Raw genomic sequence first — 69825 nt, 5'->3', positions numbered from 1 at the left:
CTGGTCTCCTCTCCTCATCACTATGGATAAATGTTTTCCTTCTAGGTCCAGATTTCTCTTCCCCATCCTTGTGATATCTCTCTTCTTCACATTCAACATACAGATCATATCCAGGTAATGAATTATATTTATTTTTGAACAATAGCACTGCTGCTGCAGTGGTTTCCTGCCTAATAACTGATCTGTTTTCCTCAGGTGTAAATGATCACTCTTGTATGAAATCTTGCTTCTGTACTTATCCCTCTCTCTTGTGCTACTCAAATTACAGTTCAGTCCACCTGCCATGTCTTTCCACATCAAATTCACATGTCACCAGTGGTCATGACTCTAATTTAATTCTTCTTTTTCTGGTGTTCATCTAAGCACCATCATAAGGTCACTTTCTTCCATACCCATCTCAAACATCATTTCCAATTTTAAATTTCCCATTTAACTCCATCTCTTTCGCATTCTGTAGCAACATATAAAGAAATAATTATAAATCTGACATTTATTATATTAGGTAAGTTTTTCTAGAAACTATAATATGGCATATTTATATATTTGTTACCTGCACAAATACTGTGACTTAAAGATGTGTAAAAACAAGATAACAATCTGTATGTGAAATCACACTGAAGGAATGTTTAAGTGCCTTTTATCTTTTTAAGTTTTGTCTACAAATCCTAGCAGACTATTTTATAAACATTTCAATTTGCCTCTACAATAAAACAAATTCAAAATTTGTTTTCTTTTTTCTTAAATACAACACTACTCTAAAAATGTTATAAATTGCTACCTTTATCTTTATTTTGAATGTAAATCTTTCTTCATTTTTGCATGCATCATCTTTTCAATGGCTTTCTCAGGGACTAGCTAATAATCTAAAGCAGAAGATGTGCAGCTTTGTTTAATTCACATTTTTGCAGTCAGCTTACAAGGCATAGTGCCCTCAACCTGTGAGCAGGATTCAAGAATACTACGTGCTGAACACATATGAAATATAATCCCAGGGTCTCACATATGTCCCCACCAAGGAAAGCTGACCCTCTTTTGCAGTTTACATAGTTATTCCTGAATATGTGTTCTGCATTATTTCCTGCACTTATTTTTTAAAAGAACAGATAAAATATAGCCTTGTTTTATTACACTTTTCTATTTGCTGATGGAAGGAGATCCAGATGAATTTATATGGACATCATCAGACTTGAACAGGGTTAATCTGCTTAGGCTCAGGTGAGTTCATTTTAGTCTTGATTCACTTCATTGCACATCTATAATGGTTATTAACAAGCTTAAGGACCTTTGGGAGCTTATGGATAACAATGCAGCACCATGGAAGGTGGGAAATCATTATCCTCATAAGGCTGGTGTAATAATTTGCAGTCACACACAGTTTCTGTACTAATCCTCGGGGTTGGGATAGGTCACTAGGTCTGTAAACCTTTCATCAACTTTATACATTTTTTGCTCTTGCTCTTTAATTAATGAATATATAGTAACATAAAAGTAGATGTAAAGAGTTTAACATATAAGTTTATTCAAGCATCACTGGAAAATTTTACTGCCTTTATGTGTATATTCATTTTAAATACAAGGCTTATGATTTTTTTTCTCACTATCATATATATCCACCATCTGTCTCATGATAATTGATATACAATATTAAAGAATTGGAAGAAGCTCCACTGACAATTTTAAAATTAATGGTAATTTCAGATAATATTTCTTAGTATTCATTTAGTTCAAACTTTGTAATATATTTAGATAATAACAGGTGTCAGAATAATTCTATTTGTAAAAGAGGTGCTTATTCTATTTTTTTCTTTTTTTTTTTAATTTAAGTACAAATGCTAGAAAGAAATGCATATATTAATATTATAATAAGTTGTGAATATATAATATTAAAAACACATGTGTAATCAACTAACCATGTTTTTCCACAGTTTTTCAAATAATCGGTCATGGTAAGAGGATATTGCGCATTTTCTAAGAGACCAGAGGTTCTGTAAGGTCAGAATTTTACAGAAGATTTTACAGAATTCTGAAATTCAGTCATCTTTAATCTCTGTGTTTGTCATGCAAGCAGCAAAACCAGCTTCTTTAATATGTTAAATTTTGTAAAGAAACACCATTTCTTTCCCCCCACATTTTTGTAATTATTTTCTTCTGCATAAGCATAAGTAATTACTTTTAGTCTGAGCAAAAGTAGCATGAAACATGAATTAATAGAATAATCAGTCCAAGGGTTTTATAGCTACCAACTTACTGTTTTAGAGTTACTTTTGGAAGACAGGGAAGTCATAAGAGCTCTACATTTCTACTGTTTTTGCCCTTCTGACAAATTTTGAAACACTGGACCCATTAGTCAATCTGAAACAACACGCTGTAGGGCATATGGCATCTGAGACTGCATCTGAAGAAGTCAAAATGTTGAGAAGGGAATTATTGAGAGTTACTTAGGTGAAATCACAGCTTGATCAAGCCCAAGAGGACTCTCAGGCCCACAGCCCACTCCATTTCAGAAACATCAATGTAGTCCACTCATTTGTCTCTTAGAGAATGGAAGAGGTCAGAGTAGTTCCACTTCCTATCTTGTTTGGTATTGTGTAGAATTTCTTCTTTTGTTGTAATGGAAGATCAGAATCAATGTCCTTCTCTCCCTAAGTGAAACCAACTGTTTCATATTGTACTAATCTGAAAAGTGTCTTTTAGCTCCTTCTAGGGTGCACATTATTAGGGAAGATGGAAGCAGTTACTCTCCTTTTAATGCTGTGTCTTAAAGTAACAAGTGAGGGGTTAGAAAGGGAATATGCAAAAGAGAATAATCCAGTAGTAATTACCAGATGCAGGAAAGAAGAAGTGGAACAGCAAGGTTCTTAAATTTCAGTGCTGGCTCTGAAAAATTAATTTTATGTTGCATAAAGTCTGACATACTAGAGAGAATGAAGATGTTTCTCGGAAGGTTTCCAGAACCTTATAAACTGCTGCTGGTCAGCGACAAAAGTTTTGGCTTGGGAAAGCCACACAGCTTGTCATGGATATATAGAGAGATTATAGCCACTGCCATCTCATATAACTGGACATATGCCAGGACACTGTCCAAAATGAAAATATTCCCTATCACTGTAATGGATGCACGTTTGATTAGTCAAAGGGTAATGGTAGCATCTTCCAGTGGTATAGGTTGGTGTGTAAACATTCTGCTATTACCTCATCAGACATCTTGTTGTCTTAATGGAGATAACGAATTTTGAATGAACAGATATGCAGCTGGCCAAGAAGGTACAAGATTGAAGGCTGTCATTGAACAAGAGTGTTTGGGTATCATTTCCAAGTCAGTCTTTCATTGAGCCCTTTAGAATTATTTGTATGTTAATACATTTTTTAAAACTGTTTGGCAGCTACTAGATAATCTGAATGAAGGCAAAGTTTTGCATCTTGTTTTCAATAAGGAAGCCAACAATTTCTGGTGAAGAAACAGTAACAACCTGCCTTTGGGGGCTGGTGTGTGTAGCATAATCTATTGATTCACTGGAAATTAGAAAGCCTGGGTATCTCTCCTGGCTGCACTCCAGTGGAATGTGTTAGTTTGGACAAATCATTTAGCTTCCATGTGCTTCACTTGCTCCATCTGTAAAATGGAGATAATTATGGTATATGCCTCTCAAGGATGTTACAGTACTTAATTAGTGAATTTTTAATTCCTTGGAGGTCTTCAGAGGAAATATATTATATGTTAAATATGTCTAAAGTATATTCAAATAATTTAAAAATTATTATAATCATTCCCTATTTAAAACATATCCTTTTTCTTTGAAGTTATGGAGCTTTGGGAAGAATGAGAGGTTCTTAAGAACATAGGAAAAAATAGTTTTACCTGCTTCTCAAGTGCCTGTTGATCAATTGGTTACTTCAAAGGCTATGTTCATTCATTGTAGCAGAAAGAAGAAGAGGGTCATAATTGCTTTTATCTTCCAGTATGTTGTGTAAAAATGTTAAAGATGGTGGGAAAGCAATTAATTTCAAGGAATAAAACATAGAAATCACAAATCATAGAATGGCCTGAGTGGAAGAGACCTCAAAGATCATCTAGTTACAACTCCCCTTCCATGGACAGGGGAACTTTTCACAAGATCAGGTTGCTCAGGGCCCCTCCAGCCAAGAGACAGCAATGAATTAATGTAGCCCAGAAATTTCAAGCTGGTTTCTTGGATAATCAAGTTCTAGAACCACTGAAATTTGACTAAGTATTAGCAAAAAAACTTTAAAAATGTTTATGTTATGATCAGGCAGTAAGTGAAAAGTGTTATACATTGCAGCAAAGTTACAAAGGGCTGTACTCAAACCTTTAGGAGGTACAATTTACTTCAACTGAGTAAGCTTTGCAATACATAGCAAATATAAATGTGGCATTATGTCATGGTTACAGAGGCAGAGCAGGCTCTATCTCTGCTATGTGCAGTCATATCTCTGTTATGTGCACGGAACCCGTATCAAGCCATTCTGTCAGATCTGATGTACAGCAAGGAAATAGTGCCACATGAAGGAAGTTGTTCATACTGCTCTCTGATATTCAGAAAAAGATGATCATGTGTTTTATCAGTTATAAGTTCCTCATGACATTTTCTTTCTGCTCAAGACATACATAACATTGCAGTTTTTAGTTTTAGGACTGAGCAAGAGTCAGCTGCCTTTTTCAGCTACTGAGTGATAATGAAGCTGTGCCGTATGGAGTGCAGTTAGAATAACTACAGAAAGCCATACATTGATCTAAATCCTTGACATGGATAGAGTTAAATCCCACTCAGCACTGACTTCTCAGTAACTAGTCGTGGCCTCTGGCTTAGTTTCAACATGGTTCCAGATTAAGCAAATGTAACAAATATCTAAAAATATCTGTTAAGCTGTAAGGAACTAAACTTCTCTTTTTCTTCAATAAATCAATAATATATAGATATATACACAGTAGATATAATTCTTATCTTTGATGCAATATCATATACTTCATTAGTGTAAAAAACCTGATTCTAAAATATTGATTAAAAGAAACTAACTGAAATATTCTCTGATGAGTGCTTTCATTATGATAAAATATTGTCAATGATTGTGTGTACATTTGCATTTTGGTTGAGAACAGCACTGCTGCTTGAAAACAAATTCCCTGGCCAAAGCATTTGCTGCAGTTTGATCTGGATTTGTAGAGCAGTTTTACTGCATGCAACTAGATGTCTAACAAGTAAAAATGTTCTGCTTTCGTTGCACACCAAATGCAACTCCAAACCTGGAGTAAAGGTATAAACACATCAACATCTATGACTTGTCCTCCAGATGGCTAAGAACCATCACATAGTAAGGACAGTCAGCCCAGGGTACCAAACCAAACTGAGTACAGTGTAAGACCCAGACTGAAAAAAACATTGAGATGTAGGAGCTGCAGCAGCAATTGTTTTGATCTTCTGACTCCTCCTATTGCACTAAGTGGTTACTTCTTAGTACCCACATGGCCAGTATTATCCTGACCACAAATAATTTTTCATGTAATTCCATTATTTTAATTTGATATGTGAATTTATGAATCTATAAATGCACATAAATACACAAGCATGGATACAGGAAAAAATATCCTTCATACTTTAAGGCAGAACCATCTGCAATTTTTTAAATAAAAATGCATAGAAAAAAGGTTTCGAAGGGTTTTTTTCTCATTTCAGTGATGACATTGTTAAAGTTCTTATTCAAAAACTGCAACTTAGGCAAAACACAAAATTGTCCAAGATTCTCATTGGCTGGAAACTTCTGTAAAATGGATTATAGAGGTGAATTACTGGTGAGTGGTAAACCATCAAGAATTCAACTGGTGTGTACCAGGATGTTGATTTGCAGTAGCCCTATGAACACTAAGGACATTCCAGAGGACTGGAAGAAAGATAACACCATGCCAGTACTTAAAAGACTAAATGAGCCAACCCACATAATTATAGGGCTGTCAGCATGACATTGATCCCAGGCAAAATAATAGAGTTACTGAAATGGGACTCTGTTACTAAAAGAATGAAAAGAGGAAATTGGAATGAATGCCAGTCAACATAAGCATATGGAAAATAGACCCTGTCAAAATAACTTTCTTTTGTGCAAGATTACTTCTTTGGTTGCAAAATGGAATTGTGTTGATACAAGCTACCTAAGTTTCAGTAAGACATGTCTTACAAACCTGTATATATGACATATACAGATAGTTATATACATCAGTTTAAAATCAGTGATTCAAAATTGACACAGTACACAGAAAAGATCTTGTCTTATGAGTCCTGATATGTAAACACTGAATGTGTGAGTTTTGAGCTCAGTATTGCAGGGTTTGGGATTGTTTTTTTATTGTTACAATCTATCCAATATTTTGTATCAGTGACAAGATAAGAAATAAGAATAATAAGAATTTATGCATTTCCTCTGTTTCTGGCAGTGGAAAAATTTTAAGATAGTTAACAAACAGGATAGATTACTGCAAAAAATTCATGGGATGCACTGTGACCACTCAAAGAGTAGAACACCAAGGACCTGCTATATGTAAGGTTTCAGATTTGATTGCTCTCATCGCATCCAGAACCCATGAAACAATGGAGCTGTTTTTTTATTTTCCAGACATTCCTTACAAAGAACGGGATGAGGAGAAAGGGAAAGCAGTGAACCATGCTTTCTAACTGCTGGAAGCAAATTCATGAGCATACTTGCATACACTTACTTTTCTACAGAGAGAAGATTTTGGTAACCTCTTCCATTGCCATCCTCCATGTCAGGACTCTTCAAATGATATTTTATCATTCACAGCTTTCCCTTGTAGCTTCCCCGATTTGTTTCCCTAGGACTCTTGTGTTCCCTCCCCATTTAGAGTATTCCACAACTGACATTTTGCCACTTCCAGTGGCACCAAGGAGCACAACTCAGTTGCTCAAGAGCTACTTGTGTACTGTATGCCCTTAATATTATAGAGGCTAACTATGTTCAAAACTTTGGAGGTGTTTTCTGTAGGGGTCTGCAGAGAAAACACAGAAGAATGCATGATTCCCATCCATTAAGTATGTAGCTTGGGTCTTGGAATATGACTCTGTTAGTCAAGTTCCTTACACAGTGTCCCGGAAGAGTTAGTTCCCTTGCAGGGGGATCCAGAAGAAGCAGGATACTAAGTTAACAGCATGTGAAACAGAGATGTCTTAAAAGCAGTACCACACAAATAATTGACTGTGGACAGCATCTTTAATTTTCTGTGGCTGCAGGCAACAGAATGATGTTTCACAGGCTGCATGCAGCCACTGAGTTAGAGGAAAAGCAACTTCTTTTTTTTTATTCTTTCTATTCCTAAGTAAGATATTATTAGTGGTAAATTGAACCTTACCTCAAAATTTCTTGGCTTAGCCCACAAAGACACACAAGACTCTTGGCTTATTCTGTAGACATGTGATGAAGGAAAGAGAAAGTTAGATTTTGGAGAAAGCCAGTGCTGCTGCTTTCAATTAGTGAAATAAAATATAAAATTTAGAAATTATCAAATTTAGGTTCAGGTTAGCTTGGGCAAGATTCTCAGCTGATGTAAAGAAACATAATTTTCTATAGTTACATTTGAATTCCTTTCTTTCATATCAGCTGAGAATCTGGCAGCTATTATTTACTTAAGCTTTCAGTATGACAAGAAACTGCTCTGAGATACTTCTCTTTTTTTCTCATTCAACCATAAGCCAATATCCAGAGTACAAATGTTTGGTAATAAATTTTTCTTACCACTGGAATTTAGACTAGATACAAATGTAATTTAGCTGGTACTTTATTTTACAGCTCAGGGGATTTGTTGGATACTTACTTAGGGCAAAAGCATTTAGTTTTAGATATTGACACCAGCCGTGCTGTCATCTGGCAAACACTGGAGCACATATAGTACTTAGGAGAATTATATTTGGTAAATAAAAAAGATGTGTAAGTAAAAAATATGTTGATTGTAGTATAGGCTGATATTTTAAGCAGTCACAGATGGCAATGTACTAACTGGTTATTGACAGCAATATCAGCTCTAGAAAGGATTTTGACAGGTCTCATCATACAATGATTAATTACTGTGAGGCACTCCAATTTCCTCCCTTGTTCAGCTCACGGCTCAGAGTAAAATCTGTTGCTCTTATTACACTCTAAAACACAGGAAATATCTTCTCAGTGCTGTATCCAAGGACCAATCAAAAGCCCAAAAGTCAGTCAAATAAGACTCACAGTCATTGCTGGAAAGGCCTTTTCTCAAGGGATTGAGAAAGGAAGGAAGTTAATATGGCTTTGCTCTTTGTGTTTTAATTTGTTTTAAATGACCAATAGGTAGTAGAGATGAATAGGTTTTCTGAGGAGAGCAGGTGGCTATTAGTAAAGTCAGATTATGCATAAAATGATATAGGTGAAAAATTAACAGCTGTGAGAGGAAACAAAAGATAGTAGACCTCATGTTTAAAATGTATATACTAAAAGAAAAAGGACAATTATTGAAATAAGAGCTATGTATTTTCCTGAGACATTTCCTAAAACAGAGACATTGTCCATTTGAAGGGTTGCTTCTATGTTCCTGGTGTTGCATACGCAGTGATATTGGATGTAAACTGGTCACTGATATTTCTTAGAAATGAACAGGGCCAAGTTCTGTCTGATCAGTTTCAGAGAAAATATTCAGCAAGTAGTTCTGTCAAGAAAGCATTTACAGTGCAATGGTTTTTAATAAGTTGAAAGAAATGCTACATTGTGTGAATACTGAAATGTGTTTAAAGTCTAAAAGTTCTTCCTTGCGTGACCTGAAACAATAGGAAGCGTGTATGTGGGGTGAACTGCCTTACAGTGTGGAATTCTGTTTAAGATTTTCAGGCTAGCTCCAGATGAGGTAGTAGATCTACACATCTGTACAACTCTGAACAGAAATTATAGTCTGGGTCCTGGAAGCAGGATCATGCAGTGCAGATGCATGATTGCTGCACTGAATTATGCTTTGGCTAGCGCAGTTATGCTGACGTGGCTATGCTGCTTCCAGTGTTAGCCTTGTTTTGAGCTAGCTTAGATCTCTGTGCCCTACAGAGCAAACTTATCCACAGTCTTCACCCTTACCAGAATCTAGAAACGTTGACACTTTAAATACAGCACCTGTTGTATCTGCAATAGAGTGGGAAAGCTCAGGAGTATAGCCAGCTGTAATTAGCAAGCTGTACTCTGAGGTGGACATTGATCTTTATTTCTCCTGTCCTTCCTCATAAAACTAGACATAGGACAATAGATTGCCCAGAACTGTGCCTAAAATTAGCAAAGGCAAATTCTTTCTTTGGTTCTTGGTGGCTGTGTTTTGCATTAAGGTTGAGGATTGGGCTGAGTGTCTGATTAAGGTCAAACCTGACTTAGATTGACGGGTTTTAGATGTGTATGTGTGTGTGTGTATCTGTGCTGAGTGAGTAAAGGTGTTTTCAACTTCCTTTGCAACATAGGATGTGGTTCAGCTTTTGGGAATCATCAGGGCAGCTCTCACTTCGTCAGTTTTCTAACATCAAAGGATCTTTTGGAATTACTAATGCCTTGATCTCTACTTCTTAGTCTGTAGCACAGAGCTTATTCTGAAACACTTTGGTCTAATTAAAACCTTAGGGTTTGTATGAAACTGAGTTATATATAAGGTTTGTGATATAAAAGATGGAGAAGACAGCATCATCATCAGAGCTGATCACTTGGTGAACTTTTCTGGATTTATGTTCTACAGGTCTTTGTCTTCTCCCTGTGGAACAGAAGGTAAAGATATTATATATATTCAAGAGCTCTAGAGCTGTAGGGAAATCTGCCTTGAATTTTTTTCCACAGAATCACATAATCACGGTATGGGTCAGTTTGGAAGGGACCATAGTGGGTCACCTAGTCCAATCTCCCTGCTCAAGTAAGGTCATCCCAGAGCACATGGCACAGGATTGTGCCCAGACTCTTCTGGCATAGCTCCAGGGAGGAAGACTCCACAACCTCTCTGGCCAATCAGTTCCAGTGCATGGTCACTCACAGTAGTGCTCTTCTTCATGTTCAGGTGGAACTTCCTGCACATGAATTTCTGTCCATTGCCTCTTGTTCTATTGGCTGTTACTATTGATAAGTCTGGATCTATCTTCTTGGCATCCCTGCCAAGATAGATATATATAGACACTGAGGTCACTTTTCAGTACTCTTTTCTTGAGGCTGAGCAGGCCCAGACCTCTTGGTCTTTCTTGAAAAGAGACTTACTCTTGTTCCTTGATCAACTTTGTAGCTCTTGCCTATACCCACTCCAGGAGCTACATGTCTCTCTTGTACTGAGAAGCCCAGCACTCCAGGTGAGACCACACCAGGACTTAAGTAGAAGGGCAGGTTCATCTCTCTCGACCTGCTGGCTGTGCTCTTCCTAATGCACTCTTCATGGCTACAGCAAAATAATAACCCTGTCCTTGGCTGAAACCAGGACAGAGGCCTGAATCTTTTCTTACTTAAATGCTATTCAGTGGCCAAAGGTGAAACATATTTAGTATAGTGTTGCCTTTTTTGCCTGATTACCATTGAAGAATCATGAGTTACATTGCATTGGTAAAACAGGTAGTCAGCAATTTGATGTGTCTTAATTGTTGAGAGCATTGGAGCACCCCACAAAATTGCTTTTATGAAGGGGGATGTGCAGAAACAGAAGAGCAGGGAGGCAGGTACTGTCACCTATACAGTCTTGTTTGAGATGATTTATTTCAAATCCATAAGAAATAATGCACAGCCAGGAGCCACTAAAAAGAAAAAAAGAAACAAAAACGAAAAACCTTAGAAATAGATGGATAATTTCCCACAATTGAACAGAAATTAAAGGATAGGGAAAGAGCTATGCCCTGATGCCCTGATGTGCCTGACCCTGTAGCCTATCTGATCATAAAGGCCTAATGTCACTAAAGTCAGGCTAACAAGATGTCATCTCACTTGATGATAACTGAGATAACTGGGGTTCAGACTCCACCTCTATAGTGCAGTCACATGAAACCTGAATCCCAGGTGAAACACACATAGTTTTAAGGTCTCATAGAATTCTGCTCAGCAGAGTCTCAATAAAAAGCCAAGAGGAAAAAAATACTATGCAATAACTGATTTCTGAAAATTTTAAAGTAAGTGAAATTAATGGACATGACTTGAGATGAATACTATGAATGGTGAGGAATTATGAATTAGGGGACATTAGGAACCCCAGAGGTAGTCAAGTGATTTAAGACAGGTAGAAAAATTACAGATGTTTTAGTGCTAAAAATTTGCTCTTCAATATGTCCTTCAAGGTCAAACATATGCCACAGGTTTATAGCCAAATTATTGGTTTTCTTTCTTTGGGACCTTACTTTAGGTTACTGATGCTGAAAGCTGATGCATGAAATTGCCTAGTGGCTGCTTGAATTCATGCAGTAGGACTGTTAATGTGAAATCCTTGCTTAGTGTAAATGAAACTCCTTACTGTGAGAATAGTTTTTCAAGTTTTACAATTCAGTAAGTTTGCAAATTGTTGCAAACCAATATCAAATCTGTAAAATCAGTTTACAAATTCAATCTAGTTTCACCTCCCCATCCAAACTTCAGCTAATAATGCTTTCCACATTCCTTGCTTTTATTGACCATTGAAGATGTTGGGGTTTTTTAATATTACTTTTAACAATCCAGTTAAAATAGATCCTGTAAATCTGTTTAGTCCATTGATCTAAAACCTAGACATAAATATGACAATAACATTTCAAGTAGTTTTTATGCGCAAGGTCTTGAGAGTTACAGGATCTCCAAGAGTCGTGGCAAATTTAACTTTGAATTATCTATGGGATCTCATTCTCTTGTCCCTAAGCCTTTCAGGTAGCAGTGCTTTTTTATAGGGCCTTCTTGATTGTCTATAATTACTATTAAATAGCAAAAATAATTAACTAAAAATAATATACTTGTTATACAACTGTGACTGCTGTTTTTATAAGGTATTGAATATATGTATGTAATAGCCATGTACCATAATTACCAGATATATAACTAGATATCCATTATATCAACTTTTATATCTGAATTTTAAAATCTTTTATGGATTATTTATTTGTTTGTTTGCTTGTCTGTTTGTTTAAATGGATTTAGATGCTATTGCTTTACAGTTCTAGTAGTATTAATACCTTTGTTCCCCAAATGAAATCTTTTTTATATTAACCTTTCTTTCCTAAAGCTGAGGTGATACAAACCTATACCATGACCTATGCCATGCTAAATAATGAAATAAATATATAAATAAAATATTGATAAAAGGATACTGACTTTTCAGAAATAAACTGGATCATGCAGACATGCATGTGATTAAAAAGAGAGATAAAAGTTGTTAGCTGAAATGTTTTATTGCTTGAAAGCTGTTTTAGACTAAGAAGAGATGACAACGTCCCTGAGTAGAACAACGTATTTTGAAGAACAAGCCAAAATGAGAGTTTTAATAATAGCAGAGTGAATCTGGTAGAGCTCCCCTATGTATGTTTACTCCTGACATACCTTTTTTTTCCTTTTGTTTTTTCTGCAATCTCTAAGTTACACATGAGAGTTTCTGGTTAGCATAGCTGTCATGGGGAGACCTAGAGAGGAGATGACATAAACACAGTGTTTATCAGTCAGAGGGAAATCATCAGTGAAAGGAGAAGAATCAAGAAGAGTAGTAGTGTTCAAGGGGAGCAGGACTGTTGAGTGAAAGGTATCAGCTGGGGCTCTGATCTGTACAGCTGGATGGAATTCAGGTGAGACAATTTAGATCTTCTGCAGAAATGCAGCAACACTTTGAAATAAAGATTTTAAAGATAGAACTCCAGAAGAAATACATCTTTGACCAGGAGGAATGGGGAAATTTGTGTTTGGAAATTCTTGAAGTATGAACGGACTTTTGGTGTGAAATTTTGGGGTGTTCCTACTAGGCATCCTTATCCCTTAATCTACCCTTGCAGGGATGATCACCCATGCTCAGGCCCTTATAAGTGTTGTAGGCTTAACTGCACTCTCTGAATTCTTAAATTTGAGGAGATTAGCATAACCTTCCAATTCATGCAAAGGAAAATGAATGTCTGTAGTATACGTGTGGGAAAAGTACTTCTGTATCTGTATCATACTAGAGAGTGAGGGAAATATAGAGCATTTGCTTTGTTCTTCAAAGGAGGTTAGAATAACAATGTGCAGCCCCATGTAACTAAACCTGTGTGTTGAAGGAATATACTGTGGTGTGTAAGCAGTGACAGACTCTAATTAATTTTCACAGCCATAAAAAATAGGACCAGAAATCCCCAGCTTCTTTCTCCAAATGACAGGCTTCTTTCCTGTCTGTTCAAAGGTCAATGGCAAAGCTATAGTCAGGCCTTAAGTGTTGTGGTGTCTTTACATTCTTCCATGAACAATTAAAGATTTTCTGCTACTGAAAATATATCAGTTCTTATGACCAAGTAGATTTCAATCCATGATACTCAATATGAATACAATCCCACTATCCTGTCCAACTCAGCATTCCTGAGCATGCCTGCCATGAGAATGATTTAGGGAAATTCTGTGAGGTGCCATGGGTGGCATCTTTTCATTAAACCAAAAGAAGTGAAAAGCACAGCAGAGTTTTATTCATTGCACAGAGAAACAGCTAGACCTTCTCTCAGTAAAATGATGGGGAGTGGGCTGATTGCCATCTAGGATGCAACTAATTGGTGTGTTCTCTGAGGTATGATGGCATATTGGACTATCAGGCATAATATTACTGTCTTAAAAAGCTACTGCATAATGCAACCAGTAGAGTGTGCCACAAAGGTTACTCTAAAGGACAGCATGATTTTAAAGTCAGTCTGGTGTTCTGTGATGAACCAAGGATGTTTCTACATGAATAGGTTAATGTAAAATCTGGTTCTAGCCTGCATGCTTACTGTAACATGCATTTAATACACGTACAGATCTACACGTGTTCCTGTATAAAGATGTGAGAAAGATGTGAAGATATAACTGGAGACATTCTGGTCTGAAGTGGCAAAGACAGATATTTTATACCCACTGTGAACAGGAAGCAATGCAGGTATTGTACTGGTAAAAATATTCAAGTGATGATAAGGAAGATGGATGAAACAAATGCTGTCATTAAGAGAAAGCTTTAAATAAAAGACTCCAAAAATGTAGGCACATACTATGATAACCAAAAGGAATTTTCATTGGCAACAATAGAAAATAGAAAGGTGGACAATAGAAATCAATAATATTTTGGCTAGTTTTTTTTTTTTTAAATTTTTATTAATATTTTAATGGCAGATCATAAAATAACTTTTACAGAGAACTTACACTGGATTGAAGAGGAAAAATGTACAAATTATACACTCCCCTGTGCATATGTCATACTGTATGTAGATCAGACCTCACTTGCGCTAATTTAGGCTCATAATATATTGAGTTATTACAGTTTGATCCCCTCTCCACTTGCAAGTATATGCCAGGTGAAAGCCATTTTAGACCACACATGAATCTAATCCAAGACATAGACACCCCCACCCCCCCCAAACCTCAGACTGCAATCTGAAATCATCTTATGCATGACAGTACCTGACTGCAATTCTTCATTCATGCAATTTGCTGGGAGATGTTTCTGAAGCTGAATGGTAAACACTTCTTTACTGACCTTTGGCAAGTAAGGTGTTGGGATATGAGGGGGAAAAATAATGAGGCTTTTATTAAAGATGCTAGGGTTCTTATGGGTTAAGTGGACTGTCACTTATTTAGATAAACTAGGACAATACACTGATCAGAAATACTGGTGATAATAGAGTTTACAGCATCCACTGTTTAAGGAAGCAGGATTTTTCTGGCAAAATGTCAAGCGGAAACTTGGTACTCAGTAGCTTGAGGATGACATCCTCAATCTGTGCAATAGTTAATAAAAAGCCAGGTGTCTTTGGTAAAGGAGTAATAGGAAGGAAGGAGGGATGGAAGGAAGGGTGACTAATGGAACATAATTGCGTATGGATATTGGATATGGATTTTGTTCACTCTACACAGCAACGAGGGATATTTTCATACATGTTTGAAAAATTGTCCTAGGGGACAAATGTCGGTTCCTTAGGATTTAAAAGAAAATACAGCTGTACAAAAAACAAATTTGCACAACTGGTGAAACCAATGCAAATCCTATTTCTTTGGAGAAGCAAAATCCTGCATCACCTAGTTTCTTATCTCACCCACTTTGCTGTAAGAGAAAGATACATAATTATGTGTCTGCTTGTCCATATACTTGTGGTAAATGATATTCCTTTCCTTTTAGCCTGTATAAGAGAGTGCTACTTGTCAGTTATTAAAGTCAGGATGGCAGCATCACATCATTACCAATATTAAAATTATCAATAATTTTCATTATCAGTGCCCATTTTAAGTTCCCATTATTCACTTGCTTATAGCTTGGCACAACTTCAGTCCTTGGGGTAGAAATTTCTCCATGTTTTGTGTCAGCCTCAGGTAAGATTTCTTATTTTTGCATTTTATTTTAATTTCAAACAAAGTGATTCAACAATCCCTTATTTTTCTTTGACCAGCAACCCCCTCCTTTCCAGCAGACTTGAAAGAATGTCAGGGATATGTTGGGGTTTTTTTTGTTGGCCCCTTCAAAATCTGTTGAAATTTGGCCAAATAATAAACATTTGAAAGAATCAGCCAACTTCCTTCATATTAAAAGCTAAAATTTCAAAAGACTCTTCCTTCAAGAGCATGTGTCTACTGATAGTTGAACCATATGTGACCTCTTTCACAGCAGGGAAGGGAGTATTCTGGATCCTATCTCTGGTCAGAGACTTCCATTTAACTTGCAGTCTTGTGCAGTGCAAGGGAAAGGCAGGAACCAATGTCAGAATGAAGGTCAAGTTGTCCTGTGTGTTTTGTTTTGCATGTGGCCTCCAACTACCACTCAAGAGATCTGGAGAAAAGACAGGTTCAAAAAACAGATCTGGAGAAATAAGGAGCAGAATTAGGTCAGCAAGTCTTGTAAGACGTAATCTGAAGTGTGAATCAGAACTTCAGTCAAGGTGTTATGACAAGAAAAGGCTTGTAATGAGGGAGGTTTGGAAATGTGATGACCCCATGGCTTGAGCACCCAGCAAGAAGAAAGGACTGGGATAAGGGTAGACAGATTATACTTGGTTGGGAGGTAATTGGTTATTACTAAAAGTAAAACCAGGATTAGGACAAGTTAGGTAAAGATTGGGTTAAAAATATTACTGTACAGAATCTGGGTTGCACAGACAATCACAGTTAAACAAAGAGTAAGATGAAAACAGGATGGAATGGGTAACAGATTGAGCAAGTGCATTAGACTACTCTCTGAAGAAAAGAGAAAATGCAGCTTTATCTCTGCATCCATTCCTTCTTTTGCCTTTTGGCAGATATTAATAAATTGCACGCAATGTAACTTGGCTTGGACAAAAATGTTGATTGTTAATATGTAAAAATTTTTCCTTGCTTTTGAAGATAAAAACCTATAGGTCTGTATATAACTGAAAAACAAATGTTTAAAAATGAAATTAAGGATGTGTTGATAAAAATTCATGTAAGAGAAAATAATAGATAAGATTTTCAATATGACATGAGCCTGAGTGATTGAGGCAATTTCAAGTTACTGAAATTATAATTCCAATGTAAGTAGATTTCACTGAACCTAATTCTGCTGCAGGTACTTTAAGCTGGAGGTACTGGCTTTGCAAAAGTTTGCTTTGATTGTATTTTTATATTAGGCTTTAGAGAGCAGCAGGTGGATACTGTGAAGATACTTCTAAGCCACAACTTTATGTTTTTCAGGTATACATTCTTTTTTGAGGTGTTTTTTTTTTTTAGTCAGCAGCTCAACCACAAAGTCAGTTGTTTGATATATGGTTAAAATGCTTATATCATATGAGCTATGTACTTGATTGAATACTGATTTACTCATATGGGCTTTCAAACTTGTTCTGCACAGGTTACCATCGATTTGCAAGAATAGGACAAATTCTAAATCCTAAAAAGACTATTTCTTGTCTGCAGTAATTTCTGAACTCTCACACAATCAAGAATTATTAATTGTTATATAGTATATCATGGGGTTTTCTGCTCAATTTTTTTGTAATTTATTCCTAAAACATTGTGAATTTTCTGAAAGTCTATTACAACATTTACCATCATGAATTATATTCATTCTTGGCAACAAATTCTATTTTTTAAATTTTACATGAGCTCTTTCAGGTGAAATTATGGAGTGTTACGATCCTCTCCTAATTCCCAGATAACCAGGATAACTAGCTTTTACTTATTCATCCTTTTGCCCTTTTGAAAGGCTGCCACACAAGATTTTCCCACTCTTCTGAAATTTCCCCAGGACTAACTTGGGGTCAGCATTAAAGATTCACAAGAGTCTCTTCCTTGCTGGAACTGAAGGCCTACCTCCTAAACGGTAAAGGCTGGCTTAGAGTCTGTAAGAATGTATCTGAAATAAGGGTTGTCATTTTTCCATATCCATCTTTTTACCTATATACTTACTTTCAATGAATTTCATCTAACATTTAATTGCCCCATGCCTCAAGGTGCAATACAATGCTGGGTTAAAAGTAAGAAGTGGCTGCAGTCTCTGAATTCCAGTAGCACTATCTGCACTACTTCACAGTGAGCTCTTTTTTTCTGCTGCCTTAAATAGCTTAATATCATAAGGAACTGTTGACACTTTATATTCACCCTCTTTTCCTTCCAGTTCTTTAGAAATACACGGAGCAGTACAAGACCCAAAAACATGACTGCAGAGCTCCACAGGGATCCTCCTTCTACACTGAGAAAGGACTCTTAATCTCTGTTTCCAATCTTAACCAATTATTTATACATGCAAGAATCTTCTTTTTAATCTTCTGACTTCTCAGTTTCTTTAAGAACCCTTGGTAAGGGATCTTGTCAAACGCTTTCTGGAAATCCAAATAATCTGTTTCATCAGGGTGAATCTGATTAATTCTCTTGTGTATCATTTAAAGAACTTGTATTGATTTGTTAGGCATTATTTCTTTTTATAGAAGTAGTTCTAGCTCCTTCCTATTACATGTAATTTATTAATATGTCTACTGGTTATATTCTTTACAATAGTTCCTGCTGAATTGCACAATATAAACATTGGAGTTCCTAGTCTGTAGTTCCTTCATTATGCACAAGCAGCCTTTATAAATAAAAAAAATTTTTAAAAAAATCTGTTTTCACCACTACTTAGTTAACAAATTATTTCAATCAAAGATTATCCAAAACAATTCAGATAGATCATTCTTCCATCAGCTTACAGTTCTTGCATAGGTATTATCTCTTCTGGTGACTTAGCACTGTTAATTTTATATTTTTGTCTGATAAATGAGTTTAGAAACATAATTTTAAAGTGGGATTTCAGAGGACCCCTTATTTAGAAGAATCATAGCTTAGGAATTTATCTACTTTTTTCATGAAAAAGCTTTACTTAAGGATTTTTGTACTTACTGAAAGTTAGTCATCAAACTTTTGTTTGGTCATGTTTTTTACATTGGCCCTGATTAACTTTATGTTCTGTTCCCTTTTGCTTGTTTACAACCCATCATGTCTCTGATGAGAAAGGAAAATGGAAGGAATCCTTTTCTTACCTGTTTTTCTGCCTTGGGTGGGGTTTTTTAAAATGTTTTTCTTTAGCTATTTTACCCTTATGAGAGAAAATAACAAGATGAACTTTTCTTCACTATGAAGTTCTACACCTAAGTTGAAAATTTCTCTTATCTTAGTTCCTCTGTAAAAGATCAACTTCTCCAAAACCAAAGATTATATTTCCAAAACCAAAGGTTATATTGACAAAACCAAGCAAACTTTTCACAACAAAGAATGAAAACAATGAAATGTTTAAAAAACACTCCTTCAATAAATGGCATTTGTTTGGTTCATCCTTTCTGGCTGACTCTTCCAGAGTGGCATTCATTTGGTAACAAATAATATCTGCCTGCCACAGAATATGTAGGGTGTTTGAGTTCTGAACACTGTTTGATACTCAGAAATGTTCCTAAAGGGATTGATAATTCTGAAGTAGTTTTGCTGTCATTTAAAAAACCACCAGTAGGACAGAGAGATGAAGAAATATTAATCAATTTTTAGAAACATCTGTGTCTGTATGAATATATCTGACTGTATCTGTGCATTTTATTGAAGTAGCACTTTGTAAATCATGCAACTCATCTTTTTATCTTTTAATTTTTAATAAAGTATTTACCAAATTTGGAGACCTACTTTTATGATAGTAAAATACAATTATAAGCAACTTTAGACTAAAGTTATACTACTGTGCTGTTGTCAAAGCTGTCCATGTTGCTTTCAACAAAATTAACAATAGTAATTGCTCATGGTTGGAACCTGAAAATTCCTGAACTGAAATGGATGAGGATTGACAAAGCCTGGCTTCCCAGGGGCTTTGCAAGGCTTCTGGGGGTTCAAAATAAAACACTGTAAACTAATGACTTCATAATCTTATGCTTATTAAAGGGATAAGTGTGAGAGATCTATATATATTCAGTCTTATGACAAAACATATTTTGTTTTAACAAAATTAAGATCTTAATTTGCTGGGTAGCTATTGGTATCCATTATTTTTCACCCACTTGTGATGCATTTAAGTCATAAATGTATCTTTTTAGGCTACTCAGAAGGACTTAGAAATACTTCCAATTATCTTTAAATCAAAATTTATCAAGAAATATTTATTTCTTAACAATTTCAGTCAGGAAGAACATATTGGACAATGTTACATTTTGTTCCAGTATCTATATCCCATGGTATTGGTTGATAGCATGAAATACATTTTATTCATTGTTATGCATTGTTTTCTAGATGCTTCCTTTAATTTCTGCTGCTGCTGTTCTGTTTATCCCCTCCAATTCTTGATGCTGCTGCTATTCTTCTAGTCTTCCTTTTTCTACACTTGTGGTGCTCTAAATCTGTCAACCAGATGTAGTTTCCAGGAGTCCTGATTACAAGCAGATTTGCAAGCTCTTGTATGTTACTTTCTATTTTAAAAAGTTAACTTGGGATTTGGAAAAAGCTCCCCATTTAGTTCTTTAAATAGAAAGAAAATACTGTAACTCAATGTTGGCTGCTGGTTAGCACTACTGATACCAACTCATGGCTGGAAACAGATTTGTGGCATTGTTTGGCTTTATAGATGATGATTTATTTTAATGCTATTAGAAAGTGCATGTAGGAGAGAGATTGTTTTCATTTTAAGTACTTCTAAAGGTGTAAGGCCTTGTGGTGCCAGGGAAGGAGACAAGTGAAGACTGTCTGGACTCCTGAGAAAAAATGCACCAGTCAGTTTCCATGACCCATATAAGAGCTGTATTTCAACTGTAGGGCTGTTCTCTTAGTTTGCTGTTCCCTCCCTAGCATTCACAAAAGCTGCATGGCAAAAATGCTGCCTCTTTCCAGGCTCTTGGCTCAATGATGTGTCTGCAGTGGCAATGGGGGCCTCCTCACCTGGGCACTCTCCTGATACATTCTGTCATGCCAATGCAACCCGTTTCTGATAAGCAGCATATGAAACTCCTCTTCTTTCCCTCCTTGTGTCGGCACAAATCTGCCAATGTGTGGGCAGCAGAGAGGCTGAGTGTATTTGAGAGCTGGACATTCTCAACTGGATATGGGTGTCCAAAGACAGAGAAGATACAGGATGTAGCCATGAGAAAAGAGACATGGAGACAAAGTACAGCATGCCTCTGAACAGCGGCCACAATGTGACAGCATTTCTTTAGAGACCATCAAATGATGACACTTTTTGAACTGTAGCTTGTCAACAGAGATCAACAACAGTGTGTGGTTCAGGGGCCTTTAGAGACACACTGTGTGGAGGAGGTGTGTGCACTGAGGGCAGTGCTGCTGAGGCATTCCAGGGGTTGGTGGTCCCCCGTTCTCTTTGACTTCACAAAAGTGCCAGAAGGTACCTCTCACTGGACCTGATGGAGTCAGTTAGTGGAGAACCTGGTTAGTTACAGCCCTGGAATGAAGCCCAGATTTTGTTGGTAGGAGTAAGTAATTTCACTCTAGGAGAGAACTGGCACCAGTCACCTCTGCCTTACAATGTAATCCAGTTTATTAAACAGAATTGATCCTAAAAGGGACTATTGCTTTGCCTCTAAAAGAAAGTAAGGGACAATTTTAAATTTAATGAATGTGTAGTAAAACAACTTCTTTTGTGGCAAAGACAGAGAAAACAACATTCACGTGGGACTAAAATTACCTTTAAATTGAGAGCTGTAATCTTACTCTCCCCATCATCTTGTTTGTTATGAACCATGAAACTGATAACTTTCATGTATGACACAGGAATCTTTGCATATATTGTGAATGTATTTGAAAAAAAAAAATGTTATAATATTGGTTAAAAAGTCTTCAGAATTTCAAGTGATTATATATTTTGGACTAATCTGCCCGTATGAGGTGTTTAAGACAACGTATCCATCTGCCAAAGTGATGAAAATTCACCTCAAGGTGTAGTAAAATGACTGAGCATGGCCTTAGCTCTGCACTCTTAGTGCTGCCTCAGGAAAAATGAGTCATTTTAGTGGCAAAACAGATCCAAAATTATCTTGAGATCAAAGACTGAAGTTGTAAGGGGCTCTTCTGATTGCTCAAGTTTGGAAGGATGCTTATTACAATATCCTGCATATCAAGCCAAAGCTATTTGCAATTCATATTTTCTTAGTTTGTGTTTTAAAAAGGGTAATCATTGTATGGACTCTGCAGCCTTTCCCACACTCTGAGTGTAACACAATAATCTACTGCTTCTCAGTAGATTATTCTGTCTGTGGAAATATATGTGACTCTAAAGTGATAGCATTCCCATTTGTATTTATTTGTATATTAGTCCTATTTATATTTATTCACAGAATGGGCTAATCCTTCAGGTATTTGACAAATAGACACATCATGTTTGTTATGGTGTTGCCATGAAGTGGAAACCTGCAATAAAATTATTATAATAGTCATCAAAGTCTTGCAGTACTGAGGTTATAATCAGCTGCAATATAAAAAAAAATATCTATTTGTATATAAAAATTACCAGTTTTGAAACCAAAATGCATTGAAGGTATTTCTACTGTCAACCTAGAACAGAATAAGCACTTTTCATTGACAAGGGTTCTATATATTACTGCTGCATGTGAGAATGCCTGTTCGGTGTTTGCAGCAGTGGGTATTAAGCTTGGTTATTCTAGATGTTAAAGGAAAAAGTATATTTTCTCTTCAAGTGATATTATTTTACTGCTTTTTTCATGTTATATGAAAAAGACTCTATCCTGCAGTCTTTTGATTAATTGCTCTTGGATATCAATGCATGTAAGCCAATATTTGATTATTAATTCTCAAGAATGTAAAGGCATTACGAAGATTTATACTCAGAATTGAAAACATCACCATCATGATGCTGAAGTATATACAATTGAGAACAAATAATTATGTGGACCAGTCTTATATTTTTAATTAACATAAAGCCCAATATAAGTAGGTTATATGAATTTCATTTACTACCTAGTCTAAAGCGGTTGGATTTTTTAAATTTTCTCCTGCATTCTCCAAACTAGGTAACCTCAGTGATATTTTATGCATGAAGCTGTTTATATTTCCCCAGCCTGCAACAGTATTATTTCCTTCTTGAAAATAATTCTGACTGCATCCTAACCAGGTTTAGTCCTAGGACATTGTTTTTCCACATGCAAGAAGAACTGCTGAACTGATAAGCATTTTTTGAAGTCTATTTAACATCAGAGTTTTTATGGGCAGTAACTTCACATTCATGATTCATTACTTCACATCATGGCACATTAATTTAACTCATTAATATCTGATGCTTAAGAAAAGCTAAATTTTAAAATGTAGCAAAAGAAGGTAAAATTAACAATTTTAGAATACTTTTTGTCATATTCAAATGGTTCCAAATGGGCCTCTTGACTGGTTCATTGTCAGAATATTTTAAAAGATAATGTAACATTGATTTGGTTTTTTTGGTTTCACTAAAGACCTATTTTCAAGATTTTCTCTGCCAGAATGGTTAAAATATACTTTCAAAAATATTGCAACAGACATTCATGGCTATTCAAAATATCACTACCTACAAAATAATCAGTTTCACTTCTTTATATCACAGGAATATTTGGTGTTGCAACCGGTAATTGCTGTAGAGCTAATGGGGATTGTGCTTTACACAAAAGGTAAAATTGCAAAAATGCAAACCCTATTGGAAAACCACTTTTTTTTAATTGCATGTGGGATCCCTAAGTGTTAGGAAAGGAAATTGAACTGTAGAAAGTGGGCATCAGGCAGAAGAGAGGGGGAAATCTAGAAAAGGAAGTGGTAGCAGAGAAACTAAGGCAGCCTTTTCCAGTTTTGAAGGCAGCTTGCCTTTTTTAGGAATTTCTTTTCGCACGTCTTCAATGTGATATTGCCTGTCATTTTGTTGGAACCACGAGAGTTCCCAGCTCTTATTTTCTGCTCCTTAGCTCCCTCCTTTAGTCTATTCTGATTGCCTTTGCCATTCCCACCCTTTATCTTCTCACATCCCTTTTTTCTCCTCCAGTACATATTTCTTGCAAAAGAAGGAGTCCCAATATTTCTAATGAAGGTTCTGAAGTATTATTGACTCTCCTCTTCTTCTTGCTCATTGCACCTTGGAAGTTCAGCTGTTTTGGGAAGGTTAGTTCTGTGGCCTTCTCTTCCCTCTACAGTAGACTGGTGGCTATCACCCAGTGTCTCATGATGGGGACAGATTGACATGGGGCTGATTTAAGGGTCTCTCCAGTCAAAAAGGAAAAGCAAATGGGTGCTTAGAGGGGATACAGTTCTTGCAGAGCACCTTTCTATTGGCAAAACAATGCAATTGCTACATAGTTAGTTTTTATGTGTTTATTTTTGAAATGAACTTCCAATGAATTTGTTTGAGAAGTGATAACAAAAAATAATAATAATAATAATAAAAAAATTAAAAAAAAAAAATCAGAAATTTCCCAGAGGAAACACATAATCTCAAAACCCAACCAATTCATTTTTGTATTTAAAACTGCCTATATAAATTTGCCTGGAAATGCTGAGTATAAAAGAAGAAAGCAAACAAGAAGCTTCAAGACTTTTATGGAAAAGAACAAGGAAGCAAGGAGCTGAGCATTACAAAAAGCTTAAAATAGGGTGTATGTGGGGCATTTTTATTTTTCGACAACAATTTGCATAATAAAGGATAAACTGACAAAAAGAAGTGATTTAAAACAAAAAGGGTTAGTTGAATAATTAAAAAGCACATTATAACAACCAAACTTAAATGTAGCAAGATGAATAGTTCTTACATGCTACAGTGAGGCAGTACATAAAATCCTCAGATAGAAGCAAAGTGAATATGAAAATAAACTGCTAAAAGAAATCATGTTTGCAAGGAGTTTTTTTTCAGGAAGACAGAATTACATACCTGCATGTATATGGTTTTTTTGTTTTTTACAAAGTAATTTATATTTCTATCTAATATGTCTGCCCTAAGGGTCTAACAAATACAAGTGGGAAAATATAATTAATATAGAATTATAAAACCAACTGCAAAATGTATTTTCTTTATTTCCTCATGATAGCTGGAAAGAAAGAAAAGCAAAGGGTACGATTGACATTCCTTGTTTAATGCAGCTTACTTAGTGACTGGCATAATGATAAGTGATGGTAATTTACCTTAAAAACCTTAATGAGTGGATCATTACTATAGAGAAATGGGAAGAAAACTTTAATCCCACAGAGGCAGAGCTCCATGGTTGGCTGTGCAATAACCAGACAGAACTCTGAATGAGATTCCCAAGCTTCTGTTCCCTAGATAAAATTTTCTCTCACTCCACTTTTGCAAAGGTAATGAGGAGGTAATGAGGCTTGACTTGAATTTTTTCAGCACTTGATTCCCTTCATTCCCCAGCAGGTTCCCATAGGATAGAGTAAGATGTTGGATTTATATAAAAGCTGTGCTGATAGATAGGTGGAGGAGGTGAGCCATGCTATTTGGTTTTGGATTCTGTCTGTATGAGAAGGGGTTCAGATAAATTTCAAGTTCTTTCAGCACTGTCAATTCACTCTGATAGTTTCCACAGAATAAGACAATTTGACGACATGCAGACCTTGTCAGGGTTGTTGACTGTTTATTTTGTCACTTTACTGATACTAAACACTGACCTTTCTGTGCCACCTTTTCTTCCTCTTTACCCCCCATTTTTCACTAACTTAATGTACACATCTGAGTAAATAATAAAACCCAAAAAGGTAGGCAGAAATGTTGTATTAGATCATTAGCTTAATTTGAGCTGAAAGGTCTTTGTTGTAAGTTGGGGGTGGGAAGGGACCTGGGGACCTTTGCAAAGTATTTTGCTGGCAAGCTTGTTGAGATTTGATTGCCTTTGTTGTGATAATCTGAAATTAATTTGCACTTGAACCCATCTTTCTTCTGGGCTCAATTTAAACACGGTTATAATTATGCGCCCTGCATGAAATTGAGAACAGACACTGATATGACAAGTCTGAATTTTTTAATTCCCCAGGTACTAAAGGCTTTTTTCCCCACTTATCTCACAAGGTAATAAAACAAAATGTTCCAGTGAAGCACATGCTTAAGAGAGAGGTATTTGCCTGAGGGGAAACAGTAATAATCAGTGTATTGCTACACATTTACTCATGTACTTTCTCAGTAGGTCAATCTCTTTCTTTTAAAGTGATGTTAAACTTCTGCTAATATTGGTTGATTTCTACCTGGTACAATATTAAAAAAAAAAAAAAAAGAAGTAGAAATGATATGTTTTATTCTATTTTAGCAGATCCTCATTTAAAAGGCTTTTTCTCAAACATCCATTTTGATAGATATTTTTTTAAAAACCCACTATTGAAGACTACCTCCTAACATCCACAATTGATCTTAGCAGTGCACCTTTCTTGTTCTCAGTATGAGCTGTAATATCCTTATCAGCATTCTTTTAGTTTTAACCCAGATTAGTGTTTTTGGTGAGGAATCTCATTAACTACAGTAAGCCCATCTTCTTTTGTGATTTCCTTTGGAATTGTAATGTACGAAAAGGCCACCAAGGTCAATGCCCTGGGCACAAATTCCTCTTTAAATCATCATTCAGCTCAGAGTAACAACGTTCTCCTTAGAAACAGACATTTTTAAAGATCTGGAACAAACTGCTCAGTTTCTTGGAAGTGAAAATCATAAGGAAGAGAAGCAGAAATTAAGAACACAGAAAATTAAGTGTAGGGATCTGCAGAGTAACTATTTGCTAGATACATTAATTTCCTTTCCATCAGTATAACATCTCTGCCCTCTGAATTTGTATTGAAGAAGAGGATTTTTTTAGTTAAATTACCCTACATTTTAGCACTGGTTTTGAAGGTATTAGTGATGCTACTGTGTTACATTTTTTAAACTTTAGTAAGAGCAATTTTTGTCTCCCCAACTCTGTAGTTTTCATTCAGTTGAGTTTCTTGAGAAAATTAAATAATTAAAAATATCATGTGTTTATTCCAGCAAAGCAATGTTGTTATTTCTGCCATATTATTTTAGTAGTAGCAACTTAATAAACAAGCACAGACCACATGCTGAGTATTTCACCATTCTCATTCAAGTCTCTACTGCCATTGCAAAAAAACAAAGCAGGTGAAATAACTGACTAGCACCTCATTGTGGTTAAAAAGAAGAGCTTGGCCCCTGCCGTTTTAGAGGAGTCAGTATTCATCTGAATACTTTTTTGAAATTTACTTAATTTTAGCTAATGATGGTTTTCCTACTGACTATAATTGAAATGAAAATTAAAATGGGTGGTGTAAAGTGAAAATTTATCCTACTCTGCCTAATAAAAGGATATGTTGTGATCAGGCTGGCATATTTGAAGATAAGGAGAAAAGCTAGAAAAAGTAATATGCAGAGTCATTACTTTTCCACATTGTAGTATTGGTTGCAGTTAGGTTTGTCAGAAAATCACTTTTTATTTTAAAACTTTTCTATTCTTATTTTTTTTTTTCTCAATCACCACTTTGCTGACAGGAAAGGAGAGTGGAAGCAATGTTTAGCTAACTTCAGTGAGGAGGGACCCATGCAAAATATGGTTTGACAGTGGACACTGACACCACATAATTTTTTTTTTAACTGAAATATCTACACCACAAGTCTATGATGCAGATTTCCTAGATTGGGTCCCTATACACAAAACCTTGTTAAAAAATTTTAAATGCATCTTCTAGTGTGTTCGCTGCATCTCTTTCCCTTTCTTCAGAAAAAAGTTTAGAAACCATGGGAAAGAAGTCAGCCATACAATCAACTCCTTAGTCCACAACATGTTGATTAAACAGTATAGGAGCTCAAAGCAGCAAGAAGTCACTACTGTGGAGAAATGGATAGTCTTCCACATCTTGAGACCTTGGAATTCCATAGTATATTCCGATCCTAAGGTAAAAATGTGTTTAGCATATGACCAGTGACAAGGCATCTAAAATGCACCAATAATAATACAGGATGACATGCTAGGAGAGTACATATGATAAGAACTGTGTGGCCACACATGGTGTGGTACATTTTCACCCCTTAGTTTATGTGTTTTGCTTTCCACTTCCACATTTTCTGGTGACTTTATCTAGTCTCGTTCAATCATGCTGTGCACATCACAGTCACTTACTGACAAGCAGCCCTGGCTGAAGTATTCAAAGAAACAACCTTCCACAAACAAAGCAGGCAAGTCCTGTTTCTCTTAAGATAAAATCTGCTGATCTCATTATTGATTGTCTGCTTTCAGGGGTTTTGTTTCCTGAAAGTTTGATATGGGGCAACAGAGGTGACAAAAGATTGGCACTGCGACCTGGAAATTAAATGGTCGACTATTAGATCAACGTCAAATAGGGTGAGGCTGAAGTGTTTGGCAAAAGCATTAGATGCTGTCTTGACATAATCTCTCTCTCCCTCTTTCTCTCTCTCTCTGCTTTATCTTGAATCTGTTTTGAACCCTCCCAGGCAATTTACTATACTTGTCATTGATTTTTATCACCTAGTGTGCCCCTGTGAAGAATTACTTTTTGAATGATAAATCAGCTTCCCATTTAAACAATTGTGTGCCTCACCTTAATGTGAAAATAGGCACTGAAAGAAAAAAAAAATAGTGTTAATATTAGTCACTGACCAGTGGAACCACTGTGATTTTGAAAGGAGCACCAGATTTTCCTTTATTATGGAAGGGGTAATTATAATAGAAATAAAGGATGAACCCTCTTTCTATTAAACTCTAACTGCTGCTAAGTAGTAAATTATAGTGGCAAGTTACAATCAATGAGAAGGAGAAAAAATAAAAAAAGAAAATAATTTTTCAGTAAAGTTCAGGAACTTGTAATTGCTATCCAGTGATTTCTGCAAATAGGTAACATATGCACAGATGTGCTCCTCCTTACACAGGTGCTATGGTAATGTATGTGTTATGGTATGTAAGAGGTGTTTGGAAGATCAGAGTGATAATAAGTAGTAGACTAACTTTTTCTATTAACCCTTTCTCACTCTCCAACTTTCTGGTCATTCAATTGGCCTTTGCTTCACGTATATTATAAAATAACAGATCTATAATATTGGTATTATAAAAATTGATATCTATTCCCCAAAACATTCAAAGCAATTCTGGTTTATGATGCACACTCACTGTTTTGACCATCTGAATGTATGATCTTTGATCCACACAGGGATGCTCATACACATAATGTTAATATTTTGTTGATTCCATGGCTAATGCATTTTTAGGAGTCCGTTTATCCAAGAGAAAACTTTAAGTAAAACACTGATCTAATTCTTCTATTTCTCCTGTCTGAATGATAGAAGAGGGAAGGAAATGGTTTAAGGCCTTACAAACCCTAACTAGAGGAATAAAAAATTAATACAGTGAAGAGATTATAAAAAAAAATTTGCAGTCTTTAACAATTGCATAAGAGTAGATGGCTTTATTTTATCACTGGAAAGGAAAACATTTCTGAAGGTTTCCCCACCATCTTATTTCTAGAATGTACATTAGTTCTTCAAATACATTGCCACTGAACTTTATTTTGAAAGTCATTATTCAAAACGACTAAATTATTCAAAATTTAATTTAGAATTTTATTTCAGTAGCTCTTTCAGACACCCTGGTTGTATTAAACGTAGAATATCTATGTATGTTGTTCTGAAGACTACCAGCACTACCAGAAGAAATAGTTTCTGGGATGTTAAAGTGGTGATATGGTAACAGTGACAACTTCAGAGCTCTCTAATGTGAAACTGTCTTTTAACTGCTAATCTCTTGAATCAATATGTGTTGCATTGATTCACTCTATTCTGGAGTAACTCAAGAGTGTGCACATACACATCAATCTCTCCTAGCCACCTCTGCTCCCACCATATGTTATATAAGGAATGAAGCACATTTAAAATGCTCCATTTCTACTCTATAGAACATTTTGTCACTATATTCTCTCAACAGCTCTGGTTTTCTTATTCTGAGGCACTGAATTCTTCATTTTTCTTGTTTCCTTGACAAGAAAAGTAATACAATGCTTTCTCAAAATGAACAATTAGAACCACGCTTCAGTCCTTTGAACCTGTGCATAAAGGTCTGTGGCCAAGTAACCTATATATTTCTCTAGCCTGCAAGTACTTACAGGGCTTCTTGGCATTGTGAAGCTTGAAGCTTTGAATTAGATTGCATGTGTCACCCTGCAGTAGAGGTATTGAGTCATGTAGGCTTTTTATGCACCTGAATCCAAGGTCATGCAGAATTTCTCATCCTTTTCTTCTAATAAGTGCAATTGTGTATCAAGAACTGCTTAAGAAAAACTTATAATCCTATTTAAAATTACCCCATAAGCAATTGAAAGGTATTTTTTTGCAACAAAATGTTAAAAACTAAACCAAAAATTGCACACTAAATGCCCAACTTTTTGCTTATGGTTAGGTAGTTTAACAAAATTTCTCTTCCTCTGCATTCTCTTATATGTGGCAAAAAGTAAATCTACTTGCTAAGCAAACAAAAAATATGTCAGTCAGTCTGAGTAAGTCAGGGCACCTTGGTTTTTCAGTCAGCTACGATGCCATTCCTTTACACTACATTAAATCTGAAAGAACTCAGATTTGGGGTTTAAGAATGTGCAGAAAGGTTATGTCTGTCCTGCCTTTAACAGATAAAAAAAAAAAAAAAAAAAAAAAGTAGAACATTTTGAGTTGTCCATAGCACCAAATACACAGAGTGACTAGCGATAATACATGTGATAATACACTTTCAGAGCCTGACCCCTCTATGGATTGGCAAAGGTGCAATTTCTTTCACCTCCAAATCCCGTGCTTCATTTTTAGCTAAGCTGTATCTGAATTTTACAGCTTTTTTTTTGGTCTGTTTTCTAATAAATCTTTCTGTCAAGCCAATGTTAGGACACTGGAAAGCTAAGTGTGATTGGGAAGACTAAATATTATCATCCAGATAACAAGTTAGGGAGTAACTATTATTAACACTAACAGTATTAGCGATCTTATGCCTCCAAATGTGTGAGGGCATTACCCCTAAGGAGGGGAGAAATGGTGAGCAGCTGAGGACAGAAACTTCTTAACCCCATGTAGATAAAGCTAGAACACAATGTCTGCTGATGCATGTCACCTGTTCTGAAATACCTTTTGTGTATTGGGTTCTTCAGCAGAACTGCTGTCGTGGCTGTGCCGCCCCCAGGAATGGCTCCTGCAACCAAAAAAAATTCTCAAACCTTTAAATAGACATACTGGTAAGTTTCCTGTTAAAGACACATTTTTTTACTCTACATTGTTTAAGGAATTTACTGAAATAAATAAGTAAGAGTAATTTTCTTACTTGCAGCTATAATTTATGGAGTTTAAATTTTGCCTTTTACCCACTATCCAGCCAAGGCTGACAGGAATCCCAAGAGTATTCAAATTAGGGCAATTTTTAAAATATAATAGCATTGCTGTAAAAATGTAGAAAAAAATTCATTCTTTTTGACTTGTATATATATGCTCATACATTTGTTATGTGCTTTAGAGGAATCTTGAAGCTTCTGTATGTTTTTTGTGTCTGAGACTAGAACTTCAGAGATTGCCAGATCTCATCTTAAACTGAGATGTGATTACATCTCAAACCGCCTACTTATCAGATTTGTGGGGGATTAGGATTTACCTATGGCAGATGAATTCTCCTTTGGGCTGAGAAAGTTATGGGCTGATTTTCATAGCCTTTTGATCCTGGTGTTTTTTGGTGAACACAATGGTGAACATTTGGTAATGACCAAATAACCTTGGTAAGCCTTTCTGATGCTGAGAAACTCAAAAATGGCATATTCAGGATCTGTTTTGGGGTCTTTGTTTTCAAGCATATGGGCTTTAGTATATTTCTAGTATATTTAATATTCTAGTATATTTCTGTATATATAATCTAGTATATTTCTAGTATATTTTGATAATTTTAAAATGTAAATTTCAAAAGGCTGTAGTCCACCTGTGTAAAATAGGTTTCTGTTTACATGTAGGTAACATGTTATAAAACTTGCAGGTAGATGATGTAGCCTTAATCACTTTAGGGAACATTGGATTTCAAGCAGCCCAAATGATCTCCATGTAGTTTTTAGTCAGTGATGTACTGTCCAACATTTATTACTATATCTTGCTTTCATTTTAAATTTTGCACAACAGCACTGCTATCAGTGTATACAAGGTGTTAGTACAAAGTTGGATATTCTGTTTCAAGTAGAAAGGGTTGTACTTTTTGTTTGTTTGTTTTAAATAAATCATTATGTGCTCTAGTGGGAACTTTTCTGATCACAGACTCTTCAACTAGTTGAGAAAGTAAAACTGAATGTTTTGCTTGGCATTAGTAAGAGGTTTTCTAAGCAAATCCATCAGCTCTGCTCACGGGTACTCACCTCTTCAGAAAGATTCATTGGCTGTACCATACTTGTCCCCATGGGGGTACCGAATCCGTAGGGCAGTGACAGCCCTGGCTGCCCCTGACTCCCTGGGCTGTGCTGCATCCTGACACAGGGAACAAATGATTGACTCCTGCACAAAAAGAACTGAATTAAGTAGTAATTTGTAATTTGTGGAGGATAAATTCCTTTGTACAGCAAGCCACACCTGTTTCATACAAACTCACCTGTTGGACCAGTACATACTCCTCATAGATCTGTTGTTCCCCATTGTGGATGGCAATACCATAAAAACAAAGAAAATACATATAGGATGTTTTCTTCTGAGGATGATATGACTTGCACCAGATGACAGAAAAAGTATTTTCTGAAATAGTACTACATTCACATAATTTTACTGGGAATAAAGAAACAAAAATGCTATTTTTGGCTAGCAGGAGGGAGATCAATGGATGACAGACTAAGTGACGTATTTCAAATTTTTCCTACGTAATAGGAAAGGGAATTTCCTATATATGTTCAAAGGGAAAATTCTACAATTTTTTAAATTATGTTGCTTATATTTTATCTGTCTGAGTTTTCACTAGGAGAAAATAATATGTAAACATTTAAAAAATTGAGAAAACTCGATTTCAGCAATAAACAGGTTTTTTAAAGGCTAGTCTTTTCCTACCAAGGACATTCCTGATTTGAATGAAACTTTATAACTTTGCTCGAGACTCTTGTGTTTTTATAAAGAGTGATTTAATATATTGTCATTTTGTTCTGAACAGTGTAGGAGGATTTCTTCTCATTTCCGGTCTTATTTTTCTCTAGGACTAATTAATTTCAGATCATGTGTATGATACATGGCTGTAGAATGGGAAAAAATATTGTGGAAGGAAGGCAGTGCTGAACCAACTGCTGCATCTGCAGGCATAAAACTCGAGAGCTTTCTTACCCCTCAGCCAAAGGTAAGCACACCATTTACTTTATGCCTACTGAAATCTGTCAACTGATTTTGGTCGATGTGGAGTATCCTGCCATCGAGTCTCCACTGTTCTCAAGCCCTAGCAAAAGAAGAAGATAAAGGAATGGTTGTCTGAGGAAGAAAGTCATCAAACAACAAAAAAAGAGTGCGATTTGATCCATTCAGGAAGGAAGAGCAAATATAGACAAACTTTGGCTTTGAAGGTTGTGACTGACACCAACAGAACCAACATGCACACAGTAAGCAGATGAGTTGAAAAGCACTAACAGTGTGGAAATTCCTCAGTATTGGGCATAGCAATTGTTTAGATGTGCACACTGACTCTGCCACTATGCATATTTGTTTTGCACTGGCTCCTGTTGTGCTGCTTCATGCATACATTGTATGAGGCCAGAAGGGAACAGAGAAGACAAACTACTCCTGATGTCTGTTGTCCTTCTCTTAGCAACTTCTTGGAATTACTGAAAGATGCAGTGGTTCTTCATCTTACATTCCACTCCCCCTCTGCCTTGTGTATGTTTGTACCGTGCTTTCCTCAGTGACAAAATGCTGAATAGCTCCAAACACACATTTCCTTGTGTGTTTTGACTATGGATTTTTGGCTTCCAACAGTACATGGTAATTTCAGCCAAGAAGTAAAAGAATATCCTTTAGATGTAATGTTCCACTAGTAAAGAGTCAATTCCCTTTATCCAGCTGCAAATTGTTTTGGACTGTGAATTATGCAGATTGTGCAATAAAGGCATATAACACTCATGTCACATGTCCCTAGAAAATAGATCTGTTTTATAAGGATATAACTCAGTTTGAATATGGTCCTTGGTATTCTTCACTAGTCTCTACCAATTCATTAGTATTTAAATTTATGTTAATTTCATCAAGGTGTGAAAAGATCTTTTTTTGCATATACATGAACAAACGATGTTACTATTCAACCAGTTATTTTCCCTTTTTTTTTAACCCAGGAGAAGCTTGTATTAACAGAAAGAGAAGAGGGGAGATAATAAAAGCTAAAAGCCCATTTTTGAAGACTCAGGATATGTAGCCATTGAATCTGTTTTTAAAGAAGATATTCAGTATTGTCTTTCCTAATATGAATGAAAATTTTGGATGGTATCTTCATGGCACATTACAGTTCCAGAATATATATGTATGTGTTTGTATATTAATATGTGTATATGTGTGTGTGTGTATGCACATATATGGAGAACTGTGGGTTAGCACATTTGTATTAACCTATGAGGTTGCCATCCTGGGACATTTCAGTGTTATACCTTAGCTATGAAAATACTGTAGAACAGCAGCTGTGGTGGCAGAAGTAGTTGTCATATTTCAGAGCTGAATAAACTGGATGTCAAAGTTTTTAAGGTACATATTTTTTTTTTTCAGAAGTGACAATACAAATTAAAAATTTGAAGGAAGTAGGTTACACCTTAAACTAGAAAGCATCTATGATTTTCTGTTAAAACTATTGTCAATTAAGAAAAAAAAATCTTAGAAAATATTTTTAAGAATATTTAACTTTTGTTACTCCCTTTTAATATTGTCTACTACTAAAGTCATTTTCTGGAATAATGTGCAATTTCTGCTGGGCCAAAATAATTAATCATCCTCCTATATGGAATTAGTATTTATGAACTATATCCTTTTGTTAAGGGAATGAAGACAAAAGGTATACTCGGCGCATTTCCAAAGACCTTTTAAGTAGCTCAACAAAGCACATAATGCAGGCCTTGTCTTACAAGTCTGTGATGATACAGTTTAATAGTGTTATAAGGCTATGGTGGTGTGTAATTGTCACGATGGTAGATTGTGCTGGTCTGTATAGATTTACTGTCATTCTTTGGGCTTTTCATACATGACAGAGGTTGTCTGAAGCACAGCAGGGACATGAAGCTTGCAGGGGTTAAGTGTTACTTGCCTCCTGGCTTGCTACATAGTCCTCCCTGCACACATACAGAGATGAGGTGCAGGGTACATCCGTCACCGGGCCGATGACATGATGGATTACTCATGTCATTGTCAGTACAGTCAAAATCACTCTGTTGCCGATAAGGTGGCCCCTTTTCTTTACTCTGGTTGAGTGATGCTATTTTTCCCTCTGGCTTTAAAACTGTAGCTCACACAAACATCCTTAAAATCAAAGGTGAAGAAGACTATTTTAAATTGTACATAGTAGCTTTGGATCATCCGAGACAAATTCCTTTGAAAATTACTTTCAGAATAGACAGATGTGTATCAAATATTTTGCATCACTTGATTTTTTTCTGATCCTGAAAATAAAATATTTTAAGAGGGACAATGAATGCTTCTCTGAACTCATTCTTCCTCATGATTTATCAGAGTTTGAATTGATAGCATCACTTCCTGATTCTTCTCTGTGTGAGGAGACACAGCTATCCTTGTAGTAGCACTGGAAGAGGATAAAGTATTGGAAAATGGCAGGACTTTGGAAATGTTTGTAGGGGAGCTTAGCAAGAGGTATGCAGCACAAATAAAAAATTCAATAGGGGCCCAATTGGTGCTTGGCTGTGAGCTAGTCACACACTCTTCTGCATGTAGTGCCTGATGCTGCTCTGCCATCTTTCTTGCAGATCATTCTGTGAAACCTGGGGTACAGGCAGTAAGTACAGCTTGGACAGGAGTCCTGAAATATCAGCTGCAGAAGAGGAGTGTTGAGCACAACATTTATTTTCCTGGAAAATTACTGTCAGAGAATTCCATGTGAGTTCATAGTTATTCTCACAGCCTTTCCTGGCACAAAGTTTTGCTCCATAATGCCTTTTCCACCCTGTCCCCACAAGCCTGGAGGTGGTACTAACACTTGAGTTTACTCTTTGCTTAGGTTTTGTAAGAAATACAGTTGATCCACAAACAGGCAAATGTGTTTGGCAGACAAATGTGAAAGAGTCTTGCTAGGTTTTCCATACCACAGGAGCACCACTTCCATCCCATATGGAATATTATAAGGTTTTTTGTGGCAGGATGGTAATTCAGCCTAATTTTTTCTTATATTCTAGTCCTGAAGTCAAAAGTTCTACTGGAGAAATTGTGCTTGGAGAAGGAAATCATAGTCACTGTCTTGTTACTTGGAATAGAAGAGATTTGGAAGAGATTGGAAGAGATTTGGAAGAAGGTCATGCAGATATTCTTTTAATTACAAGCATATTTTTTTATTATCAAGCTTTTTTGCATTCTATGCACTTTATCTGAAATATATAGCATGATTTCCAACCCATTTTACTTTACATGTCATTTATGTTTTCATTACAGTGGATGTACGTGTACATGCCATACAGAGCATAAACATAGTCTGTTGTCCTTATACATTGTCTTTGCAAATAATCACAGCAAAAAAAATCACTAAATTATTTCTCTTTGAAATCCAGAAATTCTTCCAAAAACACATGATCACATTCACCTACCAACAAGAAAATCTTTTACAGAATCTACATGGCAGCTGATTTAAAGAAAAACAGAACAACTGAAAGTTTGTGTATGCATATCAAGAGCCCAAAAGATATATACTCTCCCATACTTACACACCCACGTATGCTGATACATCTAAATAGCTTTGTTTTGAAGTTTGAATCAGATTTAAATGGAAAGTTATTGAAGAGAACTGTGTGGTCTGAATTTTAATCCCTGAACCCACTGGCTTCTTTTTTATTGCATGTGGTGTGGCCTTGAATTGCAGAATGTTTTAAACATACATAATGAGCTCAATGTCAAACTGTTGAGCCTTTTGTCTTTAACAATAAGCACTTAGCTCAACTAAATGAATAGAAATTGCTTTAGTGAATTACAAAAGCCAAGGTTTTACACTGCACTAATACTGACATTAATTAATGTAGACATTGTCATATTTTAAAATATATGGGATTAAAATCAATGGTTAAAAAGTGCAACAGACATCAGTAAACAACACAAATTTTAACAGTCAAAGATGCTGCATAATAGTATTTCTTCCACAATGAGTAACGCTTTTTTTCTGATTCATTTGCATTTATATAGGCTACATTTAGAACATATATGGTACTGGTTGAATGGCAAGAATCTGAAAGAAAGAATGTAAACAGTATGTGTAATTTCTCTAATTTGGAAAGAGATTAGATCTCTAATTCATAGCAGACACTTTCTCCTTCCATATTTTGTGAAGGGCACTTGCAGCAGGATAACTTTTTTAATGTTGGAAAAGAAGAGATCTTATTTTCTTTCCCCAAAATCGGGAGGAGTATTCAGAAATTTACAGTAAATGGCAATTCATCCTTTAGAAATTCCTTCAACCTACTATTAGAGTTGCTGCCAGAGATCTGAATGCTTTTGCCTAAATCTCTGTAATCCAATAAGCTTTTGTGTTTAGCAGCTTGTTTTGAAACTTGTATAGCACCCCAGCCTGTGTCTCTGTATGTTCCTTTGCAGGCAGGTGAGTGCCCCAGGGCCTGATTATTATTCAAGCCAGGAGGCCTTCACAGCCCCAACCAGAATGTAATTTGTAATTAACTGTCATTTACTTCTGTCTGCACTGACTTGTTGTTCAAAAGACAGTGTATTTGAGCTGGTCACTAGCTTCTCTTTGTTGTGGATATGACGTCTTTCAGATCTAGTTTTATTCATAATGTTTAGAAAACCAAGTACTTGCACTCTTGAAGCCAAAGCAGGAAGGGGATTTTACTGACTTTTCCTAAATAAATTAGGTATATGCAATTATGAATACTTAGATATGTAAAAAGGAGTATTTGATGCTCTGGGATGAGTTTCTGAACAGAATAGTTAAATTCATGTGAAATATATTTAATTGAAGTCTGTTAGAGATGGAGCATTCCTGATTTGAACTTATTGTAGTTGAGATCTGTAAAATGAAAGTGCACATTTAAGTTGTGGGAATTCTTCTTAACACATTTTAAACATCACAACTGTATTTTCTCACTGAAGCGGGACCATTAATGTATTCTGTGAATGTACCCATATCATGAATTTGTAATTGTCCCCATGGTAATCTTTTGTTAGCTGAAATAAACAAAAGCATAACATAATATTCACATTTATTTCTTTAAGGATTGTGCTTCGAATTATTATTGACATAATTTTAATTTACAAACAGTAAAAAAAAAAAAAAAAATAAAAGAGAAAAGCCTTTTTCTGTTTAAACTCTGTTTCATGCACTTCTCTGCGAGAAAGCAGGCATGACATTGGGCAACAATAAATACCCACACATAAAGCCACTTTAAAAATAGGTTAAACTTATTTGATTCTGACCTTTAGCTCAGCCTTAAAGTGCTAGAGTGCTATTTTGCCAGAGCAGTGGGCCCGTTGCATCTCTTTTGTCGCTGCTGCTGCTCTCGCTGGTAGCGTTGCCTGTTCCACCTTCACAGGTGCCATTGCTGCACATCCTCTGCGGCAGCTGGGCCGGGAGGCTCCCCAGGCAGAGGAGCAGGACAGCTCCCCCTGGAAAAGGAGCGGAAAAGGAGCGGCTCCCTCTGCTCCCAGCAGCTCCCGGCGCTTCCCAGCGCCATCCTGTCACATTGCATATTCTGGCCAGTATGTACCGGTCAAGGGGATGCATAAAGAGGCTCAGTGGCATTCTTTTGTCATACTTAAAAGGCGGGGTGGGAGGGGGTGGCTGGAGAGAGAAGAAAGAGAAGAAAGAGCGATGTCTATAGGAACAGCTTTCCCCCCACGGTGATTTGCATAAAGTTGGATTAAGCAGCGCTTCGAGCCCCCAAAGGCTGATTACTTACACTGGGCCTTATTAATTATTTCCTTCTTTATTTGAAACAATTAAGGGGAGAAAATAAACAGTGTCGCTATCTCTTTAAGATCGGGAGCGGTAAAAGCGTAAGACCCCCAAAGAAAGCCTCCTTTTCTTGTGGAGTGTTTTCTGTTCTCGCCAGCCACGTCGGGGCTAGCAATTCCCATGTGTTATCAAAAGAGACAAGAAGCAGCAGGCTTTAGCACCTAGCTGAGCGGGATTGCTACATGCCACTCTAAGTGCGATTAAGCTTCCTTTAGTGCACCAGTGACATCACTGATGGCTCAAAGCTGCAGCTACTCAAGAGTATTAGAATGCATTTCATGCTTGGCTTACTCAAAACTGCAGAGCTAAAATTTACACCTTATTTGATGTTCTTCTCCCTGCTGTTAATTGGTAAAGGGATCTCTGACCCTTTTGATCTCTGCTACAATCCTCTAAATGCCCAGGTCTGCTAAACTGTTCAGCAGGAGATGCTCAGCAGTTGCCCAGTAATGTGAAGTCTTTTTTTGGCTTTCGTGCCTTTGGTTTACATCCAAGTTGCACAGAAATAAGAGATGACAGTTGTTATAGATATGCTGGTTTAATTACTTGTCAGCTTAGAGCTGATATCTCGGCTAGCCAACGTGGAAGCTTAACTTTCTTCTAGTAGCTTAAAGCATGACCAACTGCTAGTGCTTTTGTATTTAGTTATAAAACTCTGGATACATTTAAGATAAAAAAATAAAATAGAGGAAGAGCCTTTTTGATTTACTTGCAAAAGTGATCAGCTTTCGGTGCACTCGATTTCACGTAGATCTTGGGTGATGCAAAATTATTTGCTCGTATTGATATCTAAGTGGATATTGGACTTGTTTTAATTCCGATTTATAATTGCATGGGGAATACCAAATACACTTTTCCCCTGCTCCCTTTGAAATGGGAGATTTAAAAATCTTTATGGGAATTAAGGAGAGATGTATTGTGTTCACTCGACTACAAATATCACTATACAAAGTTTTACCAGCTTTCCTTGAGGAGGCATCCCTTCAAAAGGAGCCTGGTGGAGATAATCTTAATGTATATGTGACTAAAAGCGATTAGCATGCACACACCTCTGCATATGGCTGAATTAATTGCAGAGAATACTGTGAATTTTAATGGAGGTGAGGTAACCATTAAGCACCTTTGAAGAATTTGCTTAGTGAAGAACAAATGAGGAATACCCTAATAATTGTTGCCTATAGGTGAAGGCTGGCTAAAACGTGACCTGACAGTCGAGACGCCGTACTCTCCCCCTCCAAACCCTGTCAGAGGTTTTTAGTGTTTATCCCAGGCTTTGTTATCCACCAAGATACATAGTTTCCATTGAAGTGAAACAGATTATTGGTTACTATAGTTTCCCTATTGCTCAATTCAGTGCTGTGAAAAGCCAGGGACAATAGGTTTAAAAGTCCAGTTAGGACAAATAAATCCATGTTGAGAAGAATGGGAGAGAAGATACCTGTTCTTCTGTCTTTGATGTATTCTTTATTTGGTAGGATAGAAGGGGAATTAGTGGAGGGTTAATTGTTCGGTGCTTAGAGCTCTGTCTTTACAGTTTACTGCAGAGTGAAATATAGTGCTATAAAGACAAAGTGAATATTGTTTGATTTCTTCCCCTCCCCCCTCCTTTCCAGTTTTCAAAATGTGCAGGATACTGTAGCTATGCCGTGGAGACAGGAATACAGATTTCTGAGTTTAATCTCTGGCTTTATATTTTCCCTTCAGCCAGTCTCATCCATATACTGTTTCCATGCCAAAATGGTAAAAGACATTTTCTTAGATTCTGAGAAAATTACTCCACCCGGAATTTTGAGGTTAAGCTACAGAAAATTTACATTAAGGGAAGTGAAAATGTCAGCTTTCACCAGGATACATCAAGAACCAACCATCTGAGCACACTGGCAAAATTAATGCATTCTAGAAGGCCAACACACAAATGTTGAGAGGGGCTTGATGATACTGTGCAGATTAAAGCAGTGGCTTTTGTGCCTTTGGAAGCTATGTTTGCATTCAGCCCAGTATGACTAGGAAAAAAGTTAATTTGATTTGATAACTGAAAAGGTCACACATTTTGTTCAGCGCCTTGCATGCTTTTTTCCCTTAACTAGATTCTCTGTTTCAGTCAGAGCTCACTTCTAAGGATTTCTACTTTTCTTTAGCCCTTGTTGAATCCTGCCAAGAAACAGGTTGTGGACAGCATTCTACATGCGTAATACAATGGCAAAATGGAAAGCCACTGAAGTCAAACTGTGTCCCAAGCTTATTTGGCTTCATTTATCCTACATTTCTCATTTTTCTGTGCAAGTTCACGGGGAAAAGGGTGGAGGGGAACAGAGTTAATCAAGCTCAGTCTGCAAAATACAGTGCAGGTAAACTACAGGAAAAGCTTAAACATTGGAAATTTCTACCAAAATGCAACCTTCTTCTCTGAAGGTGTTATTTGACATTGCTGAAGGTTTCATCTTGATTACTTTCAATAAAATCCAAAGTAAGGATGACTGTCTTGGCTCAGTAAGCAACAAGGTTTTATCACTAATTACAATCCTTTATTACCAGTAGTTTAATAGGTTTATGATAGGTCATAAAACAATTCAGCATGGGAGTACATAAAAGGAATAGGTTATACAGCTGTGACATCTTAATATCTATTCATTGTAATTATTTTATGATCTTTAATGGTAGCATTTTTTAAATAAGTTTGTACGCTTTTACATGAAATAGATGGCCACCAAAAATGGGGGGTGAAGGAAAACCACATAAATATAGACTAAAATACTTAATGAGGCATTTTGAAAACTTCTAATGTCAAAAGCATGTAGACTGTATCACGCATGTGGAGTCTCATTATGGGTAATTATAATAAAATTATAAGTGCTATAATAATTCTAACCTTGAAGGCACAATAAAGGATAGTTATATTTGCCTTCCTAGCCCACACATCTGAGACGTTTTCCTCATTAATTATATTTCATGTAAGTATAATTATGTAGTGTAAGGCTAAAATTCGAAAGCATTTGCTAAATCACTGTTAATGGCAGCCTTATTCTTCAGAGCTTTAATATAACTAATTATATCTAAAGTTATAGGCTGAAATAAGAAATGGAAACAAAGTAAAATTTATGCTGGATGGGATTTTTTTCCCTACTGATTGTTTTAATCTGTAATGTAATTAATGAATGGGAAGTGAGTTAGTAGAGAAAATGAATTATTGTTTGAAACTATAGTAAAAGTCAGACCTAATTCCTCCATTATAAGTTATTTTGACTTTGGCTTCATTGGAGTCATGCTGGCCTAAAACTCTACATTTTCTGTGACACGGAACATTATGTTACAGATTTACAGACATTTTTGGAGAGGGTATACTACACAAAGTATTCTGATAGTTTCTGTAGTGCCTAAAATGTTTGACTATGATTAAAATACTAAGTCACATTGTACATGATAGCAGAAAAACAGTGTTTTGAAATGTTGTAATACTTAATTTACTAAGATTTCTCTCATCGTATTTGTTCACAAATCTGTACCTTTCTCTATCCACTAATTGCTACATTAGAAGCTTTGCTGGTAATACAGTTATTTTGACTTTACCTTGAAAGGAAATGTATACTCATCCTCAGGATGCATCCTCACTATGGAATAATTCAATACAAAGATGCATATTTTCTTAATTTTGAGTATTATTTAAACAGCTATGAACAACACTATATATTTCAGGATAGAGAAGCAAATATATTTTCACAGAAATAAAGGAGAAGCAAAATTAATCCGAATGTAATGGAAGTTTTAGAAAATTTTAGGGTAGATATTCACTTAAAAATAATGCTTAATATACAAAGGGTTTTTTCCCTAAAGTTCAACCACATAATAGCTGGAGGGGGGAAATCTGAAGTTCTTTTCAATGATGAAAAGATGATTTACAAATTATTGTGAGCTGGTTTTGAAGAGGGAAAAATACACAATGATTCAACAGGCCTCACAGAAATTAAAGCTATACTTGTATTTTCTTTCCTTTACTTACCATCGTTTATTATGTATTTGTGCAGTAATGTACATAGCTGCAGAGCCTTTGTGAGAATTTAACAGACCTAACATAATAAAATATAATGTGTTTATTTCACCTGTGCACTTGTAATTGCATATTTTTAATGTATTCCCACATTAACTATATCATGATTTCAGACTTAATCAGGATCAGTGATGCTGAGGTTCAGACATTCCAAAAGAATATAGTAAATAATCTTCTAATTATTATTTTCTGCAGGGTGTTTCATATACCTGCAGATCTATTCCAAAGCAGATGTTTATATGTGCTTAACAGGTTTATACACATTGGATGTTCCAGGCAATAGGAACATCTTCAAAAAGTAGTGTTTTGAAATACTTTATAACGGAAGATGAATACCTCAGACCTGGAAAATTTCTTCTTTCCACAGGGAAGAGAGTGGGATATAAAAATAAAAAAATAAGAAGAGCAAAATCCATAGAAAGGATTATTTTTGTTCCATAATCCATGTAGATGCAACAATCATCCATACCTTTGTCCCATTAGAGCACCAAGTTTCAGTTAAAACTGTGACCTAAAAACAGTGGAATCAAGACTAACAGGGAGCAAGTAGTCAGCTTCTTAAGTATAGTTCTGAACCAAAGCACCATAAATATTTGTCCCCTGGTTTGCTGCCTCATTTTTTAATTTTTTTTTTTTAGATTAAAATTACACCTGATTCTTTAAATGGACAAGGAAAAGGATTATTTTCTAGCCCAAGTCCCTTTCTTTGGATGCTGTCTTGGAGAAATTTCAATTCACAGACCAGTTAAAAACCTGAAGTCCTCTAGATTTAAATTGGAAAACAGAGGGGAAACCTGCCATTTCAGAAAATTCTCCCTGTTGTGGTCCTTATCCCCCTTTCCTTCCTTCCAGAAACACACTGCTGCAGGACTAACCTATTTAGGTGGGATTTGCAAGAGAGGATTTATGGAATTGTACTGAGGTTCAGAGCTGGTGTGGTAGTATTTGGATTTATGTTGAGGCTTTCTCATGGGATTAGTTATTAGTTGCAGCTGATACCGTGTTGGTAATTTAACTACCCAGTATTTGAAAAACCAGGCACCTATTTTTTAAATATATTTTATATACTAAGAGAATAATGTTGCCAGTGATGTTCCCAAGCCCCTGTTTAACACAGTTAAATAAGAAGATCTTATTGTGCTATCAGTTGCTCTTTGCACTGAATGCAATTATTAAATTGTGGTTATTCTGTTCTTGATAAAACAAATAATTTCCCTAAGCAAATAGTCAGCAATGAGTGAAACAGCTTTAATTACTTTGGTGGTATAGTAACAATTTATTTTCTTTTCTTATTTTCTCATTACTGAGGGTCTATCTATGAAAACAAGTTTAAGCAGTTGCTAATAGGGCATGTTGCTTAAAAAAAAAATCTTTTTTCACTATTATTTCACAGCCTACTTTGCAGTATTTTGACAGAGATTTTGAGGGAACAGAGTATTACAATATGGTACTACATTTTGCTTTCTGTGTCCTATTTTTACTTGCTTTTGGCTATTTTGCACATTCTGTAGGATACTAGATAAAGCCATGGGAGGATTCAGGTGTGATAAATGTTAAGTGTTGCATAAATTAAATCCATTTAATGATGTTAAACACCTACAAATTAATCAAAGCAGCACCTAACTTTTCAGTGTCTGGCCCTCAGACAACAATTAAAACCCAGTGTTCCTAATATCTATCTAAAGGGCATGGGCTGATCAGCAAGTAATCCTGAACACCCACAGGTGAAGCGAGGAGCCAGCTGAAGCAGCTGATAAGAAACATAATGTGATGCTTAAGCCTGATATCTCAAGCTGTTCTTCCCTAGAGGTTATCTGAGGGAAGAAGGCAGAATGGCACTGTCCTTAAGATATCTATGTTTTGGAAGCCCCTCTTGAGCATTGTTGAACTTATGGCCTTCCTCTGAGATGAACAAGGCTACCTCTTTTCAAAATGCCGTTGTCAAGATGATAGGACTGTTCTTAATATATTTATTACATTCAAAACTAGTGTGCTGAGCCTAATTTTCCTTGGAGGAAATCACCTTCTTTTTAATGTAACTGGAATGAATTTTCACCTGTGAGGTATAAACTGTCAGAGCTCTTTCATCTTACAAACTCTTTGTGTTTTGAGAGAAATGAAGAAATCTCCCTTTGCCTAAAGAAGAGCTAATTTGACAAGAATATTCAAGTCCAATCACATAATGGTCTTATTTAACAGCTGTTTCAGTATTTTGCCTCTGTTTGCTTACAAGACCTCTTTTTGTGGAGCTCCTTTGAATTTCCTCAGACCTTTCTTCCACATGCATTAGTGTAAAGAGATTTCTTGGTGTTCGACAGGTCAATTTTTGTTGTTAGGTTTGCTGTTAGGTGGAGTTATTTTCTTAGCCAAAATGTCTAGACTTTCTTGTCCTTTTATATTGTATTTCCACCTTCTTAAAGGCTACAGGCTTAAGAATCAGTGAGATTCAGCTGAGTGTTCCTGTACAGTAACCATCAAATGCTTCCTGCAAATCTAGGTACTTTCTCATGCACTAAGATAATTGGAATTGGAGCTGAGGTCCATGACTTTCAAAGAAATAATGATCATTTAAGTCAATACTAATGGAGTGAAATTACAGAAGTACAAGTCTTAGCATAAAAAAGAGGAGTAGGACACAACTTGTATCTTCCAGTATTAGGATTAATACAGTGAAAGCATTTTACCTACCTCAGAGTCTTTCTTCATGATGCTATTCATTATCTAGAGCAGATATGCTCATCTATGTCAGCTTTCTTGCTTTTGATTAACTTGTTTCATCCATTCTTTTTTACCTTTTTTTCGATTTTGATGCCTAACTTATTTTTAACATAGGTACCCACTATTTCAGCAGTTCAACCAAATTGCTTAATATGGTCAAATTTTTGTCTCAATTTCTTCCTAGGTATAGAAAATTCCTGCCCAAAACATTACCTTTATGTCCTCACCATACGTAAGAAAATTTCCCCATTTTAAGTTGCATCAAAATAATTGCTGGAAGATAAAAAACTTTCTCTACTTCCTAGATGTAATTCACTTAAAATTTACAGTAAAACTTTCCTAAAATAAAGTGTCAGTAAAACTGGTGGATAAATCAAATTTGTATTCTAGTTAAGATTTGGCTTGGTGTCCTGTAAAGCCCTCTTAAGTCTGACATAGTATTCAGAATTGAAAGGAATTTTGTATTTCAGAGAGAACTTGTAGTCATCAACCTGCTTGAATATGACTCTACAGAATGAAATGTTTATATCAAAATGAAAATATCAAAGAGGGGCACATAGTGCTGTTTTATTAGTATTATTAAATTTAAAAATCTCTCTTTCATAGGTTTTTGAAATTTACCTGGATCAGGTTTAGACACATGTCAACTATTTGTACATAATTAAAATTTCCCCATGAAACAATTTTTAAGGCTCTATTTTTTCAGTTTGGATTATGAGTAACCACAAAACAATTAAAGTGTAGTTGGACACATTAGTTCTTACTGTACATTGGAATGTAGTCTGCTACTTCCTTTAGATAATGATCTTGCCTCAAATGTAATATATGCTTTGATAACAGGAATTTCTCTTATAGAACTGAAATGCTGATTCCATACAGAACTGAGAGAAAAATGAAAGCATGCAAAATGTTCATCACATCATTTTGGGAGCTCTTTGTTCTGTTCCTTAGGGTGATTGTGGTCTCCTGAGACATATGGTATATTTCACAGCTAGAAATGTTTATAATTTAAATAAAATTTTGAACAATTTTTGGGGTTTAAATTATTCTATAAAAAAGGTGGTTGAACAATTTGGGAAGGCCTTTCATTATGTGAATGTGAGTGCTGCTGTCTCAGAGAAAGAGAATAAAACCAGTTAAGAGTAGAACTCGTCTAATCTTGATTAAGCATTCCATTTCTTTTTGAAAATTCTGGATTAAATATTAGACAGAAAGGACATATGGGAAGTTTTAGTTGTTTCCTCGACTTGCACACTGCTCCTATTGATGACATCTTGTTTTCATTTGCCAAGTGCCTTGTAGCAGCTGGCAGTCACCTCTCTTCTCTACAGTTTACAGACCCAGTCATTGGTGCAGTCAGCTTCCATCATTCGAGCCACAGGTTAATGGCCATGAACCATTAGGGTTAAATGTCACAGGAGGGAGGAACTTCAGCCCAAGCGCTCCAATTTAATCAGGTCTTCTGTGTAAACTGGTACACTGGAAACCCATCACTTGAGTTCATATGTAATTTCTCTTTTTAGAAGTTCTAACAACCACTTTGAGCAAAGAACATTTATCTCATAGTTATTTACTATGCCTCTCAAATCCTTTATTATGTTTCTTTTGCTATTGTACCAAAAAACTTCCTTAGGAGACAGAGGAGAGGAGAGACTTGGGAGGCTGATTTTGGTCTGTGGGACAGGAGCACTGAGCGAAGGGTGGAATGTTTGGCAACCTTGAAATCGTCTCCACTGGCAAAGCTTCAGACCTGCTAGACATTGAACAGCACCACTTTGTCCATCATAACACATTCTCACAAGTTGGACTGCACTCTTTATTAGAGCTGAGAGACTTTAAATTTGACATCAGCAGTAACTAGTACAACTGCACCAGTTCCCAGCCTCATTTGATTCATACCCAAATTAATACCTCTTGGGCAGGATCCGAGCCAAAAGCCTCAGCATGCCATTCAAGTGGGTCTCAAGGGTTTCATACATGCTCAGATTATGCATGCCTTTAATCCTATTGCACATTAAACAGCATGAATAGGACAACATCTTGGTCAGCTGAAATCCTAAAACAATATTTAGATCAGACTAACTGGTACTAAGCATCTTGTACTTAGCTGCTCCCCCAAACACAGTGTTTTTCCTGACATGTCTTTCCTTGCCCACTGGGTCAGGGATCAAAAAGACTAAAACTTACAAATGATCCCCTGCTGGCTTCCAAATCCCAACCACAGAATCTGTGCTCAAAATCCTTTGGAAGAGTAGAAGTAGTCACTGAGGTGCATCTGTCAATCAAAATTTTCTCACTATTGTTTTTCATTCACCTCATCTGCTTGGATTTGCTCACTACTGTCACTCAAACTTTGTATTTGACTGAAGGTTGAAACAGCATTTTGTCAAAGTTGCACACTCATGCCTGAGTGCTGTGCACTCAGTGCTCTAGAAAATACGGTACAAATTAGCAATTGCATGCTGAAAGAAGCACGTACCTTTCCTACTCACAGAGAGCTATTTTGATTCTTAGGGACAATTGTGATATTTTGGAGAAATATAAGTTATTGCCATTGCTTAGGGTGTAAAAGTACCTCAAAGGAATTTGGTAGTTTAGCTGTTCAGAGTGACAGAAGCAGAATGAGAATTATTGTGATAGAACACATTGGGATGTGCTTGAATCCAGACAAGAAGTTTGAGGATTATTGTCTTGTCAGATGGAAACTAATGAAGTGGTGGAAAACTTGTGTAAAGTTGTAAGAAATGTGATGGGGTTGTGAAAAAGGATGTCAAGTTTCAGAATACATCAGACCAGGTTATTTTATCACAGACCAGGTTTAGGAGTGCCATGACGGAAGACAATCAAAAGACTTCTTTAGGAACATTATGTGTGGGTCTACCCATCTATATTCAGGAAATAAAGAGCTAAATGCAGGAAATATTTATTAGGAACATGCAGTAGCTATTTTGTGAAGATAGATTAAAAATACCTAACTTCTTTTGGAGTTAATATAAGAAGGTTTGGAGAAAACGTAATAACTAAGAAACACACCTCTAAATATTTAAGAGGAAGAAGAGTTTTTACATAAAAGAATTAAATGAACATAAGATAAATTATAATAAATTGGTTGCAAAGGCATTTAGTTTGCTAACTAGATGATATCTAACCATCCAAGAAATTAGTTTTTGGTTCCAGAATACGAGAGTGCAGTAGGAACTCAATGTAAGATGGTGATAAGAAGGAAAGATTTTAAAACTTGCAAAAGAGAATTCTGGGGGAAAAAAAAGAGATTAGGCTTGTGATAGGAATTATGAGATATCCAGAGTGTCCAGGGAGTTGAAATGAGTGCTGCCTGTTTACGCTGCATATAGACTGAATTAATCTTGTACCTTGCACTTCTCGTGCACCTTCCTGGAAGTAAGGAAGGATTTTTCATATCTTGGTAAACAAGTTTCTTAAAGGATGGAAAATTCTCTTTTTTGTGAAGTGTTGGAAATTTACCATTACTAGAGAAAAGTTATAGGAAGGATATTCAGATGCTTTTACCCTTATTCCACTGCAATTAATGTTCAGTGACATACTATCTTATCTCCCTCATTTACCCAGGGTAAAATGGTCACTTGGTTTGGCTCTACAAGGAAAGATTTCCTCTATTTAAAATTTGATGCACTTTTGTACTATGGAGCATAGTGCTTGCTTTCTAGGCTCACTTGAGAGTTTTTTTAATTGCTTCCCTGATAATGCAGGGACATAGCTATTGGAGGTGACTGCAGCCCCCTCTGTGTCCTTTCTCTGACATTCTGTAGTTGTGACTTTTACTGAAGATCTTCATTTTCCTTTGGCCCTGGGAAATGCGATAGGTGGAAGAAAGCAGAGTAGACATAATGTGGATAAATCTAAAATAAACATCTATCACATAGTTAGCTGAGATTGTGAATGAACGACTCAATGACCCAAGTGATGCCTCCCAATCCAATCTTTTAGAATCTCTCAGGTCCCAATCCCATGACTGCGTACATTTAATCCTTCCCATGTGCCACCAATTCCCCATCAATTTCACAGATTGAACACTTGTTCAAATCCCACATATTTCTCACGAATTCACTGAAGTATTTAACATTCTCCATCATCATCCTTCTCTGAACTAAAGATGTGCCTTGCAACTCTCAGGAAATTAATCACTTTTCCATCAAAACAGCATTACTCCCAAAAAATGCAGCATATTTTCATACAAAATTTCCCATGTTGCTAACCTTCCTTTCAGACCCATAAATTTTCTCTCACCCTTTACTAGAATTATCACCCACCCAAACCAAACCCTTTCTAAAAGTGAGCAAAACATATCCCATTACCATCAGACAGAAGGACCTTCTGTGTCTGTTCCAAGTGGTTCTTCTAAATAAATCACTCCAACAGAGTTCTGTCTTAATGTTCTTTTTTCCATGTAAAATATTTTGCATTTCTTTTAACATATTGCCAGTACTTCTAGGGGATATATCTTTCCCGTCTCAGTCCTGGGAGACAAGTCCCTTTATGATCACATGGGGAAGGTTCATTCAAAACACAGAAATACCGAATATTGAATGATGAATACTGAAATAATACTTGACTTGAGCTGCATGAAGAAAGGCAGTGAACCCAATCTGAAACTCTAAAAAAAAAATACCTTTCCAAACTGTATTGCCATTGTTACTGGCAAACAGATAGTGGGAAAATATTGTGGCTAGTTTATGAGTACATTCTTAGTTATCTGAACAGATTTACACTGATAATTTGTGCTAAAGGAGCATTTTTAACTATGTGTTTAAGGCAAGTTAATTCCAACCCTTATGGTAAGCAATTGCTCACTTAAGATGGACTGATGATACACTCCCAGTTATTAAAGAGGGAGTGTTTTTAATGAACACTGTGAAAAAAACTGGGCTTAAATCCCACCTTTGCCATTCCCTGTGTTACCTAGGCAACGCTTATATTCTCTTTATATCTGTTTCTCCCCGTGAATATTTGCTATCATAATTCTTGACCAATTCACAGGGGTGTTGTGATGTGAGCACTAATTAATTCACACCTTCATAGCTAAAAGGTGCCATGCAAGTATTAAGACCATTATTTTTAATAATATTTACTTAGGCTATGTTAAAACCTTTCAGATGGATACCACTGATTTTACATTTTCCTTCCAATTTCTCAGACCGACTTATCTAAACAGTAAGGAAGAAAATGATTATGCAGAAGGGCCAAGTATAAGGGTAGTTAGTTTTTAAAAGCAGACATTTAAAAAATAACGTGTAAAAATTCAGCAGAGCTAGGGAATAGATAGGGGTTTCTGTCAGGTTGGAATGATAAATGGAAGGGCTCTAGTGGCCCTTCTGTTTGTTTAGACCTCTTGTTCCTGCTACAACTCTGCACAAAACTAGCATTGAAGTGCCTACTGTTAAAACATAACATAACCTGACAGTGATCAGCCCAGAGGGCTTTTCCAAGAGAAGGCCATATTGTTCTGCATGGGGAAGTGCTCTAGCACGAGATGTCCTGAGACGTGAAGGAAAGCACCGAGTGCGGAAGACTTTCCAGTACATTAGTAGTATATGAAAGGAGCTGACCACTCATACATTAATATGGCCTTGTCCCAGAGACTGACATATGGGAAAGCACTGCCTCGGATTCTCTGCAGACCACTTGTTTTCTCCTTGTTCTATAACAACAGATACAAAGTGCAAAAGACACCAGATTTAACATTACAGGGACTGAATGCATTCCGTGTATGGTTAAGATACTTAACTTTTATATTGTGCAGATGACTGAGCAATTACAGATCCCATTATTTTTTTACTATGCACTATTTGTAAAGCCACTACAGAATGTTTACCTTGGGAACAGCTTTAACATTAGGCATATTATATACCAACCAGGCCATTTGTAGTTAAGCAGCTTTCTGCTAATGGCTCTGAAGTATTCTGTTTTCGACTCCAGAGGATTTTTAAATGTCATGAAAGAGACTACGTTTATGATACATTTAAGATCTTTATTCAGGTAAAGTAAAGCAGCATGATATTCTCTTGAAAACAAAATAAGAATGAAGGAAAATTTTAATGAAAATTAATGTAAAAAGAATAATGGTAGGTATTTTCAAAAACTACATAGAAATTTAAAAAATGCTGCTCTGAATTTTTGTGTCTGTTGCTTGTTTTTATGTAGGATATTAACATGTATCAAAATGTCTCCTTATGTATATTTATTTGTGCAGGGTAAAGAAACAATAAGTATTGTATTACTTGAAAACTTTGTGTAAATGCATCGCTGGTTTGCACAGGTAAATTTCAAGCTGAGTTTCACCAAACTTTGCTCATCTTGTGCAGGTTTTCCACAGCTTGATTATTTGGCTTATTCATTTATTCACTGCAGCTTTTTTTTTTTTTAATGTCAGCTCTACTAACATGAAAGAGCTGGAAAGAGTCCACAGACATAATTCCTGGCAGGTAGTTGGTATAGCCCTAGTACTTCCCCACACAAAAGAGTCTCTTCTGCCTTTGAGATGAACAATCCTACATCAAACTGCCTCTCTAAACTACTTATAATAGCTCAAGGTTGTTATGGTTGAGAAAAAATGAACTTAGGAGTGATGAATAAAAACTGAGGTGTGATGAGAGACAATTCAGTGTGATGCTTGTCCCACCCAGCATTTTAGGGTCAATTATCTATTGATTCACAGTAACACAAGCTAAGTATCACTATTGGCAATATGACATTGTCAGAGTCTGAATATTTTTTTCAGATTTGTATACAACCACTGTGATCAGTTCCCCAGAAATATTTTGGTGAGTATTGTCTTATATTTCTCTGTAAAACCAAGCTAAAAGGAAAAAAAAAGCCATCTATCTGTAGAACTATGAAGACATCTCTTATGCTGACAATCCTCAAAAAGAATTTCATTTTTGAAGGAATCCTCGCAAGCAACATAATTTTCTCACGTATAATGAATATTCTCTTTGCTATTCACTAGATCAGTCCATGAAGTCAGACATACAGTGAAAGGATCCAAGATGCACAGAAATTAGCAACAGACAGAAATCAACAAATCAACCTTTATGCATTTAATAGACTGCTGCACATTCCCTCCAGTTTCAAGCTCTGCATGAGCATATGTTTCCTTTTTTTTTGTTTTCTAGAAAGCACTCAAGGGGCCTCTGTGAAAGTAGCAGGGGATGACAAGTTGAGTTTGCCAGCACTTCCCTGTGCAGGTGCTTTGCTCAGTTTGTGGACACTAAGCTACATGAGTGATTCCTTCTGTTTACAACTATGATACAACAGTACACATTCAAGGAAAGTCTCTGTGCCACTGTTGGTTTTCCCCAATGTCTTAGAAATGATTAAATGTTCCCATTGAAGCAGATAATGAGGAACTCTGTGGGAAAAGTGTATTTTTTTTTTTTTTGTTCTGCATTTACATGCAGACTGTTTGAGATGCCAAGAGTATGATTATTAATGTGCATATTCTTGATTCACACAACATTTTTCAGGAATCTGCCCTGGTTCAGATGTTGCAATCATGACCAGCTATCAGCAGGTGGTGACTAGGTGATTACCTGCTAATTATAGTTCTAAATGTAATTTCATTAATTGTAGATTGATACAAGCTACAAGGTGTTTAACAAATGTAACAGTATTGGAAATTATTATTGAGGGGCATATCTAATTTCTAGTTTTTGGGGTCTAGAGCTTAAGGGTTGAAATAATGGGTAGTCTAAGTGTGAAAGCCACACCTAGGAATCCCTCTTGTCTTTGTGGTACTTCTTTTCACTTGCTGTCTAGAAATTCCTGGCAGTTTCTTTTTCTTCTGCTTCGCAAAAGCCACATTAAGAGTGCACAGTAAAAAAAGTTCTCACTGTATCAAAGACCTGGCCATTGGCCTTTTGGAAATGCTGCATACAGCCTTGGATGATTACCACAGCTCTTAATGTTAATCTTCAGTCTTTTTTTCCTCTCTTTCAATTAAATGTCAGGATCCAACAAGTAATCAGGAGCACTGGCAAAAAGTGTTTTCTTGATAATTACATTTTATACAAGTAATTAAATATGTATTGTAACATGGCTAAAAACACGAGTTATTGCTTGTTGGGGTCCTAAACCATTGGGTTTTGAGCTGCTGCACCAGTGGATGTTTAATGATGTTGAGCACAGAGGAACAGAGGCAGTGGGAGGATATGACAAACAGGCAGACTTCCTGGAATACGCTATTTGGTGTTGATGAGGCACTTCACAGAGACATGCCTGCTGAACCAAAGGAGGAATTTGAGCTCTGGCCTCCCACATAGTGGGTCTGTATTTTAACAACTGGGGTACTGTAAATAACAGGAATTCTTCCCTCTGAGGTCCCTTGTGAGACAGAGCTCATCAGACCTTTGCACAGAAACACTGGAAAAGATGACTGAGTATTCCAGATGGCCATAATATTCTGAATCGGATGAAAAGGGTGGTTTGAACCTCAGGCATGCAGGGCTCTATTTTGCTTCATTTAAAAGTAGTTTACCTTAAAAGTTCTAGGATTTTGCTCCAGGACAGTAGGATTTCAACAGCTTCCTTTTCATGCTCTGCAAGTTCAGGGTCAATTCTGGAAGCAGTCTTTTGTTGGAATTGTTTTGCAAAAGTGCATTTATTCCTGAAGATAGCTTCCTTCTGAATCTTCTCGTTTAGGAACAAATCCTGCAAATCCTGGTGTCTTTCTCACCACAAGTGCACTTTTCTACTTCTGTATGTTGTTCTTTGACATTTTCCTGTATTAGAAAAATGTAAGGAAGACTGAAAAGGTAATGTTCAAACACCTTTCTACAGGAGTAATTGATTTAACATTGACTGGAGACTAATCCATCAGTTTCAGTCACAAAATGCAAATTTGATCTAACCCTAACTTGGCCTTGAAGACCTGTTAAAACTGAAAGAGTGATCTAGAGGAGTTTGTAGTGCATCATGAGCATCATTTTAAAGCAAGTAAGCAAACAATTCAGGAAGTTGTGATAGACTGTAGACACAGGGCTGAAAGGAAGACAAGTTGAATCTTTATTGCTAAAGGCAGAATTAGAGTGAAGAGCAGTTACATAGATGTGCCAGAAAACTTAGTTTGGCCTGCATTTATAATGGGATGGAAGAGATGAAATCTCATCCAGTTGTCAGAAACTGTTGTAGGTTTTTGTAAGCTGGATAAATTTGGAAAACAAGATCGCTCAGGTACAAGAAACATCATATATCACTGTTCTGAAATGCTGCAGAGGAGTCACATGTAGTGAAGTTGTGTTCTACTAGGATTCAGTAATGTTCAATGAGTAACATTCAAATGCAAGAAGGTGATTTGTATGCTGAAGGCTTTAAACTTATCGTAGGCAGGATTTTTATCAGGAAATAGGAAGGAAGCAAGATTATGAAATAGGTGTTGTGGTATTATATCCCTCACTTTAAAGTTCAGACTACAACAGAAAAAGAATGCTTATAGTAGGACACTACTACTACTACTTGCATATGACATGTACTCTTCAGTAAAGGAATAGTGTTTGGGAATCATGTGGGTGCTGAACTATTGGAATAACAACGTTGTTTCAATACAAGTTGCCCTGAAAAAATGAGAAATAAGAGTTTTACCTTCCACTTCTGACTGCAATATTTCTTCATCTTCATTGAACGTGTTTAACAACAATGCTGAGAATCAGATTGTTGAGCAAAGCTATTCAGTGGTCAAATGTATGTTGTCAGAGAGTTCATGAAAAAGTCATTAGCTCTCCTCCCCTCCTCTTTCACTGTCAAGCAGAATCATGTCATAAATACAGCCACTTGTCTAGCAGGATATCAATCTATCCAGGTATCACCCACTTCCTGTCTCTGGCCATATGTTTCTGTTATTTATGTCAAGAAAATAGCATTTACACAACCACTGCTAGTTGTTTACAGAAGTTTAACTCCTGTGATATAGTCCCGCTTGTGTTGCATGCTTTTAGGCCATAGATAATACATGAGATTGTACATTTTAAAATATGCTACCACATGCATGATAGAATAAACACAGACCTGAACTGACAGCACCATCTGCCAAACACAGTTGATGTCAGGGGAATGGTCTCTGCACAATATTCCACTGCTCCCCCATGAGATAAGGCTATTTTTTCTCATGGTATAACTACACTGACTTCAACTTGTTCATTTAGTGTTCAAATTGTTAAAATTCTCAGAAGCAGAAGGGACTCAGGCTTCCTAAGAAGCACTGCAGAGGAATAGTGCAAATTGAACAATTCTCACATAGGTTTTTCTTGTTCTTAACACTAGACACATTCTTGTTTACATACTTACACCAAAAATAAACCTGTAAGCAAAGTATACAAGACACCTAGATTCTCAGTGCTCTGAAGTCATGGAAAATTCATAACATTAATCTTTAAATGACCCATCTGAAAATTATATAGGGCAATCTGCTTTCAGATGCAGTCTAACTGCTTCCAGTAAGACATTAGCAATAGTTGCATTTTTTTCCTGCTAGACACTCACATTATTCACAGTCACAAACAAATCCAAAGGTAAAGGTGAGATACTTAATTTTTTTCTTTTTAATATTTTAAAATTTATAAATATTAGCCCAGTCATTGGGACTCCTCTATTCATTCTCAGGAGCTTTTTTTATTACCAGATTATGGAGATAGCTGCTAGGATCAGGAGGGTGAAAACACTTCTTCATGTCCTACAACAGCAGCAAACTCAAAGCTGGGAGATCCCTACTTATATGACAAGCATAAGTCACAAGGAAATGAAACAGAGTCTGCACCAAATTTCTGAAGGAGCATATTTCCACCTTCCAAACACCAAACCTTACAGTGCCAATAGGCACAAGTGACAAATGGCACTACCTGGTCACGCTGGTTAGAAGCTAGAGGCCATTTCTTGGAAGGAACTTATTGACAATGCTGGTTGTCCACATTCCACACTATGCTAATCTTAAAATCTTACGTAGTTAGAATAGGTTGGATTTTGGTTGGATCTATCACAGACCTAGATTTTCCTCTGCATCCTCCTCATGCCACCTGTGTATGAGCCCATGCAGCCAGGACATGCAAAAGTCCTGGAGGAACTGTCGAACTCCTGGTGAATACATCCATGCACGTGCAGAATGCCCAGCACGTTCTGGCTGCATCCAGCTCATTTTGCTTCCATGAGTTAGGGGTGCCAGGCATGTCTGGCACACTTCAGGAATGCCTGGGCAAAAATGTAAACTCAACTGGCAGACAAAGGCCTGGGCTGTTCAGAGAGGGGCTTGGAGCTATGTTTCCAAATCCTGAGTTTGCCTGGCAGGAGCTACCTCTCTTACACCTACATTTCCATCCTGTGTTGTCATGGAAATGTGACAGCTTAGTTTCTGGCAAGGTATCTTATCCCAGACCTGTAGAAACACTTCTTGATGAAAGTATTTTCAGAAATATTCCAGGGAAAAGTTTTAGTTTGGATGAATCAGCTTCACAACAAACTTTTATTGAAGAATTCCTGACCATCCCTACTTGCTGTTATCCAAATTTCCATCTTTCACAGTGAAATCACCATTGCTTCTGCTGTTGTCAGGGCCTTCTCTCACTGTGAGATGCCTGTGAAAAAAGGGTTTGTGATGTTCTATATTATTGTTAGATGCAACATAAATCTATTTGAGTGTAATATTTTGATTAATGTTAGGCATTCCTTGCTAGGTAATGTAGGCATTTTAATGCATCAATATTAAATAACTTTATAAGGAAATAGACAGTAAAAGACATAAGCAGTTTTATTGTGATTCATTACAATTTTGCTGCACTATTTGTAAAACAAGTTATCTTTGTAACATTCTCCTCTAAGAAAGCCCCAAAGAAACAAAGGTGTTATTGTTTCCTCACAGATATGATTCATTTGAAAAGTTAAATAAATTTAAATCATCATGTTCTTACATTAAAAGTGTAAACCAGGTGTATTTTCAATTTGTAAACATATATATTGAGCCTTTTGAATATGACTGTAAGAACTTTTCAACTGAAAAATCAATTTTGCCATAATTCTGTACCACATTTTCTTTATTCTCATCTCCTTCCTTTTGTATTATGTATATAGAGGCTAATGTGGATGAGAATTAAATAGAATACAGATTAATTGTCTCTGTGAAAATCAGTCTGGTTGCAGGGAAATATTTATTGTATGAATTTTTAAATTATATAGTTTCCTGGCCTATTAAATAACATCAATAAAGAACTGCTGAAGTAGACATTAATTTTGGAAATATTTGTGAAACCATCATGCTTTTAGATTAACTAATAACACTTTCCTTAATGATGAACTATACCGATGAAGGATATTTGTGGTTTTGTTCACTTGACTGTATTTATTATTAAGAAGATGGAAAATAGTATTTAATATCAATTGAAATTTTGATATTTGTTGATTTTTTTCCAATCAATAGAAGTTTTAAAATCTCTAACTTTCACGACAGTTGTTTTACTTCATATTAACATTTAAACTTAGAAAGACTTATATTCACATTTACTGCTTATTTGTGAGACCCATAATTCTATAATTTCCAGATTTCAGTGTATTCCTGCATTTGCTGTTAAAAAAAAAAGCTGTTTTCTTTTTTTTCTTCATTGTCCCTATATCAAAGGATTTCACAAGTCCGAAATCAACACCAAAGTTATTTGGATCTGCCACAGTACAGGAAAAGAGGAAAATCTTGCAAACAGGAAGACTTCTAATCTTGATGCATCTCTTGACTTGAACTTTTGGGTACAGTACTAATTTTGTTCATACACACACAGAGCAAATTTACAAATTAAATATACAATTGTGTGTTTGTGCATGTGTGCACTTGCAAATCCATGACATGATATCCCACAGTATTAGTGGGTTGGCTGTGGAAGCATATTGTTTGGGTTTATACTTCTGAAGTGATTATGGTTAAAATAGGTCTTTTTATAGGAAGCTTAATCTGAAAAACTGTCCAAGCAGGGCACTTAGAGAAGGTCAATTGTGTATAGTCTGAATTTAGTGGGTATCACCACATTCCAAAAACACATTATAGGTATATTCAGTGATATCTGATGTTCCTTAAGCAGGTGGCATTACACGTTTAAACATTAAAGTGATGTTAAATAGCTGTTATTAAGAAAGCAATCTGCCTCCTGATCCTGTCACTCCTATAGATTTAAATCATCTGTTAAAACTAACTGGAGTTCTGCATAAGCAAGGAATAAAAGATATGAGCTGTTATAAAAAAAACAAATTCCTCTTCACAGATTTCTCAACTATATTGGTATTCATGAAATGGGTACCCAACAGGTGAATCAATAACAATGCACCTCAGTAGATCACAGATTCAAATACATATTTAAAATATAGTTGAAAACACAAATTATAACCTACCTGAATTCAGCTGTAAACATTACGGAATTCAAAGTGCAATCTTACTGTCAATAAGGTAAAAACATGACATTAGGGAAAATTATCAGTGCAAAATCTGACATCTTCTCATAAATTAGGATTCTGAGGAATACAATTTTTGGAAACTATTATACGCCTATACCATAACTGGTAGGTCAAAGCTTTCTTCTTTTTTATTTTCTGTGAAATATTTTTTTTTTTTCTTCAGAGCATGTCAGGAAGCAAGGGAGTGGGAGACTGGGATAACAGAGATTTGATAGTACAGGAGGTTTTTTTAAAGAATCACTTTTGTGAAAGCTGTAGCATTTTTTTCAGTGCAGAGATTTCTGGTGTTTCACCGGTTTAGCTTGCAGTTACAGAAAATACAGAATTTCAGAAAATTACATGTTAAAGGAACTTCTCTTCTAGCCTTCTTTTCAAGAAGGGAAAGTTTCAAATTTTGGATTTACTCCAAATTAGATTTACTCAGGATCTTGCATGACCCCTAGATGAAAAGGATGTGAAACTCAGCAGCTTCTCTGGTAGTAAACTACTATCACTGTGAGTTCTTTTCTACTTTCATGTAATTGGGATTTTGTATGTTGAATACTCCAAATGTTGTCTTCTGCATCTCAGAGAAGTCTCTCTCTCTCTCATCCCCATAAGTTTGTACTTCCTGTTTAAGAAAGTGGAAGACCTTAATTAGATCTCACCTCATGAACATTTTCTTTTGCAGGCTAAACAAATGCACTGCTTTGTCTTTCTCCCTGTATGTTGTGTGCTCCAGCCCAAGGCAGTTAAATGAAAGAGTTTCAAAAACTTTAGACACACACAGACACACACACACACACCTTTCTCCCACTTCTTCATCCTGTATTTTCTTAACATTGGTCCAGGCTTGGAAAGATAAAGAAAGACTTGTGAAGAAGCTGAGGTTATTTCTGCTGTACAACGCTGCCAGTTTTCCAAACCTGAAGAAGGTGCAAGTCGCAGAAAAAAGCAAGATAAAGAGAGTGTGAGATAGAGATAGGGGTTCTTCACCTCTCTTATTTTGTAAGTATTTATTAATTTATTTTATATATATACATATATATATATATATTACTATTTTTAATATATTTTATTATAATTCTAAGTATTTAGATTTCCAAATCTAAAATGGTGGAAAAGAAATTTGTGGGGAAAGAATAAATTCCACCTGATTTTGAATTTCCCATTCAAAAAAAGAGTGTAATTTAGGTCAAATTTGTAATAGCATTGAATTCTGTTGACCTGGGATTTCTATGGTTGTTTCAATTTTGTATATTTCATATAGTTTCTCTGGCACATTTGTTCCTCAGGAAAAGGATTCCCATGTTGGCTGACTTCCCTTTACACTTAAGGCTATTCCATTTTACACAGAGAATAAGGGCAGATATGGAATTGTTCAAGAAGCAGTCATAATTGTGGTTATCAGAAGGGACTGCCACATATGAAAGCTGCTGTTCTGGCAGAATTGTCCAGCTCAATCCCAAATCCAAACTGAGTTTGGCCATACAGAGCTGACCGAGAGGGAAGTCACCATAGCAGAGCACAGACAGATAATGAAATGGAGAAATACTCCTATTTTAGAGGATATAAAAGTATTTCAATTTTTGCATTTTGCTTTGTTTTGTTGGGTGGTTTTGGTAAAACTCTGGTTTTCCCCATTTTCACAGTGAAACTGCACAGAAACTTAATGCTGTACTTATAAAAAAAAAAGGCTTATTTAGAGTCATAGCACTAAAAGGACATCTGTAAGTATCTGAACTGCAAAACTCCTCTGTTGAAATGCTGGTTGCTGCAGGAATCCTGCAAAGAGATGAGTGGGTAGGATCTGATCTTGAAATGTTTCATCATTTTGTTGGTTGAGTTCACTTAGATAAAACTTTACCAGCACATCTGAATCCATTATTCAACTTCATTATACATGTCCATTCATTTAGAGGATAGAACTGTACATTTAAATGGTTCTGAGTAAGCTTCTTCATTATTTTAAATTAAATATCTTTTAATAACATAATGGTATATCATGCCATGTTGCTGCTGCAGAGAAAATACAGGATCTTAATCATGTCAGGTCAGAAATCTCCTTGTTTGTTCTTTTCTCTTGTGTGAAGAAAGGGTAGGATATTCTGTTTCATACTTTCATTTTATATAAAAAATTGATTTCATACACGATTTTCATAAGTAGAAATCACACTCACCTTCAACTTCTAAGTTAGCACAATGATGCCTTGAACCACACATTTGAAGCAAAAAACTGTCCCATACATCTTGTTGAGACATTACTATACAAACCTAGCAACAGCAATGTTTTATTCATCTTTAAAGCATATAAAACTTGACAGTTACAGGCCTGTGCAATGTCTATATGTGTTCTGTGGACCAAGACCAGGCTCCTGGGATTCAGGTAGCAGTCACAGGCCTGTGCCATGTCTATGTGTTCTGTGGAGAAAGACCAGACTCCTGGGATTCAGAGAGAAAGCCAAAATTTCCCTTCTACTTTTTCCTTTAGCATTTATAGACAATTTTTTTCTCTCTATTTTTCAGAGTAATATTAAGACAGCTGTAAATAAAACTCAGAGTATAATTTGCTATCTAAATGCCATATTCAACAGATGAACACTGTAAGTTGCATTAATGTCTTTTTTTCCTCTAGAAACTTGAACAGTAATACCTGGAGGGGGCTCAGTGATACTGGCTAAAATAAAACTGCTACATTTTTTATTCTGATTCAATATCAGAAGTTTTGGGGGAAAATCTCAACAAAAAGGAGAACTCAAAGATCATCCCAAGATTTTTTTTTTCCCCATGGTAAACAGGTATTTTTGATTTTTCACATTTTACTAACTAATCCATTTGCTATGCTGTTACTGAGATTTACATAATTATGGCTCAGGGTAATTTTTGGCACTCCCTCATTAGGAAGTTTCACTGAGATTATGCTGAGTTTCAAGATTCTCCTCAAATCCCAAGAATTCCACTAATAATTTCTATTATTAGTCCCAACCTAGCAATTAACTCCAAACCAGTATCCCACTGGCATCTGTCTGCTCCTCTTGCAGTTTCAGCTCTTCAACACTCCTGTTCCCTTCTCAGCCTAAGGGAACACCACACATTTCACAGCAGGACCACACCAAAATGGGTGAGAAAGTAGGGTAGGAAGCTAGAAAAGGCTGAGATTTAGCAGCACTGAATATATAGCCCTGGGCCTTATTTACTTAACTCCATTTACCCTTTTCTGAATATTCAATTATTAATTTCCTTCTGGACTTTCCTTTCACGATTTTGATCCCTCGATGTCAGGGTGAATAAGTACAGTGAAAGCTGTTCACAGCCTCAGCCTTTTCACAATGCAACATGACTAGAGCAGATAACCTGAGAAACTCAAACACTGCAAAGGTGTAAAGAGATGTTCAGAAGCATGTTTCCTAACAAAAGTATGTCTTCACAGAGATCACAAAAGTATATTTTTGTGCTTACACTATCAGGTTCAGCACATTTCAGCAGAAAATATTCCTTGCTTAAAGAACGTCTGCAAAAAAAAATCAGTGTCTTGAAAGAGTAATGGCATAGAAAATTCTCATCCCATTCATTGAAAGGATGAAATATCCAAAGTAACTCAAACTAAGATTTTAAAAAGTAGAAATGTCCAGTGACCTGAATAAATTGTTCCTTATTGATGGCATCTGGAAATATTACTGTTTTGCTTCCCCTCTCCCCATAAACTTCCAAGAAAATAACCTACATTGACCATAAAGGCTGTTTGTTTGTTTGTTTGTTTGGGGGGGGGGGGGGCTTTGGTTTTTTTTGTTACAGGCTGTAGAATGTTTACATTCTATCTACATTTAAAAACTTTTATCACAAAATTTTTGCCTTCAGGACAGTTTGTGATGGCTTCCAAGGTGCCTGGGCAATTGGGGATTCCTATTTAAGCTTGCTGTGGGATGAGCATGATCCACTTACATGAGTGGCTTTATGTGGAAAGGACTTTTCCTTTGAACAACCAGCTCAGTCCTGGCTGTCAGGGTGCCAGAAAAAGCTGTGCTTCCGTGCCAATCACTTTTGAGGCATCTTGAACCAGTTCAGAAGTTGACAGTGTCTCTTTTTCATCTGGGGTGGTGCAGGAAGGGGTAGCTGGCCTTGGATCCTTTGTATCTCCTACTCAGGAACCTCAGGGGCTGTCCTCAAGTCCCCCTCCACAGGTACTTTTTGCCAAAGACTCCAGGAAGGACATTCTCCCCAGCTGTAGTGTCTCTCCTGACTGGCCCAAGGCCCAAAGCCCACAGGCTCCACCTCCTCATGGCTACTGTGAAAAATTCCTGTCCCATTCCTGTCTGAAACCAGGACACTCATCTAAAATTTTCCTTGTCCCTCCCCATGTTCAGGAGAACAAGAAAATGTGTTAGGAGGCACACTTTGATGAATAAGGAACTCCTGAAAAAAAACCTCAGTAAAGAAAGCATATGAAGTAGCAAGCAGTCTATCCAAAATATAGAGACGAGTCCAGGAGTGCAAAGATGGGGTTAAAAAAGCCAAAGCTGCGTGAAATTAAATTTGGAGAGATAGTAAATGAAAACAAGAAGGGCTTCTACAGGTCCACCAGTAAAAAAATAAGACTGTGGAAAATGAAGCCCTGATGCCAGCTGGGGCAAGGAGCTTTATGGCAAGGGTAGCATTAAAGGTTGAGGCACGCCGTGGCTCCAGGAATGTCAGGTCCCTGAGATCAGTGGAGAAATTTGGAGAAATGTGGATTTAACCCTCAGTAAAGGAAGGTATAGTTAGGAACAATTTAAACCAGAGGACATACACAAATCAGTGGGACCTGATGGAATGTACTCACGTGCTGAGGAACTGACCAATGCCATTGCAAGTCCAGTTCAATTATCTTTGGAATGTCATGGCAATTGGAGGACAGAAAGAAGGAGCATGAAGGAGTAGGAAACTACAGGCCTGGGAATGTGATGGAACAAATCCTTCTCAGAACAATTTCCCAAGATATTAAAGGGAAAAAGATGATTTCAAATAGTCAGATGTCAATGGGGAAAGCATGCATAGTGAACCTGATAGCCTTCTAAAAATTAATTATTTGCTCAATGCATCAGTGGCTATCTTTAGAAGGCTTTCAGCATTGCCTTCCACAACATCCTTACTGACAAACAAATGAAATAGGGTCTAGACAGGTGGATGATGAAGTGGATTGAAAAGACCAATCACTGGTGCTGCACCCAAGGGATCAATACTGTGGACAGTACTATTTAGCATTTTCTTTAAGAAGCTAGGTGATGAAACAGAAAGACACTTTGCAGATGACAAAAGGTTGGAAGTAGTGAATGATACACCGGATGGTTGTGCTACCATTCAGAAGGACTTTGAGAGCCTGGAGAGCTGGTCTGACAGGAACCTCACGAAGTTTGGCAAAGAGAAATGCCAAGTCCCATCCCTGGAGGAAGAAACCCGCAGCACTGACACACACAGGCTGAGGACCAGTAAATAGTTTTGCAGAAGAGACCCTGGTGCTATGGTGGACACCTAATGAAACAAAAATCACCAGTGTGGCTTTGTGGCAAAGGTGGCCAGTAGCACCTGGGATTGCACTAGGTACTTACTTGACAGTAAGTCAAGGGATGTGATCCCACCCCTCAATTCAGCATTGAAAAGAGCTCATCTGATTCCAGAATCCTCGTTAAGACAAAGACCTTTTTGGGGTTTGCAGTAGCCATCTGACTGTGTGAAACAGTCCTTCAATTTCAAGTCCTTCTTTAAATGAAAGCCACATAATCTTTCTCTAAAATAGCTTTTCGTATCATACTTTGATAAGACAAAATATATCTACATGAAAAAAAAATATTCTGAACCATCTTCAGCTACCTGAAGGTTCTGGATGAGGGTGCTGTTCTAATCAGCTGCGAGACACATAGATGTCAGAAATTGAGTCATTCCACCAGTTTTAGGCAGCTGTCAGAATGAGATAAATTACCTTCTATTTAAAACTTTCTCTTCCTGCTTGAGAAGTGAGTTTAGAGAAATGGTTAAAACTATATGCACTGCTTTTACATGACTAGAATTAGGCGAAATTTATTCCAAACTGAGTGTTTTATAGTAATTAAAACTAATTAATTTGGAGGTTATTTTTGGTTTGTTTAAAAAAACAGGAGGCAAATTCCAGTAATATCTGAGAAAGCATTTATCTAGTTATTGATCCATCCAAGTTATTGATTAATAGTTCAGATACTACAAATAGGAGATGTAAATTAGTCATTAAAAAATATATTCTGATCATGTTTTCTAATTTATCCTTACTAAGATCTTTCTCAAGTAATGCTTATTTAAAAGTGTTGTGTCCCCCCCTCCTTATATTTAAGACTTTCTTCATAAGAAATAAATGAGTGTAAAATTGTGATTAATTTTGCTTTCTGGAAACAACATTATAAAATGAGCTCAAATTGCAATAGAACACACTGAATATTAAAGAATCCTTGTACGGTTTTCTTTATTGTGTTTCATTGAAAAAGCAATATAAACCAGGCCAGGCAAAAACACTTTCAAAAAATTAAGTTACAAACTCCAATAAATAACAAAAAAATAATGTATCTTGCTGAGGAAGGATTTGAGAAGGATGAAACAGAAATGTGTGTAAGCTGAATCTTATTTAACATCTTCAGTAATGATCTGTTGTTGGAGATCTATGATCTTTCTCCTGAAAGAGACAGAAGGCAAAAAATTATGAAATATATTGACATAAGTAAATCTTGAGGACTGCCACAAGCCAGGCAAGAATGTGAAGAGAAGCTGGAGAACATGAAACCAAAATGTTATCCATACAGTGTAAGATTATACATTTAAGCATAGGCAAAGTGCATATTAAGAACAAAATGCATGTAGAACAAATTCAGCAAATGATTGTGTATGTAAAGAAATGGGTGGATGAATCCACAGTACAGCCAACACAACACAGCAAGACAGCAAAATAATTTTCTTTATGATTGCTGAACAATTACTTAGGACTACATTTGAACTCTATGGATATATGTAGTCCATTCTTGGATATTTCTAAGTTCTGGTCCTCAAGGATAATTTTTGGCTATGAACTCAGTGGAGAATTAAATTGCTTTGAAATAAATTATTTATAATTTCATTCAAGACTTAATTTTGATTATAATCAGATCTTTGTAATCAGCTTTCAAATTACCTTTTTTTGGACTAAGTTGATAGTCACTAATTGGTGAATTGGCTTGGATATTTTTTTAAAATTAAATTGATGATAAGACATGTGGAACTTGTCTAGGAGAAGGAACTTAGAAGAGAAGCCCTAAAGGTAGGACAGTGGCCTTTCTTTCTCCCTTTTCTGCAGCTTACCTCATCCTGGTAGCCACAAGCCTTTCTCTTCTTCCTCCTTTCTCCACCATCCCACAAAATCTCTCCCTGCCTGCCTTCAGGGCAGATCCCACTTGCTGGCTTGTGTCTGGTAGGTCTCTGGAAAAGGAGGAAATGCAGGGAAATTACAAAAATGCAGGGAAATGACAAATTATGGGCCAAGTCCTGGGGCAAATGGCTTGGATGTCTTGTGCTACACTGGTACAGAGGTGGCAATAATAACATAACAAATATGGATGGGAGTTAAACTTGAGTTTTTACTAATAAATGCTGCTTACCCTTCATGGTTCACTTGCTGTCCAGAGCTCCTGCCAATAAGCAGCCATGCAGTCTGACTTCTCCCCCTTTCACAGAGCTTGCAGATGGACTGTGTGCTCTGCTGCAGCCTAATTTAATAACTGGATACATTACCTAGTATTTTTCAATGTCCATGAAAATTTGAAGAACAAACTGAGCCACTACTGCAACCAAAGATCAAAGGTGCTGAATAGCCACTGGGATTCCCATTGTATGAGGTGATTTTACTCCAGCATCCCAGGATTTGCCTGCTTTTTTCTATCATGAATTTATATACATTCATTTAAAGGACAGCATTTGTCCACTATATAATAGAACATTTTACAAGCCACATACTACTTGCTTCAAAACTGTCTTTCACACAATTGATGATAATTTGGGCTAATGCTACACAGAGATTATCAGAACCCATTCTTTCTAGAAAATTTACGCCTGTTTTTACACCTGACTTAAAAAAAGATATGAGTTAGTAGAGAACCATACTCCTGACACTTCCTACTTTGAAATCTCAGAGAATTTATTTAAAACTGAATATTCAAATCAGGTGCTGATACAAAAAAACAAATTCTCTAGAGCTAAATGGGGCAGAGCTGGTGAAGGCGATAGCCCCCTTCTGAATTAGGCTTATGGTCCAAATCATTCTTGGCAGTCTGGATCTTCACAGAACTCGAAGGTCTACCTTGCCCCGTTCCTTCTCTCTGTCCCAAGGACTGAGAACAGCCTTTGTGGAGACTGTGTCCTTGAAGTAATATTTTAAATTTCTATTATCATCCTTCACTTACTTTTAAAAGTTGTAATGACTTACAAATTGCATGGTGGGCATGAAAATATGTTCAGCATTAAGGAAAAATTTACATGCTGATTTGCCCATGTAGGCTTTTTTTAGCAAAACTCAGGCATTTTTTTGTCAAAAAAATGTTTAGAGATCAAGTTATTTTGCATTGAATAAATGGTAACAATACTATGTATTTCTAAGAAAGTCTTTATATAAACAATATATTAAAAATTATCAGAAATTACTAAGTGCATTCTCTGCTTATAACTTCACAAACTACACTATCCAAGCAAATGAGCTGTGATCATCTACACAAAACAAATGCCTTATGTGCTACTGAGCCACAAATGTATTAGAATTCGTGATTTTGAGATTTTTGAGCTACTCATCTTCAGATGGATCTGTCAACATCTCTCTGGTCATATACACATATATGTCCATTTGCAACATGATCTATTGTTTGCACCTATGTAGCATTTTACTATTGATGGTATCATATTTGTTCTCCATATTGTATTTTCTATCACAATCCCTATTGGAAATTTCTGATGTCAGAACTCTGCTCTCTCCACACTGCAATGTCCATTTTGTTAGATGTAGAGCTTGTATTTACAGTTATAGCCCCAAGGTAGTATTTTTACCTGTTTCCTTGCATGTTTCTTTAATTGTTATATAGCAATGAAATGGGTGAGTTGTTAATGTACTGATTCAATTAAAACTCTGATTAGGCTGTGTCTGTGTTTATGTGTTTGTGTGTGTGTGCATTCCTCTCACTCAAATAGTAAAACTGACTGATTTTCATACATGGCTCTGAATACTTTAAATACATTTACTGGCAAGCTACTGTAGTAGACACATGGTGGGGGGTGTCAGCTTTTAATTGTAACTGTCTTGCAGAGTGGTGTTGTTTTAATATCCTGTATAGATTTTTATGTAATACACTTACTTGCAGGCAGCCTGAAGCAAGAATCAATTCTGTGAAGGATTCTTCTTTTGTTAAAAGCCAATCTTGTTTTAATGATGCATGAAGAAATATTCGAGCATTGACATTTTTCTGTCAGGTTTCTTTTGAAAAATCAATTAAGATAATACTGCTTTGACCTAGTTATCTAGTTAATGCTTATTAGGAATGTAATATGATTTACTGTCAGCATAATAATTTTTGTATCTTATCCCATTAGCTTGTGCATATTTCAAAGTGTATTACACAATGGTCACTTCTTAAAATGTAATGTAGCAGAATACATTAATTAGATTGACTGGGATCATTAGACAGAAACTCTCCCATTGGCTCTTTTTATCAAATTTGTATATCATCCCTATCAAGTTCATTCATTGTTTACTTGTCTGAAGAGTGTCTCTGAGTAACTGTGATATACAAAAAGTTTTTCAATTGGATAAAACCTTTTATTTCATGTCTTCCTTTTGTTTTGTTTTGGTTTTTTTTAATTTATAGCTACTCCTGGGTTAAGCACACTATTTATAGACAATCACCAAAGAAATAAATCTAAAGTGAGGTTTTTTGAAATCTGATAGAACACAAACCAACATAGGTAGATACATGAGAGGACTGGCAGAAGAGCACCAAAACATCACTGAAGCACTTGATTTGGTAGGTGTTAAAAAATTTAAATGATTAGTCTATTTTTTTTCCCCTGCATTTCAGCTGCTTAGTGTTAATGGAAAGGTCAATAAAGGAGTTGGCTTACTGTGGCATTAGTGAGGAACTATTGATTCCCACTCATTTAGTGGTCAATGTTAACCAAGAACCGAGCTCTTCTAACCTTGTTAAGCAGAACAGAAATTAAATCTTCCCATCGCTTTCAGAGCAGTAGTCTATCTCAGAACAATACTGCAGTTAGACATTTTTGCAAAGTTTATCCAATTCCATCATGTCTGTGTGAAGTTAGGAGAGAGAGAAGGAAGGATGACTGACTGTTTTGTGGACCCTAGTGAAAGAAATATCTTCATGTGGCAAGAGGAAGTAATGATGTTTCTCATCTCATGAAAGGGTCTCTCTTTTAGTCAAAAGTAAGCATATATTTGTCAGGCAACTTTAAGTGAAGAATATTAATGATCTATATACTTGCATTATAATCATTATGTGCTTTTCTTATGGAAAGTTTCAGCTTTAATTTCAGGTGTTTGGCTGAGTTTTAATTTGATTTTTTCTGCTAGAAACACACACTTTTCAAAGTAATAAAACAATATCTATGTTAAGAAAGATGGAAAACAATAGATATTCATATAGTTTTTGCAGACAGTACAAAGAAAAAAGCCTCAACTTTTTACACATATATATGTTGATGCCAGAGGTCTATTTCAAAGCAGTTAACCAAAAGGATAATTGACTGGTGCCATACATTATTAGTACTGGAAAGAAAACATCATCATAAGTTCTACTTTACTTCTTCTTATTTCTTCTTTTCCTAAAATGAAAGTTAAAACCAAAA

General features: G+C 36.2%; 1 long non-coding RNA gene across 1 annotated transcript; it reads left to right on the top strand.

The window, feature by feature from the left end:
• The first annotated feature begins 30584 nt into the window (after positions 1 to 30584).
• Positions 30585 to 37989, top strand: LOC111925318 (uncharacterized). The gene is made up of 4 exons (XR_015288777.1): positions 30585 to 30828; positions 32800 to 32936; positions 35548 to 35677; positions 35974 to 37989. It is a non-coding gene; the product is annotated as an uncharacterized LOC111925318 (long non-coding RNA).
• Positions 37990 to 69825: the final 31836 nt, after the last annotated feature.

The sequence above is a fragment of the Cyanistes caeruleus genome, chromosome 1 (genome assembly GCF_971803275.1).
Source record: "Cyanistes caeruleus chromosome 1, bCyaCae1.hap1.1, whole genome shotgun sequence".
In the NCBI taxonomy this organism is placed as follows: Eukaryota; Metazoa; Chordata; class Aves; order Passeriformes; family Paridae; genus Cyanistes; species Cyanistes caeruleus.
The sequence above is the reverse complement of the archived record's forward strand: the minus strand, read 5'-3'. Positions and strand labels throughout refer to the sequence as shown.